The sequence below is a fragment of the Juglans microcarpa x Juglans regia genome, chromosome 6D (assembly GCF_004785595.1).
Source record: "Juglans microcarpa x Juglans regia isolate MS1-56 chromosome 6D, Jm3101_v1.0, whole genome shotgun sequence".
Classification (NCBI taxonomy): Eukaryota; Viridiplantae; Streptophyta; class Magnoliopsida; order Fagales; family Juglandaceae; genus Juglans; species Juglans microcarpa x Juglans regia.
In genome coordinates this window covers 167,909-239,997 of record NC_054604.1, presented here as the reverse complement: position 1 = coordinate 239,997, position 72,089 = coordinate 167,909, and the positions used below count along the sequence as shown (strand labels likewise).

At 36.4% G+C, this 72,089-nt stretch overlaps 2 protein-coding genes and 1 long non-coding RNA gene across 3 annotated transcripts; 1 reads left to right on the top strand and 2 right to left on the bottom strand.

Annotated features, from left to right (window-relative positions):
• Nucleotides 1–4,119: 4,119 nt before the first annotated feature.
• On the bottom strand, nucleotides 4,120–9,537 carry LOC121234618 (auxin response factor 2B-like). The gene is given in 18 exon segments (XM_041130617.1): nucleotides 4,120–4,480; nucleotides 4,706–4,905; nucleotides 5,030–5,220; nucleotides 5,304–6,034; nucleotides 6,037–6,165; nucleotides 6,168–6,245; nucleotides 6,351–6,396; nucleotides 6,398–6,523; nucleotides 6,597–6,672; nucleotides 6,775–6,894; nucleotides 7,095–7,271; nucleotides 7,395–7,473; nucleotides 7,744–7,828; nucleotides 7,935–8,090; nucleotides 8,186–8,242; nucleotides 8,385–8,480; nucleotides 8,802–8,914; nucleotides 9,009–9,537. Coding segments are annotated over 17 exon segments (2,553 nt in total). The 5' UTR covers nucleotides 9,124–9,537; the 3' UTR covers nucleotides 4,120–4,480; nucleotides 4,706–4,727.
• A 14,281-nt stretch (nucleotides 9,538–23,818) lies between these two features.
• LOC121234408 (protein MEI2-like 1) lies at nucleotides 23,819–32,647 on the bottom strand. The gene is given in 15 exon segments (XM_041130340.1): nucleotides 23,819–24,361; nucleotides 24,464–24,643; nucleotides 24,747–24,815; nucleotides 24,901–24,985; nucleotides 25,473–26,118; nucleotides 27,477–27,821; nucleotides 27,972–28,054; nucleotides 28,138–28,289; nucleotides 28,369–28,485; nucleotides 28,645–28,803; nucleotides 28,899–29,329; nucleotides 29,823–30,158; nucleotides 31,092–31,134; nucleotides 31,467–31,516; nucleotides 31,519–32,647. Coding segments are annotated over 15 exon segments (2,874 nt in total). The 5' UTR covers nucleotides 31,544–32,647; the 3' UTR covers nucleotides 23,819–24,208.
• Nucleotides 31,128–52,573, top strand: LOC121234409. The gene is made up of 3 exons (XR_005934388.1): nucleotides 31,128–31,267; nucleotides 46,344–46,352; nucleotides 52,563–52,573. It is a non-coding gene; the product is annotated as an uncharacterized LOC121234409 (long non-coding RNA).
• The last annotated feature ends 19,516 nt before the right edge of the window (nucleotides 52,574–72,089 follow it).

The following is a 72,089-nucleotide window of genomic DNA, read 5'->3' as shown; positions in this document are numbered from 1 at the left end:
TCTGAAGAAGTGGTAAATAAGGGATATGAGGAACTTGAGGTTTCAATCCATGCTATTTCTGGATGTACCAATAGTAATGCAATGAAGCTATTGGGAAAAATTGGCTCATTTTCTGTTGAAATTCTTTTGGAGCCAGGAAGTACTCACAACTTCCTGGATCCATTGATGGTGGAGTCTGCAAACTTAAAGGTGATAGAAGATGGGGGTCTTCAGGTTAAAGTGGCAAATGGCACTAAGATAATCAGTCAAGGTAGATGTGAGGAAATGATAAGTGTTCAAGGAACTAAGTTTCTGGTTCGTTTCCATGTTCTAACTCTTGGTGGCTGTTACATTGTATTAGGAGTTCAGTGGCTTAAAACATTGGGTCCCATCCAATGGGATTTTACTAATATGTCTATGCAATTTGAGGTGAATGTGAAGAAGTTGTCTTTGCAAGGTCTTATTTCTGATGTGACAAAATGGGAAGCTGAGGCTAACTTGTTCAAGTCTTCCTTTATTAGGAAGCAAGGGCGAATGTTGCAGTTGGTGGGAATAAAGCTTAAGGTGGAACATGTTGAGTTGCAAGCTGAAGTAGAAGAAGTTATGTAGCAGTTTGGGTCAGTATTTGATGAACTAATGGGCTTGCCACCACTTAGAGCCTTTGTCCATCAGATTGTGTTAAAGGATGATACTACACCAATTTCTGTGAGACCTTATAGATATCCCCACTACTAGAAGTCTGAGATTGAGAAGATTGTGCAGGATTGTTAAAGAATGGGGTTATAAGGCGTAGTTATAGCCCATTTTCCTCATCTGTTCTACTTGTCAAAAAAGATGATGGAACTTGGAGGATGTGTATGGATTATCAAGCACTCAATCAAGCAACTATCAAAGAAAAGTTTCCAATTCCTGTCATTGATGAGCTACTTGATAAGTTCTATGGTGCCAAGTTTTTTTCCAAACTTGATCTCAAATCAAGTTATCATCAGATAAGAGTGAAAGAGGATGATATTCCTAAAGAACTCATGAGGGCCACTATGAGTTCTTGGTAATGCCATTTAGGCTTACCAATGCACCTGCCACTTTTCAAGGGTTGATAAATCATGTCTTCAAGCCTTTTCTTCGAAAGTTCGTATTAGTATTTTTTTATGATATCTTGGTTTATAGCCAAGATTTGGTTGAACATCTTGCACACTTGAAAACAGTTTTATCTGTTTTACAGCAACATACTTTGTTTGTGAAAAGATCCAAATGTAGGTTTGTGGTCACTGAAGTGGATTATTTGGGCCATATTATTTCTAGAAGTGGAGTGAGGGTAGACCCAACCAAGATTTCCTCCATGTTGGATTGGCCTATTCCTAAGACAGTGAAAGCATTAAGAGGTTTTTTGGGCCTTACTGGGTACTGTCGAAAATTCATTAAGAATTATGGGTTCATAGCTGCCCCATTAACCATGTTATTGAAGAAAAACTCATTTGTATGGTTTGTTGAGGCTGAAGGGGCCTTTAAGCATTGAAAGCTGTTGTTGCCAAGCCTCATGTCTTGAGATTGCTAGATTTTTCTAAGGAATTTAACATTGAATGTGATGCCTCAAGGGTAAGGCTAGAAGTTGTATTGATGCAAGATGGCCAACCTATAGCCTCTTTAGCAAGGCTCTAAAGGGCAAAGCACTATCTTTGTTAACATATGAAAAAGAATTCTTGGCACTGGTGTATGCAGTGGGGAAGTGGAGGTCATACCTTTTGGGTCATACCTTTTGGGTTAGCCCTTTAAGATTAAAACTAACCAATAGGCATTGAAGCACTTGTTAGAACAAAAGGTGGCTACTGAAGCTCAACATAAGTGGATTTCAAAGCTTATGGGGTATGATTTTTGTATAGAATACAAGAGAGGCAGAGACAATAAAGCAGCTGATGCATTTTCAAGGAAGGAGGAGGATGATTCAACTACATTGGCTCTGATCTCATTTCTCACTCCTGTGTAGTTAGAAGAGCTTAAACAAAGTAATGCATTTTCTGTTGATGTCACTAATCTACTTGTTGCCTTGCAGCAAGGGAAGCAAGTTCCTATCTCTTTAGCAAGGACTCATTTTCAAAAAAGAGAAATTGGTGATAGTTCCTTCATCACCATTCCATTTGAAAGTGTTGCTGCACATCCATCATAGTCCTAAAGCAGGCCATGTTGGGTATCACAAGACTTTACAAAAGGCTAAGATGGATTTTTACTTGCAAGGTATGAGGAAGTACATCAAAAAGTTGGTGAAGGAATGTCAGATTTGTCAGATGAACAAGCATGAAACTGTGTTGCCAGCAGGGTTACTTCAACCTTTACCTATTCCTCAAAGTCCTTGGCTTGACATTTCCATGGATTTTATTGAAGGCCTTCCAAGCTCAAATGGTATGACAGTAATTCTGACTGTCGTGGGCAGATTGACTAATTTTGGCCATTTCTTTCCAATGACTCATCCTTATACAGCCAGTAAGGTGGCTGAGGTTTTCTTTGCTGGTGTATTCAAACTCCATGGCTTACCTAAGTTGTTGACATATGTTCCAGGCACTATTGCTAATGCAGTAGTGGATTAGCAATAGTGGATCAGCAATTGAAGTCCAGAGATGAGGTACTGTCTCTCTTGAAGGAGAATTTGAAGAAAGGCTCAAGATAGAATGAAGTTGTCTGCTGATAGAAGAAGATCTGAGAGAGTTTTTGTAGTTGGGGATTGGGTTTTTCTCAAGTTGCAGCCTTATAGACAAAAGTCTGTAGCCATGAGAAACAATATGAAGTTGGCCCCTCGATACTATGGCCCATTTCAAATCCTTGAGAGGATAGGTATGGTGGCTTATAAGTTGGATTTGCCTTCCTCCTCAAAAATTCATCCTGTTTTTCATGTTTCATGTTTGAAAAAGAAGCTTGGTGATCAGATTTCCCCATTACCTACATTGCCTCCAAGTGACAAGGAAGGAAATGTGCCAACATGAACCTGAAGAAATCTTAGAGAGAAGAATGAGAAAAGTAGGCAACCATGCCTCAGTTGAAGTTTTAGTTAAATGGGTGGGGGCTTCCATTGAAGATAGTTCATGGGTATTGCTCTGGAATCTTAGAGCTTCGTACCCTCATCTAGTGGGCACAATTCTTTGATGTGTCACTGGTGCCTTAGGGGTAAGGCCTTGAAAAGGTGGGGATTGTCACGAGTGCCTTGGGCAAGGCTTGAAGAGTTGAGGAAGAGGAGTGGATTGTAGAAGAGAGGATAACAAAATTAATTGAATGAAAATAATAAGTGAAACGACGCGTTTTGATATTTGTTATAATTCATATAGTTGCGTTTAATTGCTTGTAGTTTGTGTTTTGGGAATTAAAACAGTGTTGTTATTTCCTTCTTCACGATCGCAAGTATAAAAGCAGGACTGATCATGTATGATGTATTGAAGAATTCTATGAAAAGTTCTGTTCTTGTAACTTGAGGATCCTTCGAAGATTCTCTGCAAGATTCACAATTGAATCTTGCTTATTCATTCTTGAGTGTTCTTTCTGTGAGTGATTGTTAGTTGATTTCTGTGTATTTCCTGTGTTGGGCTGCAGTGGGTTCTAGCAAGAACCTTACAGTTTATGTTGGAAGATCGTGTTACATATATATATAATATATATACACGCAATTTTATGCACAATATTATATATGTTACAATATTACGCATAATATTTTACGTATTAAGTATTGACCCTATTTTCCATATTGGGATATAGATTAGACAGGAATCAAAGGCTGTTTATGCGGCAGTGTGCAATAAATTGAATGTGTGCCTCAGATTTAGATTACCCCCAACCCAAATCTTGTAAAAATACATAAGCAGGTCGATGGCTACCCAACCTTTGCTAAGTGGGCACAGATTCCAGCAAAGAATGCGACCCCCACATGCAAAAAGATAATAAGCAGCTATCCAATTATGCTTCCCAAAGAACCAGAAGTGGGTCGACTCTCACCATCAACACAACGCACAACCATCTAAAGCATTCCCTACAATTTTTAATATTACCTAAATACCATATCGTATCGAATAGAAATTACTCCCACCCCCTTCTTATAATCAACAATAACTTTAACGGAAATGCACAAATTGTTCACAGCATTAATTTTGGAAATCAAAATTTTTCAAAACCATCAAAATGAAAACATTAGATGACTGAATTCTTACACAAAAGACATTAGAAGCTGTATGCTCTTACTTACAGTAGGGTAGTGAGGCTATATGTACAAGGAGAGATGGTCTGCAATCGCAAGGGTAGGAATCACCTTGCCCCACAAATCGGTATACGTACATATTTTATGTATAAAATTGGACAGCATAAAACATTCAACATGTGCAAAACTGGTAATATCATATCTGTCATCTACATCTCATATCTTAGAGACAAAGGAAGGAGCTAACTAAACGAGCGTGAGACACATCCATCTCAATTAGTTCATAATGCCCAACTGGAACGACTGTAGAGCACTCTCCTCCGAACCCTGCAACAAAAAACTAACAGAAGAACATAGCACATATTACCACCATAAATCCGCAGAAGAATCGGAATCTTCAAGTGACACAAAATAGAAACAAAATCCCGTTGATAATAAAACGTGTCCAAGGTCATTAAAACATACTCCAATTTGTGATAAATACCACCTTGAGCACATTTGTATACTACCAAATATATATTAGCAGCTTGAGCAGGCACACAGGTACATTACCTAGAACCCATGAGAACCAGGCCTAACATTTCTCAGGCGTTGATGCAAAAGAAAGCGGCTGAGACTTCACTTCGTTCCCATTCCCTTCTTCACCAACCAATTGATTCTCCCCAACCTTTGAATCAAGGGTCCCTGGGTTCATCTTCTGGACCTCCTCTCTGGTGTAGATGAAAATCTTGCGAACCATGCCACAAAATTCTCTGTTATACAGATAAGACAATAGTTATATAGGACTTCCAGAGAAGAAGACAAACATAAGTGAGGGCACATGAATGACTTGATAACAATCAAATGAAGAAGCAGAACAATGAAAAAAATCCTTACTGCCAGGGATCATCCCCAACAAGCATCATATCACCCTCATCATCAGTGTATACAACCAACCAATTCTTTTGAGGAGCCATCAATCCACCACCAAACTCAAACAATTGGTCCAATTCAGCAATCAGTTCTTCATAATTATTAAATTTAGTTAGGTCCACTGACCTACCAAGTGCAATCCCCTGCTTGTGAACCTGAAATTAACAGGATCTGGTTGAGCAAGTTCAATCAAAACTTCATAGACATTTTGAAACTACAATTAAGAGAGGAAAAATACCTTGGTACAACTCCTAGTTGAACTTCCTAGTGTCTTGCCTTGCACCTCTCTTGAATGTTGCTCACGTCTTTGTACAGATTTCTTCTCATTAACAGGAAGAGGATTCTCTGCTGATTTTGAACCCTGGGATTGTTCTGACTTTTGATCAGACTCAAGAGTACGAGCCGGGTGCGAAGTATCAAGTATATGACCACCTGGTTCATTCATCATTCCCCTCTGTGGTGCTACTGGCCCTGTTGTAACAGGATTACTAATGAGGGGTATGCCAAAGAGCTTGTAGTTCCCATCTTTGGGTTTCACAGCCTCACATTGCTGTACCGATATAGGTATAGGCATTGGCTCTCTCGAATGAGCAGGTGTCTCAAAATGACATGGGGCTGGTGGAGGCCTCAACCAGTTTCCTTGTGGGTGCTCAACTCTGTGACAATGGAGCATGGAGGACTCAGTAATGGCATCATATCTAGCATTGCCTTGTGCTTGATAAGCTACATCACCACCTTGTACAGGACAGTTCAGATTAGTATCCAACAAGTTATGCGAGAGATTGGAGGGCAAGGACCATTGGCTAGCCAGAAAGTTAAACTTCCCTTCCTGGTCAAGTGAAAGTTTTCTTGAAAATTTAACAGCTGCAGAAGCTTGATCAACACAGGGTGCAAAGGGACCATGGGAAATATCAGCATTAGCCCCAAAGCCCGACAGCAAATCCGTGTAAGTTGGTTCATGCCTCCCCCAGACATCCAGTTCTCTGACACATATCTTCTCGATGCAGAAACTATGTCAAACTTTTGATCATCTAGTGAAGGTGGCCACACAATGGACTTTTCAGCAGTGTCAGACTCATTGCTCTCCACAAAATTGCCTCCAAGGTCGAGAATTCTTGACCTTGCAAGACCCTTGAAAATCCACTTGATGGCAAAGGGTCTAGAGCCACTTTAGATGAACCTAAACATGTTGCAAGAGTTAAAAATAGCTAAAAACCTCATAAAATCAGCAAAAAGCTACAAACGAGAAATAACCATTAGGTTCCCACAGCAGATAAGATTGTACCTTCCCTGGTAAGAACTGAGGAGTCAGGGGATAAGGGAACCATGTTTTGATCGGGCCCTCTTTGGCCTGGGCATCGGAAGGGAATTTAGTGCAGGAGGAGCAAGAGCTGGTTCTATTTTCCAAGGCGAAACTCTGTCTGGGCGAGGTATAATACTTGTTTCGTCCCATCTCACCTAGAAGAACAGGAAAGCGTTCACCTACCATGCTAAATGGCACACCCACTGCTCTAAAGACTTGAAATACTACCTTGAGGCATCTCCATTTGGACTTTGGCCACCTCTTGGTGTCAGCATCTTCAACTCCAACTATGGTACCAGGAAACCTGCAATATAAGAGCATTGTGTCAGTGAACTTCATTCAGCTCCTATTAAAAGAAGAAATGATCGCCATTAAACCTAAAGGAAAAAACAAGGACTAGTGATACCTTTGCTCAGGAGCTTCTTCACCTTCAAATCTCATTTTGAACCTCATCCCGATGGAGTGGTTATTCTTGATAGACTCCATATACTGATCATAGGGAACAATAAATTCAGCGGGACTTGTCCTGTCAGAAGATATTTAGTAAACCAGTTTAGGTAAAGACCAGAGTTCTAACACAAGCATGCAGTGTCAAATTTAGAGCTGTTCCCAATTTTAAGCACAAGAAATATAGCAGTAAAATTCATGCATTGCACCAACAATGAAATAAAAAAATAAGCAGCCAATGAACTTCATTGTGCAGTGGACATATATTTAACCACACACCTAGGCTTGTAGTACACAGTGAAAATGGTCCTAGTAGAGATGGCATGCCATGCAGTGGCAAGGACACCAAGATGCATGCTGTGACTGGATATGACTGAGGATGGGACATTACCCTGCTGTCTCATAGCTCGTCTCACACCAACGCGAAGCTCCCCATTCTCACCCCTAAGAGGTAAAGTATTACACTGTTGTTAGACACAAGCGAAGCAAGCGAAAACTATTTTTTAAATAGGTATAAGCGAAATCAAGTAAAAACTGGAATCTCATATGTATGAACAAAATAACACACCTTAGAAATATAAACGCATCCCAGCAACAAGCTTTTTAGAGCTAACAAACACGCTCCAACCACTTTGAAGCAAGTGCCTTCGCGGTTGACCTGGCATTCAAATATTTTCCATAAATTTTTTTTAATCGATAAAAAAAAATGGAGTATATGGATGCCCTCGTTAATGATTGACCCAAAAAACTAACAGAAACGTTAATAACTTGGAAGTATAATGTGCAACATTGTTCATGGTTCGAGAGGAAAGAACCAAAAAAAAGACCCCTCCATGCACCCTTGGGCAAGATGGAGTGGACAAATAGCCATAAAAAACATGGCAGTTGACCGCAATCACACACATGAAACAAAACATACAACCATTACCCCGAAAGATATGCCTGAATCGCCACTCATTTCCATGCAAGTCCTTGGCAACCAACTCCTGGGTCGGAGGCTGCCTTGACATGTCCTGTCCGGGAAAAAAAAAAAAAAAAAAATCACAAACCCTACTTGGAAATTATTTTGTGCGTAGAAAACGATAATTCATTAAATAGCTAAAGATAACAGAACCCAACGAGTGGCGGGAGACATTCATCTGCATGACGTCTTAACACTGAAAATCCACCATGAGTGCTTGTATCCGAGGCCGTTAGCGTCTTACAGAAAGAGTGCACATGAAATCGTGGTGGTGGAGGTGGGGGAGGTTCCTTCTCCACAGAGTTCTCATCTTGCTGGCATCAAACAGAACATCAAATCATAAGAACCTCAAGCCCGTTTCACTGGCTTTTAAATCAATTCAAGCTTGAAGCCAAACGAAGAAACTTACGTTTGCCTCGGGAATCAAAGTTACTTGCACGAACACCTCATCCGTGTCGGCTTCAGCCTACACACAGAGAGAGAGAGGTTAGCAAAGAAAATCTGCGCACTTGTGTAGTTCAAAACCCTTTATAGAAGGTTAATTAAGATGAATGCAAAAGCAAATGAATTTAATTAGAACTAAAAAAGTCCCAATGAAAGTCGCTTACCTTCAATTGTACATTAATGACCCGGCAAAGGATCTTAGAGGGAAGATCATATAATGGCATCTGCTGGTCCGCCACTTGATTGGTAGACGCCTCCACCTAATTTAGCACACGCCAACAAGCCATCGAGTTTTACCAACTTCGAAAGAAATACAGAAACAGAAACAGTGATATTACTTAAAAAAAATAAAAAAAAAAAACATAAAAAACCCCTTAAAAAAGAAACCATTTTAAGAAGGTACGTAGTTCAAAGCTTTCTCGCCCGAAATAGAGGAGACGCGTACTTGCAATTTTTTTTTCTTAATTTTCTCTATTAACTGCAACTAAATAAATAAAATTAAGAAAAAAAAACTGTAAGAACCCAAAACGGCGAACGGAAACACAACTCCGACTAATGTTTTCGAGGTATGCCCAACTGACCTGCTCGATATGTCCCTGAGGGAAATAGAACACGCGCTCGTTTTCACGAGGCACGGTCACCAGAGGACCCGCACACGCGTGCCAGAGCTCCGTGTAAAGCGCCGTCTCGGCATCTACAAGAACAAACCCCGAAGCAGAATCCGAAAAATGAAAACCAGATAATTGATCGGTTAGGCAGAAAGGAAACTGAGTTCGCCGGAATTTTACCTTTGCTGGTGCCTGAAAATGTGGAATGGCCTTTTTCCCCGTCCGTTGAGTTTGGAACATCTTTATGGTCGCTATAACCGGAATTTCCATTTATAGAAACATCCGAAGCCGCCATTTCCCAGATATCTCCTAGCACAGATCTGTCATTAGAACAATTCTTAGCGCTCACGGATTCGACCACCCAATTCTCCAATTCCTCAATCACCGTAAAAATTCTTGGAGTTCCAGCGTATCCATCTGCTTCTACTCCGTGGAATCGACTGTCAAAGCTTAATCAAGAGCCAAACTTCAGAACTCAAAACCAAAACTTTTCTGCTCCAAAAACCACAACTCAAGCTCAATCAAAATAAAGCCTCAACAAACTTCAAGGCTAAGCTCTCTGAATTCCAAACCAATTCCTAAGATTCAACCAACAGTCCATTTCTTTCTCCACTCCTGCTGCCAATACATTCTTCTGCCACCAGTTCAACAGTCTCTCTCTCTCTCTAACCAGAGTTGTAAAAAATGCGTGCAATTATTTCAACCGGCGGTCAATTTCTAACCAGTCTTAGCGACCGGTATTTAGCGGTGGATGAAGCTTTTCGAAACCGGGTACAGCCGGTGGGGAAAAGCGACAGAAATCCGGGGAGAAGTAAATAAATAAAGCCGACCGGATAGAGGAAGGGCAGCAGGGAGGAGAAGTGTCGGCCTGTGGTTGGTTGCGGGCAGGTAACGGCGTTTGTTCCTGGCGTTATTCTGTTTTTATAACGGGCATGTCTAGGCTGGGCTGTCGGGTTGGGGACATGGAAACCTGGAAAGGAAAGGGGGCGTGTGGCGGCGTGGTTAACCCCTTGCTCACGTTATATAGCTTTGATTCCAAAAGTAAATAATGCTATGTCTAGTAGTTTTCAACTTATGTAATGTCCTGTATAAAATTATATTCAAAGCATTAGTAAATACGATGAAGAAAACTTTTCCTTAACTTATATCAAACGCCCAAAGTGCTTTTATATTTGAGAGGTTAATTATAGAAACATCATGGTAGCTTATGAAGTGTTGCATACCATGAAGTTAGAACAAAAAGAGGGTACGAGTAGTATAGCTTTAAAGCTAGATATGTCCAAAACATATGATAGGATTGAGTGGTGTTATTCGGAAGCTATGATGGTGAAGCTGGATTTTCATGAAAAGTGGATCAAAGTGATTACGAGATGTGTTAGATTTGTCTGTCTTAGTTTTGGTTAATAGCAAATCTAATACAAGATTCTATCCATTTAGAGGTCTTCGACAAGGAGATTCACTTTTTCCTTATTTATTCATTATCTATGCAGAAGGACTAAGTTCTCTATTACAGCTAGCATAAAATAAAAAAGAGATTAAAGAGGTGGCAGTGGCAAGAGGAGGACCTAAAGTGAACCATTTACTATTTGTGGATGATTGTGTTAAATTTTGAAAGATCAATCAAAGCTGATTGGCAAAAAATTCAGTCAATTTTGAAGTTATATGAAAAAGCATCAGGTCAAGCACTCAACAGGCAGAAAACATCTTTTTTTTTTAGTACTAACACAAATGAGAGTTTCAAGAGGCAAGTGAGGAAGGAATTTGGTGGGGTGATTTGTGGCACTTATGAAAAGTATCTAGACCTCCCTGCAATGGTTGGTAAATCAAAGTACAATACTTTTAAGGGGATCAAGAATAGGATTTGGAGCAAAATTCAAAGCTGGAAGAAGAGTTTCTTATCAAAAGCTAGAAATGAGGTGCTCATTAAAGCAGTGTTGTAGGCTATCCCAACATATACCATGTCTGCTTTTCAGTTGCCAAGAACTTTGTGTAAAGAGATAATAGCTATGATTGCAAGATTTTGGTGGGGTTCACAGCCAAAGGAGAGAGGCATCCATTGGAGAAGCTAGAGTAGGTTGGGGTCCTCAAAACACAATGGAGGTCTTGGTTTTAGAGATATTGAAGACTTTAATATGGCTTTGCTTGCAAAACAGTGCTAGAGAACTTTACAGAAGCTTAATACACTAGTAGCTAGAGTGTATAAGGCGAAATATTTAAGAAATGAGCAACTACTTGAATCTCGTCTGGGACAACTACCATCTATGATATGGAGGAGCATATGGAATGCAATTGGATTGTTGAAAGATGGCTTGATATGGAGAGTAGTGAATGGAAAAAAAAAATTATGGGGCGATAAATGGATACCAAGACCAACTTCATTTGCTGTCCAATCTCCTATAAAGCTTATGAATTATGATGTACATGTGGAAAAGCTGATTACAGATGAGTCAAAGAGTTGGAATCAGGATATAATTGTTGAAGTTTTTAATTTTGAGGAAGTACAACTCATTTGTTCATTGCCATTGAGTAAGCTGGGTGGGGAGGACATAATGATTTGGAATTATATTAAAGACGGAGCTTTTAGTGTAAAAAGTGCATATCACGTGGCTCAAAGCAGGAAAAAAAGAGATCAAGGTGAAACATCTAGGAACCAAGAACTGGATGAATTTTGGAAAAATTTATGGAGTTTGAATGTGAGTCCTGCAGTGAAATTATTTTTATGGCAATTTGGAAATAATATACTACTTATTGGTTCAAATCTCTACAGTTGTACGGTTATTGATTTTCCATATTGCAGAATATGTATAGGGAAAGCTGAAATGGTGATGCAAGTTTTATGAACATGTCCAGCTGCAAGAGATGTATGGGTAGAGAGGGGGAGTTCAGTCCACAAGATGGCCTGTCAAGGAGAAGATTTCTTGTAGTGTCAAGGAGATGGCCTGTCAAGGAGAAGATTTCCATGAACCAAGAACTGGATGAATTTTGGAAAAATTTATGGAGTTTGAATGTGAGTCCTACAGTGAAATTATTTTTATGGCAATTTGGAAATAATATACTACCTATTGGTTCAAATCTCTATAGTTGTACGGTTATTGATTTTCCATATTGCAGAATATGTATAGGGGAAGCTGAAATGGTGATGCAAGTTTTATGGACATGTCCAGTTGCAAGAGATGTATGGGTAGAGAGGGGGAGTTCAGTCCACAAGATGGCCTGTCAAGGAGAAGATTTCTTGGAACTGTGGCGACATATGTTCAATGTATTGAAGATGGATCAGTTGGAGGAGACAATTGCAATTATATGGTAAGAATGAATAGATTTTTGTTTGAAGACTCTTTCTTAAGTCCTAATCGAGTGATGGGAGATGCACTAATTGCTTTGGGGAAATACAGAAGCAAAAGAGAATAAGAAACTAAATCAAATGGTTGTCCAAAATTCTGAAAAGGGTATGCAGTAGGTTGTACCAAGGGAATGGGTCTTTAAAGCTAATTTTGATATTGTAGTGCAGAGTAAGGAGTGTAAGAAAGGCATTTGGGTTATAATTCGAGATTGTAAAGGAGAGGTTAAGGAATCTGCGTGTGAGCAACAAACTGGAGTATACCAACCTGTTGTAGTTAAATGCTTGGCTTTTTGGAAGGCTATTGAATTGTGTTTAGAGTTGGGTTTCTCAAAGGTGTTGTTTGAAGGGAATGCACTTTCAATTGTAATTGCAATTCAACAAAAGAGGACTAATAGGGCTCATTATGGACATATTGTGGAAGATATCAAAGTGGTCTTTAGATCCAAAAAGAAGTGGTCTGCAACATTTGTTCATAGAGAATGTAATGAAGTGGCTCACTGTCTTGCCCAATTGGCTGTAGAAAAGCAAGGCTTTCATTGTTGGATAGAAGAAGTTCCTTTGTCTATTTCCAATCTTGTGATGAAAGAACAATATTATAATATTGATAATTAATGAGATGTGTATATTTCTCTAAAAAAAAAAAAGACTTTCCTTTCGTGCCCCGTTAATGGCTAGAGTGCCGCTCTTACGAGCATTATTTGTCTCAACTTTAAGTTTGGTAAAAAAACTCATGTGCGTTAACAACTACGAGGATTGCTAGATGGGTAATGGAGAGGCTCTTTTATTTTTTATCATTCGAGCCCAACTAGTTAATCCTTTAGGGTAGTCGTGTCAGTACAACTCCTATGGGATGCCCAACGAGTCAAATGGTTGCGGGCATATCGTACACTCACTACCATGAAATCGCACCCCTTAATGGGATTAAAATGATAACCATCGTCAATTAAAAATATCTACACCTAAGAAAGCAATGAGATATTTGTGATATTTGCTCTCGATATGTTAATCATTTCATTCTTACAGTAATTCCATGGAATTTGATAATCGAGTCCCCTAAATCTAAGGAAAAGATCAAACTATCATTGTCAGCAATAATCCTTGGCTATATAAAGGGCCAACATTGGTGATCCAATGTAACTTTTTTGATATATCATAAAAATTCAGCATATATATATTTCTAACTTTGGCATTGTACATGCACCAGGCACATTGGGCCACCATATTTTATTGTCATGAGTTAGCAGTCGAAATCAGTCTCAACATGCTTTTCACATGACTATTATGACACATTCTCACACCACTTCAACAAGTATGGAAACAAGGCTTTTGGAGATGGAAGAACAGTTGAGGAAGAAGGATGTAGTAATGGAGGCACTCCAGCGAGAAAATGAGAGCCTTAGACGAAAAGATCAAGACTATGGTAAGGGCACCGCACCAGGCCACAACGAACAACCAGAAGGGCAGGCACACAATGCTGGTGGAGTGGGTATCGTGGAGGCGGAGAAGAAAGTGTTACACGATAAGTTATGCAGTCTTGTTGATAAATATGAAGAGATGGCCAAGAAGATGGGGGGGGGGGTGTCATCCTAGGTCGATCAATTGCTCAATCGCACAGATTTACCCTATAGTGCAGAGGTGATGGCCATGCCGCTCTTGCAAAAGTTCAAGGTCACACAGATAGAGTTGTATGACAATTCCTGAGATCCAGTAGATCACTTGAAAAATTATAAAGCACACATGACCCTTCACGGATTCCTTGGAGAGATAGCATGTCGAGCTTTCCCGTTGACGTTGAAAGGCGTGGCGAGATGCTGGTTCAGAGCGTTGTGGCCGGGGTCAATTGACCAATTTTGAAGAATTGGCCAAGCAATTCCTGATGTAATTCATGGCTAGCAGGAGGTAAAGATAACCCACAACATACCTCCTGACCATCAAGCATAAAGAAAAAGAGAGTTTAAAGGCATACCTCACCCGATTCAACAAAGAGCAATTAACCACTGATGATTAAGACGAGAAAGAGGAGATGAAAGAAGTAGGTAAAGACCCTCAAAGATTGAGCGAGCAAAGAACCTCGAAGAAAATTGGGCATAGCCAATATGACAAAAAGCGATAAAGGCGGGCACTCCCTCGTGGACGAGGTCTGAGATTCATTCACAGCAATCTGAATGTGCAATCAGAAGAAAGCCCGGACTAAGGGGAGGAGACCAGGTGAGGAGATGACAATGTTCTTGCACCTACCATCAGTCAGTCAGTCACTTGATGGAGGACTACTATACGATGAAAAGAAGATTCGAAGAGTTGAGGGGAAGTGGCGAGTTGGAGCGGCCAGTGGCAGAACATCTGAAACCCGTGAAACAAGTGCCTAGGCGAAGGACAGAGTGAGATTGAAATACTATTGAAGGTTCATCCTGTCAAGTTGGTGGGGGACGAGGGATCCATATAATAAGTGACTCTAGGTAGGAACACCATTACATGTCAAAACTCACTTTCAGAACCACCATTAATTTTTATTTTTTAATTAATTCTATTTTCATAACCTCCTATAATCACCTATAATTTCTAACAATCATATTCATTTTCATTCTCACAATCTAATAAACAAAATTTCATCACACAATATCAATATTATCAAAACAATTCCATCGATCTTTAATGCAACCAAGCTCATTCTCACAAACATCATCACTCAATGTAAAGAAGATTGGCTGCCATCATTTGAAGGCTATACAAGGCTTTGATAACAACTAACGCAAAATAAGAGTAATGAATAGGATGGTAACCAACCTATAAAACTATGAACATCCTAGAGGCAGCCATCCTAGTTGCTGCCCACATTCTCAAACACCCATATTTGTGATCCAAAATAACATAAAGCCACAAAATAATCATGGGCTATAACCCCAAAACAAATACAATCACAATATACAAAACAACCCCAAAATGTTTCACTAACAAAAGGCTACACATCTTCAAAAGATGAAGATAGAGATGGAGATGAAAATCGCTTCCTGGATTTCTCAAAAACCTCTTTTGAAGATTCAAGAAATACTCTCGTTGCATTCCATTCATGCCAGTAAGATCCATCTTCATTATCTCCATATCGATCTTCCTATTCTCCGTATCATTTCTCCTCTTTTTCTCCGCTAGTAATTGAGCCCTATCAGCATCCAATTTACTGGTCACTTGTCTTCTTTCAGACATGAAGACAGCTCTACCATTTGTCATGCAATTTAAGGCCTCAAAAAATTCTTAATCGTAAGATTCTGCAGTCTTCCTTTTTCTCTCCCTTTCTTTCTCAGCCTTCTTGCCTGGAGGTCTCTCAAAAAAGACCTCTACGTTGTCATCTATCGCGTTGTCTCCTAGTGGAGTCGACTCTGTGTAGCAGGACGTTTCCCATGTGGTTTCCTTCTTATAGACAACATGGACACGTGTTATTGCCATTTTGGTTGGTGTCTCAATAGACACCAACAATGTTCCATGTTGTATGTGGCCTTCTCAATCTCTCTATACATGATTTTAGCTCTTTCAATCTAAATATGCGAATGTAACAAGAATGTGAGAATAGAATTTCAACAAGAAGATTTAGAATGAAATTTAGTTAGAAGCTCATACCTTGTCCTGCTCTGTCGCACCACTTGGATGCAAAGATTCTACTTGAGCCACAGCAGCACAAAATTTATTTGTGCATTTTTGGATCACCGACCATCGATTGGTCAATGACCCCCCAGAACGATTTGTCATGCTAGTATTTTTATGCTCATTGTAATAATTGCTAATTCTCTCCCACATTTGAGAATATTTTTTATCCGTCTCTCGTATAGCATCCATGCTAATATTGAGCCAAGTCGACATGAGGAGATTGTCTTCCTCTACGATGAAAGACACACCTCATTGTGTTTTCTTACTAGGTGACCTTTTTTCACCTTTCAATAGTGCTGCTTGGAGTCCAGCATTATCATGGCTACTAGTCATTACGGTTGTGGATCTCCTTGTTCACCACTTTGCAATAGAGTGGTAAATAATGGATCTTCATCAAATCTGGTGTCCATCCTTGATTCAAGTATAATTGTAAAAAATTAGGACTAGACCCATAAACACTGCTACTGAACAGCAACCACAATCTCAAGTATTCACACATAATCTCATGCAAGCAGGTCTAATCAAACCATTGCTTAAAGACAATACTTGATTTCAGAAAAATAGGTATATTAAACATTACAAGCAGGGCTAACATTTACAAACAAGAAATACGTTAGAATGAGCTGACCAACTATTCAAAAAAATGGAACTGATCATTGAAGGATTCACTTAGCACTGTGGTACTGGGGTTGGCATGCTTAGCTACATTTATTGTTTAGATGGAAGTAAATTGAATCTAGTGCTATTTTGCTCCTCGATAATTTATTCTCATGAACTTATTTGTCTGATTTGACGATTTTATCGAGGTATATAATCATTTGGGTATATAATCATTTTATGGCATAAATATATCTGAAACTACAGGCTTTAAGCTTTTTAGTTGAAATGATGTTCTAATATGTTATGTCAGCCTGAAGGATTTCCCATATATCAACCTGAAGGATGTCTAATATGTTCCAATATGTTATATCTGAAACGACATGCCTTGTACCTAAAGGATTTCCCATATATTTTGTTTTCATTTTTTTTTTAGATTGTAGCTTTCTAAAGGTCATTTCATGCACTTCAACTATACTTGACTTTCCCTTTTCAATAGCGCAAATCCATTACTGATGCCATTTAGCTTTCCCTATATGGGTTGAGATTAAGCTCCTCAAAAAGAATTTTGATTAGATGACTGCATTCAATGGGCAAATTTCATTTTCCCTCTTTTTTGGGTCTTTTTTCCTCCTCTTCCCTTTCTGTTTGTAACTCTATATTGTAGCTATTTGGTAATATTTTTTGGTGCTTACTTTTGAGCATCTCTCTGTTTCAATCCCACTTTCTTGGTCTCTATACTGCATCTTCCCAATTAGTTTTTTCTTTTGTTCATCTTCTTAGATTTTCATAGTTTCAGTGCTACACAAACACAATCATAGTAGAGAGAGAGACTTGTTTCTCTAAGAAAGGACCATCAAATGATCCGACAATACATGGTGGAGAGAAGGGAAATTCTGGATGGAATGCCTGCGTATTTCAGCATCCAATTTTTTTTCCTTGCATCTTTTAACGCACTCCTCACATTTTGGTATCCTCTTCTTTACAAACATGAAGACAAGCGAGATCAAAGAAAGTACCCAAGATCATAATTACAAACATGTTTCAAACTACCCGAGACAATTTTTCAAACTTCAGGGGAATTCAAGAAACTCAACCCATGCTCCAAATAATTCAATCGACAGTTCGGGAAACTCAAACAACATCAACAAAATCAAACCCAAACAATAAAATCAAAAGTAGAATCAAGGCTAGGGTTTCAAATCAAACCCAAACAATATCAACAAAATCAAATCTAAACAATAAAAATCAAGAGTGAAATTTCGGCTTGGGTTTCGAATCTTACCGTGTGCTTGTCGTGCTGGAGAAAAGCTGCCGTTGTGCCATGCTGGAGAGTGCCGTTGTAGGAGAGAATGGTTGCGGAAGAAGAGAAATGGGGAAGAAGAGAGAAAAAAAAAAAAAAAAAAAAAAAAAAAAAAAAAACTAGAAGATGAGAAAGAAGGAAGAGACGCGGGAGAGGGAAGAAGAGAAGAAGAGAAAAAAAAATAGAAGAAGAGACCGGAGGAAGAGACGCGAGAGAGAAATAGGGAAGAAGAGAAGGAATAAGAGAACAATAAACGCGGGAGAGGAAGTGGGAAGAAGAAAGAGAAAGAAATCGCGAGAGAGAGATACCCGAAATTAATAAACAATGTATTTGGAGGTGAAACAGTGCTTTTCATCTTTGAAGAAAAATATGAAATTACTGTAGATAATATTTAGGATGAAAAATATTTGGCTAATTCAATGTGAGCTTGATAAAATTAGTTAAATTTAGAGATGAAATGTTATTTGACGAAGCCAATGTGGATGCTCTTAGGACTTCAAGTTGCATGTGATGAGTCAACCATCACCCTCACTCAAACATGCTATTTACTTTCTCTTCTCTAGAAATTTGGTCTGGATTGTGTTAAACCAATGTCCACCCTGTTGGCTTCCAGTGCTCCATTGACTGCTATTGACAATGTGATCCTGTCTGATCCAAGATTTAATTAGCGCCTCATTGGTTCTCTACAGTACCTTACTTTGACACGTCCTAATATTTCCTATGTTGTTCACCATGTCTATCAGTTCATGCAAAGGGCATGAGACACTCATCTCGTTGTCATTAAGTGTATCTTTCATTATCTCAAAGTAATCTCGTTCTTAATTTTGTTCAAGCTCCTCTCACTGCACTTTGTGGCTCTTGTGATGCAGATTGGGCCGATTCCAGGGATGATCATCGCTCCACCACTTGTTATCTTGGGGAGCCAAGAAGTAGGCCACTATATCTAGTTCCATAGCCGAGGTCGAGTATCATGCATTAGCTACAAACATAGTTGAACTTATGTGGTTCATGAACCTTCTGAAGAGCATTGGGTATTACTTTCCTTCCCTTATGTTGTATTGTGACAACATCAGTTCTATCAGCATGGCCAAAAACCCTATCTTCCATTATCGCATGAAACATATTGAGATCGATGTCCATCTTTTCAGGAACAAGTAGCTTGTGGTGTTCTTTCTCTTGCACGTATCTCATGTCCCAATCAAGTTGTAGATATCTTTACAAAATCGTTATGTACTCCCAAGTTTGTTCCTAACCGTAGCAAGCTCTTTATCAGTCTAGTTCCGCCTTGAGCTTTAGGGGGGATGAAGGTATAAGCTCTCCAATATGCTGTCATGATCTTCTCTCCCATAATCTCTCCCATGATTTTCTCCCATTCTGTCATTTGTATATCCGTTACCTTTCATGTATAGCAGAATATATAGCCATGTGTGTTAGCTGTACATAGTTGTTAATCACTTTTGTAACCTCAATTTAAATGAATACAATGCCTAAGAACAAGGCAAGTTTGCTTTTCTACAAATATGACATTGTAGCCATCTTGATAATTTCTTTTTGGGGTTTCTCATTTCTAAATAGGGATCAGTTTTTGAAAGTGCTCAATACCTCGGCAAGTATCATGGGAAGGCAAAGTGCTCGCCACTTCGACGAGCAATGTGAAAAATTAAAGTGCTTGACACGACAACGAGCAGCATGAAAAGACAAAGTGTTCACCCCAAGTCGTGAACTACTGAGAGAACAAAGTGTTCGCCCTCTAGGTTAACGCCGTTGAGAGCAAAAGTGCTCTCTCAAGGGAAACACCACTAAAATGCAAAGTGCTCGTCCCCAAGTGAGAACCGTTGAGAGCACAAGTGGTTTCCATCTTAGCAAACATCGTGGAAAGGCAAAGTGCTCACCCATAGGCTAGTATTGCAAAAGCAAATATGCTCGGCCCTAGGAGAGCACCACTGAAAGGCAAATTGCTCGCCACTGGTTCAACATCGTAGAAAATTCCTTGCAAAGTGCTCACCACTGGGCAAGACTGCGACAGAGAAGCAAGCCATTAATATATATATATATACAAAAACAACAGAGACAAGGAAAAGTCGAAGCTGACTGAAGAAGAAGAGAATGAAGGGAATGGAAGAATCAGAGTAAATTGCACAATAATTAAATTATGCAAGCACAAAATAAACAGGCGGTTAAACCGGCCATATGCATGTATGAGTATGCAAAATTAGTTGTAATAAACATATAAGTTTTATTAAAATTAACAAGTTTAAAGTAATTACAGGTGTAAGGTAGTACAGATTTGCACTTACAGAAATCAGAGTAAATAAGGAGACTCAAGATTAGGGAGAGAGGATAGTAGTGTTTCTCTCGAATGTGAGTTCTGCCTTAGCTCAAGGTAAGATTCTCCTTTTATAACATAAGGAGTTTCTGTTTACAATCATTAAAGTAAAACAGTAAATCAATCCGTGCCTAAACAATTATATATATATATATATATATATATATATATATTATCCCACATGCACGTTTAATGGAAAATCAAGCACATTCCTTACATGTCCAATAAAGATCCTTAATTTGCTAAGATTAAATAGCAAGGACGCACGATATGCACAATATGTAATACCCTATAACCTCCCGAACTCCAGATCGATGATCCCTAATTTACTAAGGTTAAATAGCAGGGACACATAATATGTAATGAGAAATGATAGACTTACTACTATATAACAATTATATATAGTTGCCTAAGTTGGCTGCCACAAAGCTTTAATTTGGCATTGAAAATCTAGTTAAGCTAGCACGGCTTGGCTAATCTGACTCTCAATCTTGATTAAACTTTAGATCGGGAATATTGGTATATCAATACAAAAAGGGAAAAATCTACTTAATTTCGACTGTTTTATAGAAAGAAAAAATTACAGCCTTCAACCAACAAGTGTTTTATAAATCTATCAAAATGAACATATTACACTAGTAATTATTTAAAATTTTTGATAAAACAGTACTCTCATTCAATATTAATCACTCAAATGGATAAAAAATATGTGACAAATTAAAGTGGATAACATGAGTCGCGTGACACAATTGTATACGAATAATGCATATTACAACTATTTTAAACGGCATTATTTTATCCATTACTCGAATAAGGTTTCGGTCTGAGGTCTCTCTCGCTTTGATCATTTTCTTGTGGCTGTCGTTCTCTCATATTGTATCGTTCTCTCTGTTAAGTCTACCTTCAAAATTGCAAGGTTCGTAATCATCAATAATCGAAGGTAAGGATGATCTGAACTATAAGGGTTAGGGCTTGTCGGGTGGTTGTTGGATTTGGAGATTTTTGGACCGGTCTTAGTCAGCGCCAGCTCTTCTATTAGGCAACTTAGGCAATTGCCTAAGGCCCAGCAGCCCCAACAAAAAATAAATAAATAAAGTAAAATTTTTAAAAATAAAAAAAAAAATAAAAAAAATGTTAAGTATAAATTCTAAATAGACAAATTATGCGTAGGCCCTTTGTAAAATGGACTCCACTAAAAATATAATTTTCACTTTTTCAAGATAGTGTCTACCTTTTTACAAATATTTAAGCGAGACTTGCTTATTTAAGACTCGTACAAATCATTTCTCTTAGGAGTTTAATAGTATCTCATATAATAAATATTTCATCTCCTTCTAAGAATACACTTCTCTTTTGTTATCATTAGTTTAATATATAATGTAAAATTTATAAATAGCAAAATCTAATTTTTCAATATTTATAAAAGATTTTTGTATAATCCTTTGAAGAGGTAATGACTTTTTTTTTTTTCCAAATGTGTAAGGGCTTATTCTAAAACACGTATTGTAAAACCAGATTTGATAAAATTGTCTCTAAATCGAAAATTTTCTAATAAAAACTAAGTCAGTTATTAGTTGAGAATGTGGTATAAAATCTTAATCAATAATTTTACTTTGTATAGGAATTATTTTTAAATTAAAATAGAATGTAAAAATTAAAATTAAAATAACTTTATTTAATTTTATTTTTTAAAATTAAAAAACCTCACTCAAAATTTCAGCCTGAGGCCGTTGAACCTACTGAGCGGGCCTTGGTCTTAGTTTTAGCATTTTTGTACGGTGGTTGTTGAACTGTTAGCGTTTTGCTTCTTTTTCCCAACTTGTATGAGAATGGTTTAATTGTACAACCCTATGCGTGAGGATGTTGGGGGAGAAACATGGTGGCTGAGTTGGAATGATACGTGATATTTGATGCCTTAATGTGTTAACTAATGGTTAATGTTCTGTAATATCTGGATGTTCTCGTCTTCTTTACTTTCACTTGTTCAGTGTTTTAACCAAAGAATTTTTTTTTTTTTTCTCTGGGTTACATAAAACGTTCGGTCATCATTATGTAGAAGGCGAAGCCTCCTGTAATGCTGCAAAAAGTTGTTTGACTTGTTAGTTTCTTGTCATACTAGTTCATATCCTCTCATGTATTGATATGTGCCTTGTTTTCAGCTGGGAGAGGATAACCCAACAGATTGGGTAAATTAAGATTTTGATTCCCTTTCACTTGGCTTAAGTTCAATATAAAATACATTAGCAACCTCACTTCCTCCATAATAGGACTGCAAAGACTTCCTGATTCCAAAAACATGCTTATATATATATATATATATATATATATATATATATGGGCCCATGCATCTAATTACTCCATGAGCAGGTCCCAGTATAAATTCCTCATATCCTCCATTATTTTCTATTTTAATCCGCAGTACCATGTTAATAAGATACAGGAAGGCAGCAAATCAAGGGATCAGATATAGCAGCAACAAAAAAAAAAAAAAAAAAATATGGAATGCATATGTTCCTTTCAGCTTTAACTTTGTTAATGTCTAGCTGAGCACTGATAGAAAACAATATTGAATTGAACTCGACTTGCTGTTATAGCCTTGTTCTCTTCTGATTATCCTTTCGGTGATTATTATAGGTATATCACACGGGCAAGTTGCAAGCATTTCTTTTGTTAACGCGACAAGCATGAGACGAGTAATGCCCTTATTGGGTACATCGGTAAGTCCTTAAAAGTGACATTGTTTTCTCTACTTCTATGAACGGTGGTCATATCAACTTCTTGGTGTGGAAGCAAAGGATATATTTACCCTAGAGAAGTATTTGCAAGATTATTTCACAAACATATTGAAAAAGCTGAAAGATCTCAAGGCACATGAGTCCAAGCAAACTGACATACACTTGTGAATGAAAACCACTTTGTAATTGTAAATGACGCCATGCATTTATTTTACAAGGTTGATACCTGATAACTTTCCTCTTCCTCTAATATAGCATGGGGTGATAAATTTAGTATAGCAGGTTGAGTTGACAGAATATATTTGACACGAACAATTTGTGCAGCTTCATTTCTGTTAGCCATGCATTGTGAATTCTTCTGACCATTTTAAGTTCTTTTTTTGTCGGAGAAAATCCTCCCTGTTGTGACGTTTTTCTTTAATGGCAGAGGGTGGGTTTGATGTACTATTCCATGTCTTTTCTAAATTAACGGCGGTGGGTCGACGTTCATTGTAAGTTGATCATCGGGACTCACCTATCCATCTTTTATTTCCCTCACTTCATATACTAATAACCATGTACATCTGGTATGTCATAGAGAGTATGAGTGAGATGATGAAAAGGTATGCACCTGATGGAAATAACTGTGACAAATGTCAGTACTCCATTGGAGGGTCTCATATGGGTTGTAGAATCTGGAGATTTTCTTCCACATTTACGTTGGGGATGCCCTCTATGCACTCACTCGGCCTTTTCCCACACATTAATGGGTTTTTTCCTTGAAATTAGCTTTTCGGACCCATTTCATTCAGCTAAATTGATTTTGACGTATAGATATTTATTTGGTACCGCAGGAGCCAATTTGCAAGAGAGTAAAATAGAATCAAAATGCAATATTTGATACTCGAATGAAGCTCAAATTTTCCCGAAAAAATGATTCAAATTAAAAAAAAAAAAAAAATACATATATTTTTTTATGAAGTGATATAAGTCATAATTGACTGGTTGTAAAATGAGCTGTGTTCGTATGTATCATCATTCCAACAATCAACTTCACACAAAGACAAGGAATTCAAGAAAACAAAATGGAGATTAATCAGGCATATCGACATTAACTGGTTACTGCCCCCCCAACATGAACTGCCCGTGAACATTTACCTCAGGGAACTTGTGTCCAATCTGAGATTGTTCACTCAAGACAAGCCAAAATTTAGAGACTTGGGTAAGCGATTCTCTATACTCATTGGTCCAATGTGATTAATTTAGTGAGACAGAAAAATAAGAAGACCGCTTGGTAAAGCTGGCTCCAGTTCCCAAAACCTGTAGTAGAACTAGTACTGGTTCTTTGCAGCCGGAAAAAAAGTTGTTAGAATAGGGGTGATACGAATTGGGGTTAATGTGATTCTGTACTCCAATACAGGGTTCGTTCTAAAGTTAGTGCTTTCAGGCAAATTGGCTGGGTCAATCGAAGTCCTTTGAAGAATCCGATCCATTGGAATATTCCTCTCTATTTGCAGAAGTAGAAGGGCTCCCTTGGTTGTGGTTTTCCTCATTGCCACTAGTTCGGGGTCTGCCTGGTCTTGAACGAATATTAGCACCCATGGGGAAGGGCTCCTGCAGATACATGAAATTAGGTAAGTTTGGTCATGAAGCAAAATTAACCAAAAGGACAATGTTATATTAGTATACAAGTGGATGATATCATGATAATCCTACTAGATCACCAGCATTTGGACCGTCAGTATGAAAGAGAATAGGACGGCAACGTTTATCTTCATTCATCAAGCTTGAATTCTGAAAATGGGCAATAAGAGCAGCCTTTCCCTGAATCCTAGCATATGCAAGGGATGCCACCTTTTCACTATTAAACTTTTCCCATTTTTTACCATTGAATGCCTGAAAAATGGCATTTGTCAATCCCTTGCGCTTTACCAATAACTAACAGAATTACAACTAACAGAATGTTACAGGTATATACATGATAACTCGAAACTCAAACCTGATGGAATGAAATTATCTGTCGAGGATCAGTCATATTGATGAACGCATAGCCCACATTGCATTTGTTCTGTTGAAAATACAGCTAAAGTTGGTGAGGAATATAAATGAGCTTTCTTACCCAAACAATTTGATTCACCAAAACATATACTTGCCTTGAAGTCAATTGGCAAATAGATAAAATCATAGGTTCCCCGACAGTGCTCATCTATTGCAACCAAAAGCATCTTAGAAGTATACCTGTGAGAAAAACATTACCTCAACCTAAAGAAATGAAAAAGGGGGAGGATAAAATGGCAAAAGCACCGAAATGAATTCAAGACCCATAATTACTACTGCTGCTAAAACTATTACACACGGTTAAATTACATGACCAAGACAAAATATGCATGATATCCTGCAATCATTGTGTTTCCAAAGCAGAAATCAAAGAGGTGACCCCACCAAAAGACTAGTGGCCTATTTGGGGTGGAATAATTTTTTTTTTTTTTTTTTTCCTTTTGTCAGGGAACCTCTCCAAGGCAAGGCCCTTCGGACCCACCCCTGCAGAGTAAACCCCGATCCCGTGCACCGCAAAGACAGATTATCTACAAGAACATCAAGATATTTTAACACTACTGTTCAAGCAAAGGAAAGATTCATCAGAAGAAATGTTGTAAAGACGGATAGAGGACAAAAGTAAAATGCACAAAATAGGTCGAGATATTTTTAATGATCATTGACATACTTGTTGGGAATGTTCTTTATCATCAGTGTTGTGCGGCTGTCTTCCCCACGCAATATACGGTCAATATCAAGTTCAAATTGTTTCTTATCAGCAAGATAATTTGCTTCATTTCTACGGTGAGAAAGGCTTCTTGCACGTTCACTGGGTGACTCAAAAGATGTAGGCATTGAAATCATCGGGATCCTCTCAGGGAAAATATGGCAGATTTGCTTAGGAGAGTGATGACCAGCATTTGTCAACATGTCAGGGCAATTTCTGCCAACATGAGAAAAGGTACTGCGAGAAGAAATTTCTATTGGATGCAATTGAGAACTGCAAGGAAAACCCACACTCCCAAGAGAACCCAAATGAAAACTAGAAGCTTCAGGAGATTCCCCCAGATAGGAATGCCGCTTATCCCAGAGAGAAGGATTTACAGCTGGTGCCGATCCAACATGGCAGTGCACAGGAGACGTGTTCAGCAATTGGTGTGATCCTCTCGGAAATCCAGGCATTTGTGGAAGGTGATGAGCAGGAACACCCATGGCAAATGAAGGTGAATCCCCCCAAATCAAGGGACTTGAAGGATGTTGCTGATACGAGTTGTTCCATGTGAAGTGATGATGTCCATGAAGGGGATAACTCCCATTTCCTGAGGAACCAAAAACTATGGAGAAACACTTTGTCAACACCAAAAACAAATGGCAAAATAAATCTACAATGAGGTTATCATAATCAACCAAGATTAAAAGTTTGAAGAGAAGCAAATTCAACTTCATCTGTAATGCTTTAGAACTCACTATGGGCTAAGTTTCATTGGTATGGAACCATAGTTGAATGATATGACATATATGAAAATTCCCATACCTAATTTGTCGAGTGTAATTTTAAGTAAGACACAGGAACAAAGATATGGCAACTAGATGACCAATTCCTCAAAAGATTGTATAATTTGCCTTGACTGAAGAACAGTAGTAAATAAGACTAGAAATTTATAGGGTCTGTAAAATGGTGGGACTGACGATAACATATTTGGATGGATGTTTTTGGATGTTTGGGAAGAAACTCTCTAGGATGTCAAAAACCATGGGTTTTTGGTTTTTGACACCCTAACATGCACAAAAGCTCCAATGGACTAACAAAAATGTTTTCAGATTATTAATTATACTTTCAAAATGTACTGATTCAAAAAAAAAGAATTATATTTCCAAATGTAACTGTTTAGATAGAATTCAATAAACCTGAAATGCAGACTACAAGAGTGGTTGCAACAGATGATGACCTAGAGGTCCCAGCTTCAAACCACCCAAAATCAAGTAAAGAAGAAGTGTATTTTGAAAATTCATGAACAGTTTATTTAACTTAAATCTGAATAGTTAATCTAAAATATTGGAGAGAATATTGACATTGGGACATAACTAGAATATTCTATTTCTTATTTTTTTTATTGGCAACGTGTATCCGTGAACAAAGCCTCGACTAATCTCAGCCCCGAGAGTGTGAATGTGGAGTTTCGAACCTAAGACATCTAGTTTATACAGCTCGCCCCAAGATCACTAAGGCACGTGTTGGGGTTTATTATTATTTTTCATTCCAAGATGCATCAAGAACATCCTGCAATGTGCTGTGCACCCCCAGGATTACTCGGGACTTTGTTCAAGGATACCCAATGCGAATTGAAAAAAAAAAAAAAAAGAACATCCTACAATGTGGAAAGCCTGTATGTTGTAATTTATGACCTGTTCATGCCTACCTTCCTGCAGGACTCATAAATTCTCCTTACAGAAATATGTTTGACTACTGCCTGATACCATCTTAATGGTAGTCAAGCAGATGCCAAAATCTAAAATATGCAGCAAATGTAAAATTTCAAACAGGCCAATGGCTCTTTGGCCTGATGGAACCTCCACCCAACCCAAGTACAGGATGGCGTGGGGGCATCTGAGAGTCGAATCCCCCTAAGCCCAGTTGCTTGGAACAAAAAAGTATATTTCAAACAGACTACAGGGCAATGAAATAACTTACCTCCTGCATTGGGTTCCATTGTGCGAATGTTGGAACTCACTTCGATAATTTGCTTACTGTCAATTCCTTCAGCCACTTTGGGACCGAGACTGACAGCCATATGGCTTGAAGTTTTGCATGGACTACCATTGACTGAATTATCAAGATACTCCGGAAAGGAATGAGGATGGAAACTGGGAATGCATTGGTTGGAAAACTTTATTTCATTTAGAGACTGATTTGAATCACAAATGCCAAATTGTTTGCCAATGGATGCCACTCTCACCGGAGAGGGCAAGTTATTCGGAACACTTGAACTCCTGTGAGAGAATACATTTTCAACATATGAACTCACAGGTGATCGGGCTGCAGAATGTAAACTATGGTTAGATCCATTATCTGCACAGTGAGATGCGATACACTTGCCGTAAAATATTGAGAGATGGCAAGAAAAAGGTTTTGCATTTTAAGAAGACCTTGACTGATGCAGATATCATTTGCAGGCAGAAATCATACCTGTGCATACTGGTGATAAATTTTTACAAGGGCTTTGGCAAACATTACGTCCATCTTGCTCCTGCTCGAACTGTTCCATCACACTGCAAAAAGGATCTTAGTTCCTATATATCCACTTTAATGATGGCCGTTAGGAAATAAGATGAACAGTGTAAATAGGCGGTACCACCATCTTGCAATCCCTGGATGGCTTGGTTCAACCTTGATCTGTTTGCCAGCAATATCACTCCTATTCAGTGCACGAAGAGCAGATTCTGCAGCTCGAACATCATAAAACTCTATGAACTTTGGGTGACACTTGTGTGGAATATCAAAGATCTGCAAACCACAAACGTGAAGACAATATAAATATTATAACATCGTTTATGTAAGTGAAAGAAGGGGGCAACAATGTTACTTCTTTGATTTCTCCATAAAAGCCAAAAATCTGGCGAAGCTCATCATCTGAAACAGAGGAATCAAGGTTGAATACAGCCAGGGTGCCTTGGTTAATATCCCTCTCTGAAGGATTGTCCTGACACATCAGCAAAAATCAAGCAACAGCATATCAGATTATGTCACAGGCAAAAATAAGTAGAAAAACGATGATGATCACAGCAGTGAAAGGTGTTAGTTTAAGCAACCGCCAAAACAGCATGATACAATTGAAACAGCATAAAAGTAACCACCATACCTTTGGTATCGAATAATGTATGTCAAGTTTCCTACGCTTCAATGGCTTATTTTGAAGTGCTTTCTTTGCATTTTGAGCTGCCCTTATGTCATAGTAAGAAACCATAACAAACCCACGATGCCTGCAGGCAGTATACAGCGTTCGAATATCTCCATGTTTCTGACAGAACAAAACACAGTAGTCAATTGAACTTTCCATGACTCAGTTGGAAGAAATCCTAATAGAATGCCAAAATGTAAAAGAGTAACATGCACCTCAAAAAAAGCCTTCAATTCAGATTCCTCAACATTGCTATTTATATTTCTCACAAAGAGTGTTCTAGATGGGTGTTCACCAAAAGGGTGTTCACCAACAATTGAGCTATTAGAACCCACTTGACCATTGGAAAGGCCCCTGAGATAATCAAAATTCCTTTGCCCCATATACATGCGATCATCCCCTTCTAATTCCATACCTCCCCCACTGCTGAACAAATCATAATCTTCGAAGTCATCTCCACTATTGGCATGAGCACTACATGCCAGCTCATCAATCATGCCAGAAAACAGGTCATCTTCATCAGGAAGGAAATTTCCGCTAGTTTGGGCCTCAAGTTCTTCAATAGATTCAAACAGCTCTTCATCATGGTGGGAAAAAACAGCACTAGCAGGCTGATGAGATGGAACCTCATTCCCCAAAATTCCCACTGCATCCAAGCATCCACATTTATGGAAAATGCACGGAGCAAAATATCCATTATATCAAACAAATGCAAATGAAGTCATTGGCTTTAAAAAATGAAAGAAAAAAGAAAACATTCAGTTGACCAAGAAAAACTAAGGAAGAGAGTGCAAAATCCTATGGTTATAAGAAGTTTCAGAGAGATTTTGAAGCCAGTTTATGAAAAGAAAAAACCAACTTTCTCACAAGATAAAACAAGTGAAATGTGGGACTTAAAGCAAGATTTTTCATAACAAAAGTTAAGTGGTCGGTTGTTGTGAGATATCGTCGTTATGTCAACTAATGAGCTTACTCAATTTCTATATGTATATGTTGACCATGAAACAATGGCATATTCAAACCAATAACTATGACAATTAAAATACCTAACTCGAAGGGAAAAACAAAAATAAAAAGACACTATTACCCATATTTAAGATATGAATGGCATATGATAAACATGGAAGATGAAATCTTACACTTTCTACTAAATATTTCAGACAATGAGCTTGAAAACAAACTACTTTCATGATTGGTGCCACTGATAACAGTCTTCTTCCTGTCCAAACTATGAGAAGGCAGCTGCATGCACGCATTTGACAACGATTCCATATGGTGATTCAGGGATTCCCATGAAGCATTGGATAAATCAGCTTCTTCTCCACCAGAACCTGTCTTTTTTCTTTGATCACTAGGTAGAATTGACTGTGGCAGTTCCAGAGTATCCACAGACTGTGCCCCTATAGGTGAAAGTTTTTCTAGGTGTGGTAAAGCATCCAACACGCTTCCAGGTGTTGCTACCACTCCCTTCATTCCTACTGAATGAAGACAAAACAATAAGAGGAACACCAACATGTTGGGAAAGCCCTGAGAAAAGATGCCTAAACTAAAAAACAGCAAGATATAAATTGAACCGTGCTAGAAAGTCACAACAATGAGCTCTAATCAGATTGATAGCTGCCAGCAAACTGTTGAAATACAACTCTCATCACAACTTTACCACAATGAAACACTTATCAATAAAACAGGATAGGATTAAACACACAGAAAAGGTAATAAAAAGAATCATCAAAGAAGCATATTTCCAGAATCTGTCACAGATGCATAATCAAAAGCGACTTATCTGTAAGCAAAAAACTAATATAGATAAAATAATATACATTCAACTTAGCAGTCCCCAAACATAGTTCTTGTACTAAAATCATTACTAAAGACAAATATACATTGAACTGGCTTTGACATATTTTGCAAAGAGTCATGGCCATAATTACAATTGCTCAGAAAGAAGTTGAACTTTCCTTTTTTCAAAACAAATTACCATGATATTGGCATATATAAAAAGATCATCTCCCAATGAGAAGACATACTTTTAAAGATTCCAATAAGGGGCCAAATGGCCAATTTAATACCTGGGGCAGACAAGGTGCTCCAAAAAATAACCAGAAGTTCAATTTACAGGTGATAGAATATAACGACCCTGTAGTTGCTTAAAACAAGGGTAACATGGCTAATCTCAGGTCTGCAAAACTCCAGCTTTCTCTAAATGGTTTTCAGCTTAAAATCGTGACCTTCAATGTATAGTGCCTGAATCAATCCGAGAATCTCCTAAAAGCACAATGGTACATACTAGTTTCTGGACTAGTGGTTTATGGTAATCTTTAAATTAAGTGTAGGACATCTGCATTCCCTCCCAAATTTTGAGAAGTTGATTTGAAGTGTAACATTATAGCTAATTATATAGTTCTCACCTCCGTGATGAGGCATGCCCTTGGGTTTCAGATATCCAACTTTCTGTCCAAAACAAGTTGACGAGTTACACAACCAAATTGAAAAAGGGAAAATTCCATACGCCACACTTTCATCCCATTATGTAAGATGTGGCACATTTATCACCATAGTGGGATGAAAGTGTGATGAGAGTATGGTATGCAGCATTACTCTTAAAAAAAACAGCTAAGCACGCGTGCCCGCACAAATAGGAGATAGAGAATATAATTGACAGCTAAAAGGAAAAGAAATTTACAATCAACCCGGAATTCCTTGCAGACTATTTGACAAAACAAATTATAAACGGGCCAAGGGAAAAATTGGGAGATTTCCGGGTACTTTTAGACTATAAATACCTCAGAAGGAAAAGAAATTTCTTCAAAGCAATGAGACGAGGCAGACACACCCTTTGATCCATTACTTCAAATGGCATACCGAAACTCCCAAACCAGAAACTTTAATAAGAGAGAGAAAAACTCTAAAGATTCTCACTTGCCCACTCTGTCTAGGCTGCATAGCTCTTCATCTGAAAAACAATTCTAAGTATTATCTACTTGACAGATGGTATTTCATGAAACTCTTAATAGCATTATCAAAAACCGATTATCTAAAATTTTGCATTATCACGGGTCATCCATAGAATCGGACCCCAGAAACCGAAAAATCCTCTTGCTTACCAACCAATGACCAAACATAAGTGCTTTTCTTGGTTTTCAAGAAAAGGCAAGGGAAAGGGAAATTGAGCAAAATTAAAAAAAAATATCGGCAAAAATTACCACTCAAGTGTGTTTTTCCCTCCACCCAGAAAAAAACACCGAAAAAAATCACAGCTTGCATAATTAAGCTTGGTATTCAATTTCTAACAAAATATGAAGATAAAAACCGATAAAAGAGGATATTAAAAAAGAATATAAACTCTTAAGTCATTGCCACAAAATGAGGAAAAAAACATATATTTGAAAGAAAACACAAATGAGAAGAGAATTTGACCTAATGTAACAGATTCGAACCTAAAAATACAAATTGACCATCATGTCGAATCTCGCTCCCTCTCACTCTCCTGTCTCTGTCTGGAATTTGGAAAATTGGGAGAAGAAAGAGGAACCAAAGGAGGAAAGGAATGAGAGAAGAGAAAAACAAAAAAGGGATCTGAGAGCATATGTGGATTAGTTAGAACCTGCATTTGCATTCGCTTGCAAGCTATCATTCACCACCATAACCAAAAGGAGAATTGGAAAGAGACGGAGACGGATGCAGACACGGAATATTTTCCTTTTTGCTGTTGTTTTTTATTTAAAAAAAAAAAATCTAACCCCGTTGCTTAAAAAAAATAAAAACAAAAAATCACAGATTCTTTTTATCTCTACGGGAGACTCGTAGAGCTCGGATGGTGAAAACGTCGAGATTTGGAGGAGGGATGAGCGAATTCCGGCGAGAATACGCTCGCCGGACACTCGCTGAGTTTGAGAGAGAGAGAGGGTGGGGGTGGTTGTTAGTTGGGTTTGAAAAAGACGACAAAATAGAAAAGAAATAGGCGCGCGGGGGACGCTTTGTGCCTGTCTTGCTTTTATTTTCGCTGGCTGGCTCCAAACCGATTAGATTTTACTACTACTGTTTCAGCTGTTCAGCTTAGCCACAGAGCCCCGCTTTATCTGAGACTCGTAGGGCCGCAGTGTTTGACAGTTTGTGTATGTTATGCTTTTGGTACGCACGGATTCGGGGACCCAACTCAAAGTCCCTCGTCAGCTCGGCTCTCCCCATGCTATTTATTATCCTTCTTTCGTTTGAGATTTTGTTTAAATGTTGAGTTAAGTTGAATTGGGTTGAGTTAAGTTGAAATGATAAAATATTATTAAAATATTATTTTTTAATATTATTATTATTTTAAAATTTAAAAAAGTTAAATTATTCATTATATTTTATATTAAGATTTAAAAAAATTATAATACTAAATTAAGATGAATTGAGAGGAGTTTAAATTTCAAACTTACCCTAACAGTTTACTTTTACAAACCTTTGTACGAACTTAAATTATGTTTGGATGTGGTCATCATTTCTATTCATTTTAAATCAAATATTGATCAAATTTATTATTTTTTAATTTTTTATAAGAATCTGAATTTATTTCAACTTATTTTATAGATTTAAATATATTTATATCAATTTATTTATATTTAAATACATCTCAATAAAACTCACAAAATATTATTATTTACAAATTAATTTAAATCATCTAAAATTATCTTAACTCGAAGGTACCCTCGATTCAACTAGTTTTATTATCTTAATATTACTTTCCACGGTTTTATATAATTTTAACAAGAGCCCCGACTACTTTTACCTATCCATCCATTATTTTGTCTAGTATAGTGTACGGTTCATGGTAATATTATAGTTAAGTTTTAGCAATTAGGGATGGGGTGCGCTTCTAACCGGTGCCTCCTGTAAGTGTAGAACAACGGAGACTAATGGAGTAGTGCCACGTAGGAGATACATGTTCTGGGTAGTGGGGTGTGCTGTAGAGAAACTTTAAATATTAGAGGTCTAAGTTCGAGACTCAATCCCCTCCCTCCCACCAGCACCCCCCCTCTCTCTCTCTCTCTCTCTCTCACTGAACCGATGAACCCTAACACCTCTCTCTCTCCTTCCTTCTCTCTCATTCCCTCTCCTTCATGAAACCCCCCTCTCGAATCAAACCCTAGCCCAACTCCCTGTTACGAATCCCCCTCTCTATCCTTCCCTCTCCTTCACGATCAAAAATGCAAAAATATTTTTTCTGAGTCATTTTTTTTTCTTTCATTTTCAAGGTAACAGAAACAACCATTTGACTGGGGAAGTAGACTAAGTGTTGCAGCTAGCATTGCTCATGGGAACCTAAAATCCACAAACATTTTGTTTGACAGAAATAAACATATGCGCATCAGTGAATATGGTCTAATGGTTGTTGACAACAATCTGAGTGCAGACCTTCCATATAGAACCTTCAAGAGTGATGTTTTTGCTTTTGGTGTGATTCTCCTGGAGCTGCATACTGAGAAGCTGGTCTAGAACAATAGTTGTTTCTTGCAATACTCTATGACCTTGGAGAGGATTTTGCTGGTCAAGTCAGGGTTCGTGAAGGAGAGGGAAGGAGAGAGAGAGAGAGTTTGGAGAGAGAGAGGCTAGGGGGTTTTCGTAGAGAGAGAGAGGGGGGGTCTCGACATAGTGGGTTCCCCTACAGTGCGGTGCATCAAGTTTGAAGATGTAGCCCTTACGTGGCTTGCATCTATTAGTTTCCATTGTTCTACACTTATAAGATACTCCGGTGAGAAGTTATTCTCATTAGGGATTGTTATTAGAAACAAAACATAGAGGATGCATGCTGACACTCACAAGTTTCATAAAACATTTATATCCGCATCTTACTTGGGAAATGATTGTTGCATAGAACAAAACACGGAACAAAATACAGAATATATAGGCCAAAAAAAATGTATTGTTCATGTAGTGATCATGTGGTGTTTATGAACAGCATGTACTGTTCATGTAGTGATGTATTGTTGTCCTGAGGATAATCTAATTTTACATCTTTGCAAAACCACAACATGCTTGATTGGGACCTAGCTAGATCGGCATAATTAACAGATAGATCTCGTTTGTTTTCGCATATGAGATAAGATGAGTTGAAATTAAAATTAAAAATTAAATAAAATATTATTAAAATATTTTTTTGTAATATTTTTTTTTATTTTGAAATTTGAAAAAAATTAAATTGTTTATTTTATTTTATTTGAAAATTTAAAAAAATTATAATAATTAGATAAGATGAATTGAGAAGTTTCTTGAAAATAAATGAGACCTTATGAAGCGTCAATTTTGTGAAAAGAAAAATGTGAATCTCTCTGGAAAAAGGTTCTCCTAGAGGTTGGTGCAGGAATCCGTCTACAATTTGCTTGCGTTAGGTATTTATTAGTTAAGAACTTCTAAGCAAACTTGATTCTTTCGAGTGTCGTGTACGAAATGGTTTTAATTTTGTAACAAAACCAAGTACGTACGTTTGAGAATTTACAACGATATAAGATCATCCTTCCGCTTGTCCACTCCAAGATGGAATGATATATAGTAATTCATGTATAGTTTTAAATGAATGCAACGGCCAGTTTGACATATACCATGCATTATATATAGTACTACAGTACTTTTTCTTTTCTTTCTGGTTAGCTAGGCGCGTAGAACAAGTTGATACACTTTCAATAATTAATATTTGATACTGGAATACTGGAATAAAGCGCTAGCTTTGTATTTCAGTTTCATCATCCATGTTTCGTGCATCCGAAAAAAGCTGGCAAAAAGATTTGTGTCATGTGTTTTAATGTGACATTAATTCATGACAACGGTGCAAAAACTTATCACAAAAATCCCCATCAAGAGGTAATGGTTTGTTACTAGGCGAGAGCTAGCTCCTTCATCATCCTCCACAACGGCCTTTCGAAAGGGTAGAGGATGGGGTTGTGAGCTGACTTTTCATACTGACATACACGATCGAGTTACAACGTCCTTGCAATTAAGGTTTTGTTGTTTTCACAATTCTTCTCAACTTATTTCATCTCATCTCATTTTATCTAATTATTACAACTTTATCAAATTTTTATATAAAATAAAATAAACAACTCAACTTTTTCAAATCTAAAAAAATATAATAATATTAAAAAAATATATTCTAAGTACAATATTTTATTCAACTTTTTAACTTTAATCTCAACTCATTTCTTCTAATCTTAACTCATCTCATATTATCTTATCTATGAAAATAAACGAGATCTAAATTAGCATGCAAGCTACCTTATAAAAGTTCAAGTCGACTTTAAAGCAACTATGTAAAATCTAAAATTTCAGTAGTTTTTAATAAAGTGATGCTATCCTGTTATTTAGTTGCAAAAATGATTGTAGAAAAAGTTGCATAAATCTTATTATTCTTGTTGGTAGTGGATACCCCATGATCCATGATGTGTCTACATGGGTGGAAAAGTTATTAATTAACTTTCTACCCCTACCACTAATTAACTTCATAGAAAAAATGTGCAGGTAGTGCAATATTGGCACAAACCTTTGGAAGGGAGAGTAAAATTGAATGTTGATGGTAATGCATTGAATAACCCAAGAAAATTTGGTGCATGAGGAGTGATTCGGAATGCACATGGTGATCTTATTACTGCTTTTGCGATTGATCTGGGGCATGGCTCTAATAACCTGGCTGAAGGAATGAGTCTTCTACATGGCTTACGCATTATTGCAAACTTAGGACTTGTGCATGTTGACTTGGAGCTGAATTCAATGATTGTGGTTCAATGGATTAAGGACTTGCGTTGTGGTCTTTGGTACTTTGAAGGGTTTTTTGGAGGAAATTCTTTCTATTTTGGCAGGTTTGAATTTTACAATTTCACAAGTTTATAGACAAGGTAATGCTCCGGCGGACTTTTTGGCACTCATGGGTGCTAATGGTTGTAGCTACATTTGGAATAATTTTCCTGATCTTCATTTTCTTCTAAAAGGCTTACTTAAAACAGATAAGTTAGGTCTTCCTTATTAGAGATTTCGATTTTAAAGTGCTTATTGTTTTTTGTTTATCGGGGTGATGTTATGTCATTTTAGTATCCTTGTATTTACAATTTTCCTTCACTATAAGTGAAGGCACTCAATAAAATCTAGAGGTTCCGCTCTCCTTTTATGAAAAAAAATAAAAAAAACTTCATAGAAGTTAATTAACCTCATATGTGAAAATTCTTTAAATAAGAGTTTTACATACATTAAATTAATGTGTATACAAAAAGTGTACGTACAAAAGAAAAGCTCTCATTTCTCTCTACGATTTCCGATAGAAACCATTTAGATATCTTAATCTTGAAGCATGAAACTTTTTTAAGAGACTCTAGTAGTCTTCTAAGTGATGTAGAAGTGCAATCACAAAAAAGTAATGTGGGTTGTAAGATCAATAAAGATCCAGCCTTGTGAAAATTTCGCTTATTGAGATAATTCGAATTAACCTTATTTAACATTGGTATTAGTTTCTATGCTGCTTGTTTTCGCCTATATGAATATAATTACATGTTGTTTGATGCTTTGGGATGAGTTTAAAATCATGTAATTGATAATATGCCATGATTAGTTTGTGTTTCGAATTTTTTATTAGAGGCTACGGTATGACATGTTCAAGGTTAATTTCTCTACATAAAAACATTCCTTACAATTTCATATATATGTCTCTTAAATTTGGTGAAATTTCGTTGCATATAGAATAATAAATTTGAAACCCTAATTTAAAGTTCATGTTTGGACCGTGACTTTGAGCCAATGTTTAACCAGCCAAATCTGATTTTCTGGAAATAAATTTTATATGGTTAGAAAGCTAGGTTCATGAGCTTTAATTTGACATATCATACGCTTAATTCAGACTTATTATGAGTAAGTTATGATCGATTGAAAATATGTGATTGAAATCGGAAAAAATCAAAAATTTGGGTTGAGGAAAAAGACGATGAACAATATTTTTTTAACAGTCCCACTCTCGAACACAGAGAGTGTGGTTCACCCTTAAACTTAAGGTGCATTTTTTCTCACTTGATCAACACACGTGCACATTAAGATGACTGAATTTTATATTTGGACGTCAGAAAACACCGTGAGAGGTAGAGGTGATGTACACTCTCCGCCACGACAAGTGAAGCAAAGACAAGCTAACCTCTAGAGCCAAAACAAAGCCACATGCATAGGAGGGTGCATGGGGGCACGTGCAGTAGCTTTCAACGTTCAATTTTTATCATGTGTAGCATGTTTACTTTTGTATTGTCTAAAGTTGGTTCATATATTTTTTGAGACCCAAAGCCAAAAACAATATTTTGTAAATTAATTTTGACAAAATGTTTAAAAAAAAACTTGATAATAATAAAAATTATTTTTGGGACACTAGTCATACTTCCTCAAGTCTAGTTTTTCTGTATTATATGAATATTTATATAGATTATTTGGATGCATATATTGAATTATTTGTTAAATGCATATCTATATTGAATATATGTCCCTAAATTTGATGACCTATTAAACCCTTCTCATTAGTTGAGAATGTGGGTTTTCTATCCATTGAACCATTATGGCTACCACTAAGATTGGATGTTTGAGCTTATTTTTCTTTTAAATGGATGGAGTTGACATTGGTAATTTATTGGGCTCATGTGTAATGTATGTATTTATTTTATGTGAATAGATAAGGTGTAGTTTATAAGTATATCGATAATGTGTCATCCCTATTTATTTATTGTTTTCTTAGAAGATTTGTTGTAGGATTTTTTTAAATATAATATTGAGAATGTAGCTTTATTATTAAGGTTATGTAAAGGGATGTGTTTCACGTTTATCGATATACTTTAAAGTCACCTTAATATGATGCACCAAATTACCAATGAGGCTTCACATTGAGCTATGTGCAATGTATTTAGTGAAATAATTATGGATTTTTCATATTTGATGAATAGATTATATGTGCTTGAGTTTTGAGTATTTTTTTAAAAAACAAATCTATAAATTCTATTTAAACTTAATTAGATATGGTATTTTGACTCATATAGTGGGAGATAATTACTAACTTTTCGTGAAATTTTCAATCCCAATATATAGGAAGGAATTTAATGGTCTATTTAAATTTTGGAATAAAATTAAATATGTGCTAATGTCAATCTCGCGCAATGAAGATAGTAATAATGGCCACTAAGAAGTAGTTGTTGACCTTACTAAAGAAGAGAAACTGGATGGGACCAACTGTGACATGTGATATAAGAAAATTCAATATCTGCTTAATGAACAAGAGGTTCTTGAAAATCTGTCTCACCTTATTATACAACCTGAGGAATGGAATACTTCCCAATATTGTCATGATATGAAATCATATCAGGCTTGGGCAAAGAAAGATCACTACGCACGCACTTTACCATGCTTAGCAACATGCACAATGATCTTATTGGAGAATGTGAGAACTACCCAACTGCCCATTGTGGAACCAACTGAAAATTGTCTATGGGGGACATCAATTACTAGGCTTCATGCTCTCACTTTGAGGTTTGAGTAGTATGTTATGGACCCTAAACATACTATGATTGAGCATTTGAAGTCGATGTCTACCTAGATTCGTGATCTAAAGTCGCAATAATCTCACTGATGAACAGCAAGTTACCGTTGTGATACAATCTTTGCCCGAGTCAATATGGGGGCAAATAAAACTCGTTTTGACACAGTGAAAATATTAAGACTTTTGCTGATATATCTCGCTATTTGTAGCTAGAGGCGGAGTGCATAGATATGGACCGTAATACTCTTCTTGTTGCCCAAGCAGGGAAGCGCAAGGCATTCAGGCCTAAGCGCAGGCAATATGGGAGATCTACTGGAGCAGCAAATAGTCTTAAGCCAAGGGATGGAAAAGTAGCAAAGCACCACAGAGACAAGCATGCTAGCAAGGACAAGTCGAAATTGAATTGCTATAACCATGGAAAAATGGGACACTTTTCTCGTGAATGCATTAAGGCAAAAAAGGTATCCACCAAACAAAACTCTCTCATTTACTTATGTTTGTTAACGTATTTTTGTTACTCACTCAATTCCTAAATGGATTGTAGACACAGGAGCAACCAAGCATGTAACTCGAGATCAAGCTGGGTTCATAGATTATAGAAAAATATCAACTGGTGGACAGTACGTTATATTGGGTAACGGAACTTGGGAAGAAGTGCTTGAAGTTGGCACCTACCAGCTCAAGATGTGTCTCAGGCGCTTGTTACTTCTTCATGCTATATGCACCTAATGTTTAATGTAATCTATATTCAGTTATTTCTATGTTGAAACTTAGTTTTACTTTTCACTTTGATGGCCCTTAGTTGAACTTTTATTTGGATAAGAGTTTGTGTGAACATGGTTTTCTTTCGAATGGTTACTTTATATTGGATTTAGATAATTTCTCATTTTCTTTTATGTCCTCAAATGATGATGATGTTATTTATAATTTTTTGAAATGACATGTTAGACTAGGCCACATCGAAAAAGATAGAATGGTTAAAGACTAGCTAGAGAAGGCCTATTGGGGTCTCTCGCTAATGTAAGTCTACCTGTGTGTGTCTTGTTTAGCTGGTAAGGCCTGTAGGAAACCTTTTGAAAAGGCCCCTAAGACATCTTATCCTTTAGAGCTAGTTCATTCTGATATTTGTGGACCTATAAATGTGAAGGCACGCCATAGCGTCTTTTATTTTTCTCACATTTCTAGATGACTACTCACGTTTCAGTTATGTCTATCTGATCTCCCATCGCTTTGAAGTATTGTAATGTTTCTAGTGCTTTGTGATTGAGGTTGAGAATTAGAAAGAAATGAATTTAAAAGGGATACGCAGACAATTAATTATTCCTGGTATACCACAACAAAATGGTGTTTCAGAAAGGAAGAATCATATCTTATTGGAAATTGTTCGATCGATGATGGCGCAAAGTAACCTGCCAATATCATTTTGGGGGATGCTTTTCTAGCTACTACCTATATTTTGAACTGTGTGCCTTCTAATTCGTTCCTTCAACCCCATATGAATTATAGAATGGCGCAAAACCAAATTTGGAACATTTGTGGCCTTGGGGTTCAATGGGTTATGTTCACGCCACTTCTCATAAATATAGGAAACTTAGCCCTAGAGCAACTAAGCATATCTTCATAAGATATTCAGAGAGCTCAAATGGCTATGTAATGTTTGGTGAACATTCTAATTGAGGGATGACAGAAATAGAGTCGCGTGATGTCACATTTATCGAGAATGATTTTCCTAATATTGGTGAATCAAAGAATGATCTTGAACTTTTTGAGTTGCAAGAACTTGAGGGTGTTACACCATCTTTTGGAGAGGGTGTAGAATTATCATATCATAGAATCGCATTAGATGGTGAGAGTGACTTACCTTCTAATGGGAGTGTACCATTAGAAAGTAACTCAAAAGAGTCTCAGTTACGTAGAAGCAAACGTGGAACATTCCTCGTTGTCATTTTGAGATTCAAGGTGAATCTTTCATGTGTGGTTCGTATGACTTTGATGAACTTCTTATGAGGAAGCACTAAGTTCACCTGTTTTAAATAAATGGCTAACTACTATGAGAGATGAGATGAATTCTATGGTAAAGAACCAAGTTTAGAAAATAATTGATCTTCCACCTGGGCGCAAATCTATTGAAAACAAATGAGTTTTAAAAATTAAGCTCTAGACAGATGCATCAATTGACAAGTATAAGGTCCAACTCGTGGTGAAGAGTTATACTCAAAGAGAGGTATAGATTATGAAGAAACATTCTCCTCTATGGTGAGATTTGCTTCCATTCGCCTCATTCTATCTATAGTTGCACATCTAGATTTGGAACTTTTTCAAATAGATGTGAAAATTGTATTTCTCAATGAAGAGTTAGACGAGGAGATCTATATGGATAAACTTGTTAGTTTTAAGGTTAAAGGACAAGAGTGCAAAGTATGTCAGCTAAAACATTTCATTTATTGCATTAAACAATCATCTAAACAATGGTACTTCAAATTTCATGAGACCATTACTTCAATTGGCTTTGAGATTCTAGAAGAAAACCATTAGTGTGCATGTCAAACGTACGAGGAAGAGTTTTTTAATTTTGTCTTTGTATGTGGATAACATCTTATTAGTTAAAAATGATATGGAGATAATTATCACTATAAAAGAGTGGTTGTCCTCTACTTTTGAAAAGAAAGACATAGGTGAAACAAATTATGTGCTAGGAAGTTTCTTGGTTTGTCTCAAGAGACTTAGATTAAGAGAATTCTAGAACGATTTCGTATGCACAACTCTAAACACATAGATCCAATTGAAAGTGGTTATACATTGAGCCTAGAATATTGCCCTAAGAATGATGAGGAAAAGAAAAAAAAAATGGCCAAAGTTCCTTATGCAAGTGCAACTGGAAGTCTGAATACACTATATTGCGTACAAGACCTGAAATTTGCTTTGCAGTTGGATTGGTTAATTGTTATCAAAGTAACCCAAGACCTATTCAATGGCAAGCAGTTAAAAGGATTTTTTGATACTTTCATGGGACAACAGACCTTGTTCTTTGCTATCAGGGTGGAGACGTGAGACTGAAGGGTTATTGTGATGTTAATTGGGCTAGTGACAAAGATGAGCAAAAATCCATGATAGGTTATGCATTTATGCGTAATGAGAGAGCTATTTCTTGGTTTAGCAAGAAACAATCATGCATTGCTTTATCCATGATGGAGTCAGAGTACGTTGCTTGTTCAGCAGTTGTACAAGAGGTTGTTTGATTGAAGAGATTTTTTCAACGCCTAGAGGTTACGACTCTTGCAAATGAAGCCGTTAAGATATATAGTGATATTATGGCAGCTTTGATATATGCCAAGGATCCCAAATGCAATGACAAAACCAAACACATAAATATTACTTTTCACTACATTCAAGATGTTATTGCGCGAGATGAGGTGATCCTACAACATATCTATACTAGCAAGATGGTAGCTGATCCTCTTACTAAGGATACTTGTTCAAATGTTTTTCAAACTCATCTTAAGAGTTTGAGATTTCATTAGATTTGATATATGTTGTATTGAGGATATCTTAGACTTTATTGTATATTTGACACTGTTAGTATCTATTATAATGAGATTATTGTGTTTATCTCATATTATTAATTAATTGATATTAAGTGAAAAGCACACATTATAAAGATGTCACCAGACAAAGATCAGTCTACTCACATGGATGCTCACCTTGGCGTTTGGAAAGCGAGCTAGTAAACATCTTAATGATTTTGGAGCATTCAAGATAAATTTAAAAAATGTCACCTTAGTATGCCTAAGAAGAGACTTTCAAAAGTCATATATGAAGTATTTGCACAATTTCATGAAACCTAATTAAGTGGAATATGAAATCTTAGGCAAGCGCTAGATGAGTGATTGTATTAAGAAACTCAAGTTAGAGCGCATTTGTGGCAACTAGACTAGGATTCTTACGACGTTTGAATGTAACAAACCAATTAAGTGGGAGTTCCGCCGTAACATACATTTCATATTATATGTGCTATAAATAACCATATAAAGGAGTGATTCAATGGGCTCTGCTCCATCACTATGTGAGCCCTAATGGATCAATAAATGATCTATTCTTATGCTCTTGAACTTGGAACCATGTCATGAGATGAAAACTTGATATTACTACTTTAACATGTTTTCTTAGGGCCACGAATGATACAGTCTCGCTGAACATGTATAGGAAGCAATCAAGTCTAATTGAATTGACATGAGTATCTAGGAAAGATTGTTTGGATTCTTACTTGTTATTTTTTATCTTATAGCCCGGGTGATTATGTCATTTTGACTCAATATAATCATGAGCATATTATATAATATGAAGTCAAGAATCACTTTGACTTATAAACTCGTGTGAGATTGAAGACCCTTGATCTAGTGAGATCAAATAGTCTGGGGCATAGATGAGATATTATGAGTGATGTACTATGTTAGTATGTTAATATAATGGTAACTTAATATAGTACTCATACCCTTTGCCTTCTCGTCAAGTCGCACGCTTCATTTTCTATGTGAGAGATAATTGGTTGAGAGATCAAGAGAAAATTATTAATAGTTATAGCAACCATTGTGGACAAGTGGGAGATGTTGGTAATGGGTACCCCTTAACCCATGATATGTCCACATGGATGAGAAAGTTATTAATTAACTTCTCACCATTACCACTTAACTTCAAAGAAGTTAATTAACCGCCTATTTGAAAACTCTTTAAATAAGAGTTTTACGTACATTAAATTAGTGTGCGTAGAAAAAGTTTACGTACAAAAGAAAAGCTCTCATTTCTCTCTACGATTTCTTAGAGAAACCATCTAGATCTCTTAATCTTTGAGTATGTAATTTTTTTAGCAGACTCTAGTTGCCTTCTAAGCAACGTAAATGTGCAATCACAAAAAAGTGACATGGTTGTAAAACGAGTAAAGATCCGGCCTTGTGAACATTCTACTTCTTGAGGTAATTCGAATTAATCTTATTAACAACTCTAAAAACAATGATGGATTTGTTTGAAAATAAATGAAAATTGAGATACTATTTTTAATGTTTATCTAAAAAAAGAAGAAGCAATTAACTGAAAGACTAAAATGTGTTGTCCAATTGAATTGGCCGACTTGATCAAGGAGTGACCTCTCCTCACGTAGCTAGCTAGTCAAATTAGTGAAATATATATTAACAACAGAGCAGCTCAGCAATGGCATTTGCTCAAGGATAACGCTTAGTTTCCCGAATTATGTGCCCCCTACCGTACCAGTGTATTTATATATTTTTTTAACATTTGTGTGTGTGTGTTTTTTTTTAAATATTAAAAAAATACACACATAAATTCTTTTAAAAAAACACATATTAATACATTGATCGATACACTTGGAGGAACCGTTTTCGACCACTCAAGCTTGCTCAATATAAGCTTAAAATTGTTTGTATTGGGACAGATAATTACTAGACTTTTTGGCTTGTATCTTAAGTGGTTGTATTGTAAGATTTGGGAGATAATTTAATAATAAAAGAATCGTTAGAGCACTTACATGTGGTCGTCGTTGATCAAGTATTTGAAGGGGTTAAGGATTTTCAGTCTATCTTTAGTTTACGTTAATGATTATGACTGATGGAAAATCACACGCATTTATATATAGATCGGTTATGACCCTTATTCACAGCTTTCTAAGTGTTGCTTTATTCCTTCAAAGAATGTAACCAGACCGGCTCTTCTATTAGGCAACTTAGGCAATTGCCTAAGGCCCCTTGTATTAGAAGGCCCCCCAAAAAAATATCAAGTAGAATTTTTTAAATAGAAAAAAAATATCTGATTAAAAAAATTAATTAACTCAATGAGAATATCAAAAGTATCAAATAAATATTATGTAATTATTAGTTTTGAAAGTATCTCACATAATAATTATTTCTGGTACTCTTCTTCTAAGAATAGATTTCTTTTTTTGTCATTATTAGTTTACTATATAATGTAAAAATTATAATGAGTACTTGTATGCTCTATTAAGACTTCTTGTTTCTTATATAAATGATGTACTTGTATGCTCTATTGAGACTTCTTGTTCCTTACGTTATTCTTTATAATTTTTAAAACAAGAGTGGGAGCAAAAGCAAAGATACTCTCAAATGAGTAGTGTCTTTATTTTAATTACCTAGAGTTTTAATACAATTATAAAACTATTAAAATAAATATATAATATATTTAAAAGGATGTGGCACGTAAGCCATCTTTAAGTCTCCCACTTGACTTACGTTACAGTCATTTCAAATCATATGGGTAGCCAAAACTGAATATGACCATAAATAAAACTACTCAAACCATAACCTTTATAAGAAAGATATAATACATAAATTATAACAGTTATGTTATTTTACTAACATTTCTTTCCATGTATTACACTATATCAGTCTCTCTAAATAAATTTTCATATGTAATATATCTTTTTATGAATGACTTCATATAAGTCATTCTGCGTCTATACATTATAGATTAGAAGCAAATTCTTTGTGTGCACAAATAAAAATATTATTCATAACAACAACAAGAAGTATCGTATACAATAATCAAATCAAACATAAAATGACTCATTAACCCCATGCTCTCTACATGTATCAAAAACATTTTTATTGAGAGCCCTTTTGTCATGGAATCTGCAATCATAAATGATGTATTTGTATGCCCTATTGAGACTTCTTGTAACTTAACTCTCTCTCTCTCTGACAGCAAGATACTTTATGTCAATATCTTTGCTTTTGCTCTCACTCTTGTTATTCTTAGAAAAGAAAACTGTTGCCAAAGTATGACAATAAATCCTTAAAGGCTTAGATATAGAATCCACAACTTGAAGCCCTATGATAAAACTCCTCAACTATTTTGCCTGTGAAGTTGCTTCAAAGAATGCTATAAACTCTGCCTCCATAGTAGATAATGCAATCATTGTCTGTTTGGTACTTTTCCATCGTATGACACCTCCTGCTAACATGAAGACATACCCTGAAGTGAACTTTCTGGAGTTTTAACAACCTGCAAAATGAGTCTGAATATCCAACCACTTCCAGATAATCAACTTACTTATAAGTAAGCATATGATTTTTGGTTCCTTGTAAATATCTCATAATATTTTTAGCAGTCTTCCAATGTTCTATTCCAGGATTGCTTTGGTATCTTCTCAACATTCCCATAGCATATGCAATATCAAGTCTTATACAGACATGTGCATGCATTAAACTACTAACAGTAGATGCATTTGAAATGTTTTCTACTTCTTTCTTTTCCAAATCATTTTTCGAACATTGAATTAAATTGAATTTATCACCCTTTAATATGGGTGCTGCATTTGGTGTACGTTCATTCATTTTGACTTTTTCCAACAACTTTTCAATGTAGACTTTATGAGAAAGTCCTAAAATTCTTATAGATTTGTCTCGGTGAATCTTTATGCCTAAAACACAAGAGTATTCACCTAAATCCTTCATTTCAAAGCTTTGGAATAGAAATTTTTTGGTTTCATGTAGTAGACTCAAATCATTAGTTGCAAGTAAAATATCATCAACATATGAGACTAAAAAAATAAACACTTATTCCACGATGTTCTCTTTAAAACCAAATGAAGTAATAATAGCATGAAATTTCAAATACCATTGACGGGATGCTTGTTTTAGTTCATAAATTGATTTCTTTAGCTTGCAAACTAAAATGATCACTTTTATTATAATAAAACCCTTCAAATTGCTTCATGTATGCTTCTTCTTCAAGAGTCTCATTTAAAAACGTTGTTTTCACATTTATTTGATGTAGCTCTAAATCAAAATGAGTTACTAATGCCATGATTACTCTAAAAGAATCTTTTTTAGAAACAGGAGAGAAAGTATCTTAGTAGTCAAAACCTTCTCTTTGTGGAAATTCTTTAGCTACAAGTCTGGCTTTATATCTATTGATATTACCATTTGAGTCTCTCTTAGTTTTATAAGCCCATTTACAGCCAATGGTTTTAACTCTTTTAGGTAACTCGACAATTTTCCAAACTTGATTTTTAGCCATGGATTCCATTTCTTCTATCATAGCTTCATGCCAAACTTTTGAATTTTCTCCACTCATGGCATGTGAAAATGAGATGGGATTGTCTTTAGGTCCTACATCAAAGTCAGACTCTAGTAGGTATACAAAATAATAATCAGAAATAGCATGCTTCCTTGTTCTAGAGGATCTTCTTAATTCTACAATTTCATCCATATTATGTGGATATTATACTGTAGAGTGAAAGTTGGTATATTCCACATGAGGGGGTGGTTCTTGAATTCATTGATCTTCAAGGATATCATATTGATTTCCTTGAATGACAATCATTTCATTTTCATTTATGAATGTAATATCCGAATTTTGTGTTTCCTCCCACTCTATCTTTCAAGAAACATTACTCCCACTTATTCTCAATATATTTTACAGTTCTGGCTTTCACAATTCTAGGTGTATGTGAGGGACAATAAAATCTATAGCCCTTAGAATTTTTTGCATAAACAATGAAATAATCACTAACTGTCCTCGGATTCAATTTCTTTAGTTGTGGATTGTAGACCCTAACTTCAACTTGACAATCCAATATGCACGTATGTCTTAAACTAGGTTTCCCTCCTTTCCATAATTCAAATGGTGTTTTGGATACAACCTTAGATGGAACCCTATTTAAGATATACATTGCAGTTTTTAAAGACTCATTCCACAAAGATAAATGAAAATTACAATTACAATTACCGAGCATACTTCTTACCATATCCATAAGGGTACGGTTTCGCCTTTCATCAACACCATTTTGGTGAGGTGAACCTAGCATTGTATACTGAGCAATAATGCCTTCTTCCTTGAGAAAATTTGCAAATGGACTTGGTTATTGTCCTGACTTTGTGTATCTACCATAATATTTTTCACCCATGTCAGATCTTACGATCTTTATTTTCCTTTCTAATTGTCTCTCTACTTCTTTTTCATATATTCTGAAAGCATCTAGTGCTTCTAATTTATCAAAAATGAGGTAAAAATACATAAATCGTGAATAGTCATCAATAAATGAGATAAAATATCTCTGACCATTCAAACAAAGGGTACTAAATGGTATACATATGTCAATGTGTATGATCCCAAGAATTCCCTCACTCCTCTTGGCACATTTACTTGTTTTGTTGGCTTGCCTACACTTTATGAAATCCACACAAATACCAAAATCTGAGAAGTCTAAATTCTTTAAGACTTCATCATTAACTATTCTTTTTATTCTTTCTACGAAGATAAGTCTCAATCTCCTATGCCATAATATAGAGGATGACTCATCAATAATATTACGTTTAGTGCCAATATTATCATGCAGAATTAATAGACTATTTTCAAAAACAAAATCTAAATTTAATTTATACAAACCATTAATCAAGGTCCCAAAGCCTACAAATGTGGAGTTTTTAAATATATAAACATTTGACTTCACAAAATTAAATTCAAATCCTGTACTAATCTAAATATAGAGACCAAGTTTCTAGAAAATGAAGGTACATAAAATGTGTTTTCAAGATACAAAATATAACCATTAATTAAAATAAGTCTAAAAGTTCCTACAGCCTCGATGTGCGAATGCATCCCATTTCCTAAGTAGATGCCTTGTTCACTTTCCATTAGTTTTCTTAGGCTGAAAAACCCCTTCATGATATTGACAACATGAATTGAGGTACTCGAATCAATCCACCGTGTATTATGATGAGAACCTATAAAATTGGACTCATAGCACACAAGAGAATTGAGATTATCTTTCTTCTCAAGACATGATTTATACTTTATGCAACATTTCTTTTTGTGTCCTTTTTTTCTTGCAGAAAAAGCATGTATCATTGTCTCTATAGCGTTTAAATGACATTTTTCCATCCTTCTTCCACTTATTAGTACTGACACTTTTGTCTTTCTTCCATTGTCCCTTACTTTGAGTAACAAAATGAGCGCTCTCAATATTTTCATGTTTCAATCTCTCTTCTTTTTGTACACACATGGTTAAAAGTTCATTAATAAACCATTTTTCCTTTTATGTGTTGTAAGAAATCTTAAATGGTCCATATTCTGTAGGAAGAGAGTTGAGTATAAAGTGGATAAGGAATGACTTTGAAATCTCAATCTCTAAAGACCTTAGTTGGGCTGCAATATCCCTCATTTCCATTATGTGCTCATGCACGCTTCTGGATTTGCCATGCTTCATAATTAATAATTTGTTCATTAGGGTGCTAGCCAATGCCTTATCAGAATTATTATTGAAAAGTCTCAAGGAAGTATGGTGGGGCTTGGCTTTTCTTCATAGGTAAGTCTTTCATTTTATGCTTCAAATTTTATTGTGAAATCAGATAAATAGTCATATTCACTCATTCTGTTAGACTGTTATATTCAAGATATTTTTGTAGTTGCATTTTCAAAGTTATAAGGGGAGGTTTTATTAGGGATGGAAATATGGGATACGACTTGTAAACCCAACATAAATATAACATGAAATTAATGGATTTGAGTTTGATATAAATTAGTTCAGATCAAAATGGATTGATCTGTTGAGACACGATTATAAATGGGTCAACCCGATTAACTCAAAATGAACCCACAATAAATTATTTAAGTTTTATTTCAAAATTATAATTTTTTTAATAGGAAAACCAATATCATTGATAGAAAGAAGCATTACAAGTTTTTATCAAGCCATACGGCTTGAGAAATAAACTTGGGAACATTCTCCCACCACATATCTAAATCATCAATATTCCAAGCATGTCTAGCTAACTTATGTGCTACCTCATTCCCATATCTATCAACATGTTGGATCAAGCACTCAACAAATGCAAGCTAAAGCTTCTTAACCTCTCGTCCCAGATTTCCTAGCATAGAATAAGAAACCCTATTAGCATTGACTTTATTCACCATCAGAAGCTATTGCTCTCCAGAATCAGTTTTTTAATCCCCATATTAGCACATATTTGGAGACCTTTAAACATAGCCAAGCGTTCTATGTCTCCTAGCTCATGTTTTTCTATTTTACTAGCTGCCAAGACAATATCTTCATTTCATTTCTTAGAACATCATCAATTCCTGCCTTATGTCGATCAAAAAACATAGCCCCATCCACATTTAACTTTAAAAACTAGCATGGGATGGTTTCCAACAACAATATTTTCTTATCTTTGAATTTGGCACAACTTTGGCTCACCTGTGGAAATGTTGCAATGAGAAGGCATGTTCTATTGCTTGGTTTGGGTCTATCCAACTCTGTTCAGCTATCATTTTATTCCTTCTATGCCAAAAGCCCTAAGCTAGTAGGAAAAGAGTAGTCAGATTATCCCCACTTCCTCTTTCACAGTAAGCGCAATGTCCATGACAGACATTTTTATGTCTACTTCATGCACTATCAGAACAAACTTTTTCCAATAATCCCTGATATTTGAATAGAAAAAGAGTGCATGAGGAGTATCTTCCACCACTTCTTTGCAAAAAAAACATTTTCCTTCAGTAGGGACACATTTTTTCTCGAGATTGTACTGTGTAAGTAATCCATCATTGCATGCTCTCCAGGCATAAATTTTGATTTTGTTAGGAATAGGCATCTTCCACAAAACTTTCCAAAAAGCCTGTTAGTTTGTGGTGCTTGAACATTCTCCAGTGTTGGCCTTGTTTCTGTCTCTAAACAACCTATAGGCACTTTTGACACTAAAAAAATCATTTTTCTCTCGAGCCCAGATCCATTTATCTAGTTGGTTTCCTAGACAGACAATAATCTTCAAAACTTCATCAGCTAGATTTGGATTGAATAAAGCTCTCACCTTATCTACTTCCCACTATTTTGTTTGTCTGCTAAAAAGCTTATCAACTGTTTCATTCATATCAACTTCTCTGGTGTCACCAGCTTCTAACCATAGTGCTTCATGTCCTGGGAGCTAGTCATCCTTCTAGATTTTGGCAATTTTTCCATCTCCTATCCTCCATCTACAGCCTGTACTTAGCCAATTTTTTCATTTTTGCTTCCCATATCCATCTCCATACATACGAAGGATTATTTCCCAGACCAACTTCAAACAAATTACCTTTTGGAAAATACTTAGCTTTATACACTCTTTGCAACAAAGTGCCATCCTCATGCAGCATCCTCCATGTTTATCCAGTAAAGCCAAGTTGAAGGTTCTTAGATCTCTAAAACTTAATCCCCCTCTGAACTTTGAGTCACACATTTTATCTCAACTAATCCACTGGATTTTTCTTTCATCCTTCTTTTGTCCCCACCAGAATTTTGCCATCAAAGCTTCTAAATCTAAGCATAACCCGGCAACAAAAAACAGCTCATTGAGTACGTGGGAATAGATAGAGCAATAACCTTAATTAAGATCTCTTTACCCCCTCTCCCCCCCCCCCCCCCCCCCCCCCCCCCCCCCCCCCCCCCCCCACCCCCACCACGTGGGATAACATTTGTTCCTTCCAACACTGTAGCTTCAGCCAGACCTTGTGTTTTATATCTAAAAAGACTCTACTTTTAGATCTACCTAGTACTACTGAAAGAAGGCCAAGGTATTTTTCATATTGTTGCACCTGATCTACAACCCACAATGTCGTTATATCTTTCTGTGCAATCTCAGAAACATTTTTTTAGAACACCACAACAGTTTTTTCACGATTTATCTTCTGTCTAGATGCCCTCTCATATTTGTCTAGTAGCCAATGCACCTTTCTATTTTTCTGCATGGCAACTTTACAAAAAATAACATTATCATCTACAAATAGAAGATGATTAATGTATGGGGCCCCTCTACAAAGCTTTATACCTAAGAATTGGAACTCCTTATCAGCTGTTCTAAGTAGGGCTATAAGCCATTCAGTACATAACAAAAATAGGTAAGGGATAGGGGATCCCCTTGTCTTTACCCTTTGCTGGGCATGATAGGGCCTTTTGGTTCCCCATTTATTAGCACTAAAAAAGTTACAATCTGGACACACTTCATAATCATATTAATCGCTTATTATTAAACCTTATCTTCATCATAACAAACTCCAAAAAGTCTCATTCTACCTTATCATAAGTTTTGCTCATGTCTAACTTTAAAAACATGTAGCCTTACTTCCCTTTCCTTTTGTGTTTCAAGTAATGAATAAGATCATATGCTACCAAGACATTATCTGTTATAAGTCTCCCAGGAGCAAAAGCACTTTGTGACTCAGATATAATTGCAAGTAAAATCTTCTTAAGCCTATTTGCAATTACTTTAGATATCAGCTTATAACGTACATTGCACGAGTTAATTGGTCGATAATCAACCACTTTCACAGGGGTTTTTTTCTTGGGAATAAGAGTGATAAATGTGTGATTCAAAGAGGGTGGAAATTCACCTTGATTCAAAGCTTGCATAACAGTTGTTGTGGTTTGGCTTTCCAACAATACCCCAGAATCTTTGGTAAAATACTGGGACCATTCCATCTAGTCCTACAGCCTTAGTGGGATGCATCTGAGATAGTGCGTCAGCAATTTCCTCCTCAGTATAGGCCTTGTTCAATTCATCATTCATTTCCTTCGTTACCTTGCCAGATAATTTGTTTAGGAAATCCATACTGCCTCTTGGAGATGAAGTAGTAAATAACCCCTTAAAATAATCAACAATAAGCTTATCCTTCTCTTCAACCTCCAGCCAATTCCCATGATCATTCTGTATCTTTAGGATTTTATTCTTTCACCTTCTTTGTAAAGCTTTGTTATGAAATAACCTTGACTTTTGATCACCCTCTTTTAGCCATAACCTTTGATCTCTGCCTCCACATAACTTCTTCTCTTTCCAATCAGATCTGCACTTCTTTCCTTGCATTGTTATGATTCTCACTAGAGCACCAAGTAGGGTCACTTTCTTGAATCCTTTGTAACTTTTGTTTTGCTTGGGAAAGTTGGTATTGAACATTGCCAAACTTAGTTTTGTTCCACACCTCCAACTTCTTAGTACACCCAGAATTCATCTCCATCACCTCTCCCATATTGCTCCAAACTGAGCCTTGGTTCCAAATCTCTTTTACAATATTCTCACATTCAATCTCCCCTAGCCACATTGCTTCAAACATGAATAACTTTTTCTCCATTTTTTGTGCTTCTTCCTTGTAATGATTTATCCATATTGGGAGGTGGTTTGAATATGCAGCAGCTCCATGAGTTACAACAGCTTGAGAGAAAATCTTGACCCAATTGGAATTGGCTAGAAACCTATCCAGTCTCTCGTAGCTACTTGCTCCACCTTCCCTTCTATTACAACAAGTATAACGAGGCGCATTATATCCTAAATCCTTCAAAGCACAGCGATCCAACACCTCTCTGAATTCCCTGAGTTGTTTCTCAGGTCTTCTTTTTCCTCCCCACTTTTAATTATGATTTAGGATTTCATTAAAGTCTCCACAGCGTAGCCATGCATTTACATTCCTACTACACAAGGTTTTAATCAATTTCCATGTATCCCCCCTCTGACTAGTTTTTGGATTTCCAAACACACCCATAAGATACCATTCTATTAATTGAGCACCTCCACATTTAATCACAACATGAATATGAGAATTAGAGTAATTCAATACCAGCAAATCAACATTTGATTTTCATAATAAAGCAATCCCACCACTTCTTCCAATACTGTCTACAGCTAAACAATTCAAAAAACCAATAGTGAACTTACATCTTTACATTGCTTTTGTGGTCAATCTTGTTTCTTGTAAAAGCAAAGGGTGGCTAAGTCTTGAAGAATTCGAATACCCCATAGGTTCCTAAGCGCACGGCAAGGCTAACTTCCAGCCTCTGCCGATATCTGCTTGGAGTTATCCCTTTGGTTAACATTTTTTTTCCTACTGAATTTGACTACGCTTAGCCACCCTTTGTATCTCTTCCTCCCTCTTTACATCACCTTTTCTTTTCCTTAGCTTTATTTTCAAAGCCTTAGACTGATAGAAGGACTGAATCTCAGCAATTTGTACCCTTTTCCACTTTCTTCCCTCCTTATTTCCATTTTTTTTAAACAAAGAGGCCAAAGGGCTTTCTGTGATCTGCTCTATCAATTGGGCCTATTGTGTTCCTTCCTTATCAACCAATCCCATTTATGCACACCTCTCTTGCCCTCTCCCTGCCTCAACTCCTCCCTTCACTTTTCAAGACTTCACTATTTTTCCTTCTCTCCCCCTCTGACCAGCCATCTGGGTAGATTCCAATCCAGAGGTTCCATGACAATCCAATACTAGCAATTTTATGATGTCACTGTTGGGTTCCAAATCAGATGGATTCTTAGATTCCATGTTAGATTCCTCCAAGATCTTCATTTCTACCCTTTCCAACATTGATGGTTGACGATTCTCTGTGGTTCGAATCGGTTCTGGAATTGTCACCCCTTCAGCCCAGTTGTTGTCTCGCCTTTACCATCTCTTACCACCACCCCTTCTACCCATAACCATTGGCCATATGGGAATCCTTTTTCCTTGTATGTTTTTTGCTTTTCTTCCCATTGAGAACACTCTCGGTGACTATGACCAAGCCTTCCAAAATAGTAGCAGATATTGGGAAGTCTCTCATAAGCAAATCGAACCCAACAGGGTTTATCTGTACCCATATTCATTTTCTTCCCTTGGAGAAGAGGCTTTCCAACATTATGGCTACTCTCACTCACATAAACTCTCCCCAAGCCATATCCCCGTGATCAATATCAACTTCTTCTACTCGACCGATTGAACTGCCTATAAAATTACCAACGTACTCGTTTCTTGCCATCAATGGTAAATCATGAAGTCTTACCCAAAATAACGTCTCTATAAATTGGATCTGATGCACTTGTTGAGTTCCTTCCACCTTCTTAATCATCACCAAACTTTTATCGAAAGCCCAAGGACCCTCCCTTATAACCCTCTCCTTATCCCTAATATCTTCAAACTCCACCAGAAGTAAAATGGAGTTCAAATCCCTAAATTTTATCTGCTTCACTGGTCTCCATGCCTACCTCATCGTTAGTTTGAAGGCCTCCTTATTATAATGTCTTCTCGTCAAAAGCTTGAGAAGCAGACATTTTCCTCCTCTGATGACCACATCTTCCAATCTCTGCGTATCCACCTGAATATCTTCCTCTTCTTGCTCCGTGAGAGACAATCTCTCATACAAATTCTCAAGATTTCCTTCCATGGAAGGAAAGGCTACAAAAATCGTTATCCCTGTACCAAGATAGGAGTAGGGACCTCTACTCAGGAGAGAGGGGAGAGATTTAACTGCCTATACATGTTGAACTAGGGATCCTTCATTTGTTGACAAATAAAATTATCAAAATACCTCTCAAAATTATAATTTTATTATTGTTCGGTTGTAATATTAGAATTTCTCAATATATATATGTTTTTATTGTTGAGATTGTAACTATGTACATATGCTCATATTTTTTTATTGTTGGGCTTGTAATATTAGTCTTATAATCGATTAAAATTTGAAAAACATTGATATTTTTTTATTAGCAGGTTACCTTATTTTTTTTAAGATATTGTGGCTACAAATGAATCGAAATTTTATTTTTTTATATAAAATTATATTAATTAGGTCAAATGAATTTTGCAGGTTAATTCAACCAATTTACGTTAAATGAGTTGAAATTAGTTGTGTCGTATTGACTAATTTCTAATTAATTATTATACGGGTTAAAACGGGTGACACGACATGTCTCATTTTTTCAAATGGGTCGTGCTAGAGCTTGAAAGTCAAACCCATTTAGGTTAACGAGTCATGTTAAGATTGATCCATATAGTCGAATGTCGATGACTTGACATGACACAAACATGACCCGCGAACACGAATGGCAACCCCTAAGTCTTATTCTTTTTCTTAAAGCCAAAGTCTTATAGTTTTTGGATCCTAATTTAATTTAGCACCAAGCACATTCATAATACAGAGAAATTTAATCTACCTTATGGGTCGTATCATTTATGATTCAAACTTGTGAGTTGATGTATATTCTAATACCAATTGTTTAAAGTCTTAATTGTTGATTTACAATCTTTAACCATTAGTGAGATTTGCTTGCTAAAACCCACAAATTGTCTAGGTTGAACCGATGTAATCTGAGTTGATGTATTCGGTTAAACTTGTGTCATTAGGATAGATTTGGATAGTGAGTTGAGATGAAAGTTGAAAGTTGAATAAAATATTATTAGAATAATTTTTTTTTAATATTATTATTGTTGAATTGTCTAGGTTGAAAAAGTTAAATTTTTTATTATATTTTGTGTCGAAATTTGAAAAATTTATAATAATTATATGAGATGAGTTGGGGGCATTTTTGTATCCAAATCAAGCCTAAGTTTTAAGCACAATAAATGGTATGACACCCGTAAAGAATTTTACAAAAAATTCTAAAATTAACATTTTATTATAAATATTCAAAGTTTAAAAAATCATGTTTAAAAAAAGTTATTAACATTTACAAGAGGATAACATAAACATTGGGACCCAGAAGTAGGGTTGTACAAAAAAGCCTCTCACCTGACCTGTCTGAATCTTCAACCTGAGTCGAATGGGTGTCGAGCGAACTCTGGTTGTGTCCAACTTAAGCTAACTGATGAGCAAACTCTCGGGTTGTCATCTCGCTCGAGCTAAGTGCCGAGTGGGTGTCGAGCGAACTCACAAGTTGTGTCCAACTCGAGCTAACTGTTGAGCTACTGATGAGCAAACTCACGGGTTGCTATCCAGCTCAAGCTGAGTGTCGAGTAGGTGTCGAGTGAACTCATGAGTTGTATCCTGCTCGAGCTAACTGTAGAGCAACTAATGAGCAAACTCTCTGGTTGCCATTCCGCTTGAGCTGAGTCTCAAGCGGGTGTCAAGTGAACTCATGGGTTGTGTCCAGCTCAAACTAACTATCAAGCAACTGATGAGCAAACTCTTGAGTTGAAGCTTCGCTCGAGCAGCAGAGACAACACTTGAGCAAACAATCTGTAGAGGCACTTTTTCAACAGGATTCAAGCCACCTCTCAACAAATATCCACCTTGGCTTGAGTTCCACCAACCCTAACAAAATCCATTAACCAAAGAACCAACCCCCTCCATCAAATCCCCTAAGGGAATCACATACCCCGAATGCCAATCACGTCCAAACAGAGTTTGAACTTGTATACTGGAACTAGCTTTGTCATCATATCTGCTGGATTCTCAATAGTAGCAATCTTTTGAATTTCAAACACACCCGTTGTAACAATCTCCTGAAGAAAGTGATACCTGACATCAATATGCTTTGTTTTCTCATGATACATTTGATTTTTGGTCAAATGTATTGCACTCTGACTGTCACAAAACACTGAAATTGCATCTTGTTGTAGTCTCGAATCACTGATTAGACCTTTCAACCAAATGGCTTCCTTAATAGTCCATATTGCTGCCATATATTCTGCTTCTGTAGCTGATAAAGCAACAGTAGATTGTAGTGTTGCTTTCCAACTAATAATGCTCACTGCCTATGAAATATCTGGACGAGTACAAGCCATTGCATACATAATACTGCCAACTGCACTAGAATAAGGAACACTAGCCATGAACCATTCCTCCTCGTCTGTTTGAGGAGATAGAGATGCTGAAAGTTTAAAATGTGTAGCAAGCGGTATACTTACTGATTTGGAATTAGACATTCCAAATGTCTGAAGAACTTTCTCAATGTATTTTCCCTGGGACAAGTACAATTTTTCAATTTTCCTATCTCTATGAATCTTCATCCCCAAAATCTTCTCTATAGCACCTAAGTCTTTCATTTCAAGCTCATTTCTGAGTTGGGTTTTCAACAAGCTAATATCATATATGCTTTTAGCAGCAGTAAGCATATCATCAACATAAAATAGTAAATAAATGATAAACCCATCAAATAATTGCATGTGATAAATGCAACTATCATAGATACTCCTCAAATAACCATGATCAATCATAAAAGAGTCAAAACGTTTTTACCATTACCTCGGAGACTGCTTCAAATCATACAATGATTTCTTTAATCTACACAAGTGATCTTCCTTTCCTTGAACAATGAACCCCTCTAGTTGATGCATGTAAATAATCTCTTCAAGCTCACCATGCATAAATGTTGTTTTAACATCAAGTTGCTGAAGCTCTAGGTCATACAATGCCACCATAGCAAGTAACAACCTGATTGAACTATGTTTTACAACTGGAGAGAAAACTTCATTGAAGTCGATGACTTCTCTCTGATTGTAGCCCTTTGCAACTAAATGTGCCTTGTACCTTGCATCTACAACACCCTGGATTCCCTCTTTTCTTTTGAAGACCCATTTGCAACCAACAATCTTCGTCTTCTTAGGCAACTTAACTAAATCTCAGGTTTGGTTCTTGTGAAGAGACTCAATCTCCTCAACCATCGTTATGCACCATTATACAAACTCCTTACTTTTGACAACTTCTGAATAACTAGAAGGCTCCTAACCATCAATGTCCTATGCCGTAGTAAGTGCATACATCACCATGTCTGCATAAGCATATCTTTGAGGTGGCCTGATCTACCTCCTCTGTCTACCAGTAGTAATACTGTAGTCTTGCTTACCTTGTGTGCCATCATCAAAATCAAGATCATGCTCATCAGTAATAGCATGATCTTGAGTTTCGCCTAGCACCCCTTGTGAAGCTTCAACCTGTAACTCCACCTTCTTGCCATTATCTTGCTCTTCATCTGTAGACACAGTAAACTCCTTGCTCGGATTAAGTATGGATTGTTCATCAAATACAACATCCTTGCTAATTACAAACTTGGGTGATTTAGGATCAGTACACCATAACCTAAATCCCTTCACCCCATTTGCATATCCAGTGAATATGTCCTTCTTTGTCATTGGCTCAAGTTTTCCATCATTAACATAAAAATATGCAGGACAACCAAAAATTTTCAATGTTGAATAATAAGAAGGAGTGTCAAACCATACCTCATTTGGAGTTTTCAAGCCAATAGCTGTGGCTGGAGAGCGATTAACCAAATAACAAGCTGTGTTGACTGCTTTAGCCCAAAAATCATTAGACAAGCCAGCATTTGAAAGCATAATGTAGGCTCTCTCCAAGAGAGTCCTATTCATCTATTCAGCTACCTCCATTTTGTTGTGGAGTATGTCTCACTGTGTGGGGCCTGACAATGCCTTCATCTTTGCAGAATTCATCAAACTCACCTCCGCAAAATTTCATACCATTGTCAGTTTGAAGTCACTTTACCTTTTTACCTGTCTGATTTTCAATCAAAACCTTTCACTATTTAAAGTTAGCAAATACATTGTTCTTTTGTTTCATAGAGTAAACCCAAACCTTCTTTGAGTAATCATCAATAAAAGTAAGCAAATATTGAGCTCCACATTTTGATAGAACAGAAAATGGACCCCAAAGATCAGAATGAATATAGTAAACAATACTTTTAGTTTTGTGAATCCCTGTAGTAAACTAAACCCTGCACTGTTTTCCAAACATACAATATTCACAAAATTCAAGTTTTCATATCTTCTGATCACACAACAAACTCTGCTTACTCAAAATAGACATCCTTTTTTTCACTCGTATGACCCAAATGCATGTGCCACAAATGGGTAATGTCTGAGTTTGGATTATCTGAAACAGACATTGCAGTTGCACCTGTCACTATATTGCCTTTAAAGAAATAAAGTTCATCTATCTCATCTCCTCTCATTACAATCATGGAGCCTTTACTGACTCTAATAGCTCCACCTTCACCGGTGTACCGGAAACCCAAAGAATCAAGAGTGCCTAAAGAAATAAGATTTTTCTTCAAATCTGTGATGTGTCGAATATTATATAATATCCTGATAATCCCATCAAACATCTTAATCTTAACTTAACCAACACCAACAATTTTACACGCCATATCATTTCCCATCAAAACGAAACCACTGTTGACTGGCTCATAGGTAGTGAACCAGTCCCTCTTGGGACACATATGAAAAGTACAAGTTGAGTCTATGACCCACTTGTCACCAAAGTGACCATTTGAGCCGCTAATTGCTAAAGAAATATCTGAGTTGTTAGATTTTTCATCAACAATGCTAACAACATTAGAGGAACTAGTGCCTTCCTCTTTGTTTTTCAGTTTAGGACACTCATTTTTGTAATGGCCAAATTTATGACAGTAATGATATTTAAAAATTTTCTTGTTAAACTTTGACCGTGAACTGCCCCTAGATTTATCCATGTTCTTTTCTGAACCTTTCTCACTGGTTTACCATTGCTGGAGGAACCCTTAACAAACAAACCTCTGGCTTGATTGTCTGTCTCATTCAAATTCAATTTAGTTCTCAATTCTTTAGAATTCAAAGCCGATTTCACATCTATTAAGGAAATAGTATCTCTACCATACAACATTGAATCCACAAAGTTATCAACTGACATAGGCAACGAACACTGAGCAATTAAGGTTTGATACTCTTCTTCAATATTAATGTCAATATTCCTCAGATCCATAATAATTTTATTAAATTCATCTAAGTATTCAGAGATAGGAGTACCTTCCTTCATTTTGAGCGTGTATAACCGTTGCTTCAGATACAAACGATTAGTGAGAGATTTCTTCATATACAAACTCTCAAGTTTAGCCCAAAGACCAGCAACGGTCTCCTCATCAGCAACCTCCCTCAAAACTTCATCTGATAATGACAACAGACTAGCACTGTGTGCCTTTTTTTCATCTTCTCTTGTCTGTGCAAGAGAATCATCAGATACCTTCCCATCCAACACCTTTGACAAACCTTATTGTCGTAGCAAAGCCTTCATCTTGATGCGCCATAGATTGAAGCTGTTCTGACCGTCAAATTTATCCACTTCAAACTTTGCCATATCCATCCCTCAAGATCTCGCACAGAGCCTGGCGCTCTGATACCAGTTTATTGGGATAAACCGGTTATGAAATGCTAATTTGAAATATAACAGTGGAAGCAAATAAAAGAAATAACAACATTCACATATAGAACACCAAGATTTAACTGGTTTGACTCAATGTGAGCCTACGTCCACTAGTAGGGTTGGTTTCAATGAATTCAATATCAACAAAGATGGAGTACAAAAGAATAATTACAAAATCATCTTCTCAAAGTACCAATACACTCTTGGGAATATCATAAAAGGACCATTCTTTCTCTCTTTGTAATTTCTCGACAGCTTCAAAGGTAAAAAGTGAAAATTATAATGAAAACATTTGTATTTATATTGAAATGGAACAAAAACCTGGAATACGAACATTTGCTCAAGCGAAGTGCCGAGCAGTACTCGAGCGAACGTTAGGGTTGACATCCCTCTCGAACTGAGTGTCAAGCGAGTGTCTAGCGAACTCACGGGTTGCCATCTCGCTCGAGCTAAGGTCGAGCGGGTGTCAAGCAAACTCACGGGTTGTTCTAGCTCAAGCTAATTGTCGAGAAACTGATGAGTGAACTCTCAGGTTGCCATCCTGCTCTAGCTGAGTGTTGAGTAGGTGTCGAGCAAACTCACGGGTTGTGTCCAACTCGAGCTAACTATCGAGCAACTGATGAACAAACTCTCGAATTGCCATCCCACTCGAGCTAAGTGTCGAGTGAACTCACGAGTTGTGTCCAGCTCGAGCAAAGACACCGCTCGAGCGAACAATCTATAGAGGTGCTTTTTCAATAGGATTCAAGCCACCTTTCAACAGTTAACCACATAGTCAGAAGCCCCAATAGGCATTGTTGGAACCATGATCTGAAAAAAGTTCACAAAGTTAGTAGATTTTGTCCATTCAAAATACTTACAGCTTAAAGTACATTTTCTTTCAGTAAATAGCATGCAGTAGAACTTCCACAAAGAATTCCTCTTATTATGTTCATCATTGACATTAGAACTTCCACAGAGAAAATGAGAATATTGCAAAAGAAATGAAAAAAGCCTATGTGGGGACTTGATATTTGTACGTTATTCTTGTGAACATATGTACAATTTCTTGAGTTCCTTTAAAAAGTTACTAAAGAGTTTCTAACTGTATTACCTTTTGTGTTTGTCAAAAAGGTTGAAATCTACAATTTACAAATTTCCTCTACCGTTTGTTTTTTTCTTGTAATATTGTCAACTGCTTTTGATAAAGACTCATCCATGATACCCTTTACACTTTAGCCCATGGGAACTAAAGGGAAGAAACTTCAGATACTGTGTTTCAGTCTTATCCCTAGTTAGTAAGCCATTTGTTTTTCCTTTTTTTGCTCTTTTCTTTCAAAATCAATTGTGGTAACTTGTTATAGTTAAGATAGTATATATCTGCTATGATTTTCTTGTGAGTACTGTAACCAGTAGGCAAAAAATACCTAGTAGTTTTCTACATATCTGGGAAATAAGAATGTCAATCACTATGACATTTAGAAATCTTAAACAAATATAATCAAGTAGAAACATGGATAATTTTTTTCTGGGTTGTGTTTGTTTCTATGGAAAAGTAATTCCCAGCTTTGACGGGATTTGTTGGTGCTGCTTTATTATTCTGCTTAAATTATTATTGTGCAGCAGACACTGCTTTGTGCTCCTATTTTACTTGTTTGTATGGACCACCATTAGCATTTTTTTTTTTAAATAACCTCATTCATTGATAACATGAACATTACATGGATTGAAAACAGTTTGGATTTTCCTCCAACTCTATTATGTAATCAGTTACAAGTAATGCACCTTTTTCTAGTTCATGAGCCACTGAATTTCCTTCACAGTTTATATGACATATCTTCCATTCATCATATCGATCTAATGTTTCTTTTAAATCTAAAATAATCATGCCAAAGGAGCCCTGATTTTGTTGCATCTGCTGCACCTCATTGACAACAGTTTGGGAATCTCCTTCCAAAATAACTCTGTACATACCAAGTTCCAAACCAAATCTTGCTGCTCTACGTGCTGCTAATGCCTCTGCTAGCAAAGGGTCTGGTATTGAATCTTGTTTCTCTTTCAAGGTAGCCAAAAATCTGCCATCTTCATCTCTGACAATAGCACCAATCCCTATTTTACAAACTTTCTTATTAACTACCACATCCCAATTGATTTTGCAAAAACCTTGAGGTGGACATTCCCATAATATTCTTCTTTAATTAACAGATGAACTTTGAATGGCTTCTCTTGTCTGCATAGATGAGATCTCTTCTTGCAAGTGTCTTGCTCTTTTGATTACTGAATTTGGGTCGATGTAGATGTTTTTGAAAACCAGTTGATTTATTCTCCACCATAAGGTCCAGAGTACTAAAGCCAACTCCTGCATTTCAACCTTGTTTAGTTTCTTAACCATTTGTTGCATCAGATCTATGATACTCTTGGTTGAGCTCTTGCTTTTTTGAATTGTTCTGGTGCATAAGTTGAGGACATCATTTGTTGAGACACATTCCCATAATATGTGTTCTATGCTTTTTGGTTCCATTAAACACATAGGGCAAGTAGGATCTTCCAAAACTTTCCTGTTGCATAGGTTCAGTTTAGTGGGTAGAATGTTCTTACAAGGTCTCCATAGAAAATTTTTTGCTGCAGGAGGAATTTCAATCTTCCAAATTTTGGTCCATTCTTCTGAAGTATTATTGTTGTTGGACTGTTGGCCCCTTGTTATTTCCTTACTCTCCCCTTATATATGGTAGGCACTTCTGACTGTAAAATTACCATCTGCTTTGCCTCTCCAATCTGCTTTACCTCTCCAAATTAACTTGTCTGGCTGGTTGCATTGGCTAATAGGGATTTGTGCAATGAGATCAACTTCCTCCTTATTGAAAATGGATTGGATTAAAGGAATATTCCACCTTTTTGAGTCTGTTGTTAAGAGTCTTTCCACTTTAGCTTCAATTCCTAAAATCATGTCTCCGCTTTGAGGCTTATGTAACACTGGTTGAGGTAGCCATGTGTCTAACCATATGTTAACAGTTTTTCCACTACCTATACGCCATATAAGACCTTCTTGGATTATTGGTCTTGCTGATAAGATGCTTCTTCATATGTATGAGGGGCTGCTTCCCAACTTTGCATTAAAGAAATCTGAATTTGAGAAGTACTTTATTTTCAAAATTGTGGCTGCTAGTGAGTTAGGAATGGTAATAAGCGTCCATCCTTACTTTGCAAGCAAAGCATTGTTAAAGTTTTCAAATTCTCTAAAGCCTAACCCTCATTTACTCTTAGGCTGCCTCATTTGAGACCAACTCAACCAGTTGATCTTTCTTTCTTGATTTGCCTGTTCCACCAGTAGCCTTTCATCATTTTTTTTAAGATGCATTGACAAACCTTCAGGCATTTTAAAGACACCCATCGAGTAGGTGGGAATGGCCTGTATGACTTATTTTAATAAAATTTCTCTTCCTGCCCGTGATAGAAATTTTACCTTCTAGTTGTTCATCTTGCTACTGACTTTGTCAAGGATTCCTTTGAATTCTTTTATTCTTGATCTACCTATTAAGGAAGGCAGTCCAAGATAATTTTCATAGGAAGAAGTAACTTTGATGCCTACTTTTATGGTTATTCTTTCTCTTGTGGCAGTTTGAGTGTTTTTGTTGAAAAATAAGCCAGATTTCTCTCTATTCAACCTTTGTCCTGATGCCATTTCGAAATCTTTGATTAGTTCCATCATCCTGGTCCATTGTGAGTCAGTTGCTTGGCAAAAAACCATGCAGTCATTTGCAAAGAACAGATGACTTATATGCAGTTTCCCATTGCCCAGTTGTAAACATGTTATCAGCTTTTTCTTCTCAGCTATTTTGAGCTTATGACTTAGAGCCTCTAAGCATAGGATAAATAGATAAGGTGATAAAGGATGACCCTATACAATACCTCTTGTAGGTGAAAAGAATGATTGTGAATTGCCATTAATCAACAAAGAGTAGGAAAATGTTTTTACACAGATCATAATGATATCAACCCATTTCCTGTTAAAGCTCATCTTTAGCATGACCTTTTCAAGGAAATTCCACTCTAGTCTGTCATATGCTTTGCTCACGTCCATCTTTAGAGTCATATAACCATTGGATCCTTTCATCTTGCTGTGCATTGAGTGTAAAGCTTCAAAAGCTACTATGACATTGTCAGCTATTTGCCTTCCTTGCACAAAGGCACTCTGATTTGGAGATATGATTAAGGGTAGTAAAGATTTTAATATGTTGGCTAAAACCTTAGCCATGACTTTATAAAGCATATTACACAAACTTATTGGCCTAAATTCTGAAACTGATATGAGATTTTTAACCTTTGGAATCAATACCATGTAGGTCGTATTGATAGAGCTATCCCATCTATTTGTGTTTAGTGCTTTAGTGACTACCTCACACAGATCCTCACCTACAATATCCCAATTTTGTTGAAAAAAGCCAGCTGAGAATCCATCAGGTCCTGGTGAACTTATAACACTCATACTGTGAATTGCCTCTTGTACTTCTGAATGAACAAATTCCTTTATCAGAGAAAGGTTCATCTCACTTGTGATCAGAGTTGGAATATCTTTCACACATTGTTCCTGTCCCACTGGATTTGATGAAGTAAAGAGATTTGTAAAGAAATCCTGAATGCACTTATTAATGTCCTGTGATGATGTACATTGATTTCCCATTCCATCACTGATACTGGTAATGGTATTCTGTTTGTTCCTTTGAGTAGCACATGAATGAAAATATTTAGTATTTTTATCACCTTCTGTCAACCATCTTTGCTTAGAACGTTGTTTCCATTTCATTTCCTCCTGCTCTAATATCTTCTGAACTTGGTTGTGAATATGTTTGATAGTAGCCTGCTCATTGCCATTTTTTCTCTCATTTGCTTGTTGTAAGATCCTTAGTTGAATATCAATTTCCCCTTTGGTATCCTTGGCTTGTTTCTTTTTCCAAGTTGTAGATATCAGATCTTTGCATTCATTGTTTAGGCCCTAACTATTTTCATACCTGAAAATTTTGGCTTTCCTTCTTGGCTGTTGTGCTTGATTGCTCAAGTTTGTTAGAATATGATTATGGTCAGAAGAGCAAACTGGTAAAATGATAACAAAAATGTCTGAAAATCTGTTAAGACATTGAGTATTGGCAAAACATGATCAAGCCTCTCTTTAGTAAAGTCTGGCCCTTCTCTTTTGTTAGACTAGGTAAATTTCAAACCATAGTATCCCATGTCACTTAATTCAGTGTCATGTAAGACTTGTCTGAATCTTTGCATCTGAGCATATGGTCTCTGGGTTGCCCAAATTTCTCATGATTATAGAGAATTTCATTGAAATCCCCCATACACAACCAAGGCCTTTGGTCTATGGGTTTGAGGAGCCTTAAAAGATGCCAAGATCCTTATCTTTTAGCTGTTACTGGATTGCCATAAAAACCTGTTATGGCCCATACTGTCCAGTAATTGTCTCTTTCATTCTAACTAATATATGAAAATTTGTAAATGTCTCAACCTCTATGTCAGATTCTGACTTCCATATCATTGCCAAACCTCCACTACTACCTCTACTATCTACTATGAAGCTTTTGTCAAAACCAATTTTGTTTATGATTATTTTCATTTTCTCCCTTGTGCTTTTTGTTTCAATGAGGAAGATCAACTTTGGGTACTTTTGTTTCACTAGAAAGTGAAGTTCTCTAACTGTTCGAGTGTTCCCAATCCCTCGACCGTTCCAAGATAAGCAATTTATTACTATAGGTGGGGCTACTCAACAACCACCACCTTTAGATCCTGAGTTAAACTCCTTATAGGTTTGAGTCCCTCCTTTTGTTTTTTGGTTACAAATTGCTGACTTTCTTTTTCTAATTGCTCTGTGTCTCTTTTTCTTCCCCTTGTTTCTCTTCTGCTATTGTTGTCATTGTCTATTCCCTCTACTGTTTGTGCTTTGTTTTCGCTGGCCCTTCTCTTCCAGCTTGATGGTTTTGTTGTTACAAACTCAGGTTGAGTAGAGTTTATCATAGGATAGTCACAATTGGTATCTAGGAAATAAAGATAAGTTTTTTCTGCTAGATTTCCCTTGGGGTTAACATTGAGATCTGTCTGATTAAAGAATACATGTTGCACCTCCTCTGGTGGTATTATCAGTTGGTCTTCACTATAATCCTTTATACTGTTGGGTATGTTCTCCATCCCCTCTTTTCCTTTTCCTTTTGATACTATAGTTGTCTATTCAATATAAGGTTGATTACCTTGCTTTACAGCAGTTGAATTCTCCTCTTGAGATGCCTGAGTTCCATTATTAATTAAGGAGTCTTTCTTACTTGCATCTTCTACAGAATTTTGAAAATTAACAAGTAATCTAAATCCCTTTCCTTTTACACCATCTCCCATTAAATTCATTCCTGTGGCCCTCAACCATTGGCCATATTGGGATTGGGCTTCTCTTTTGTCCGTTATTTTAGAATTTCCTCTTGCATAAAAGCTGTTATCATGTTAAATTGCTCCACAATGAAAACAAAAAAGGGGTAATCTCTCATACTTGAATTCAAATCATCTTTGCTTGCCATCCACTTTGATCATTTTACCTCGAGGAAGAGGCTTTGTAATATCCATCATCACTCTGATTCTGAGGTACTTTCCCCACCCTATACCATCCTCTTCAACTTCTATATTCAAAACATCTTCAACTGTTGAGCCAATTCTTTCTCCACCCTTCTCAGTCATGGCTGCAGGAGGCATGCCATGTAATTGAAGCCAAAATGGTTCATGAGTAAAAACAATTTCACCAAGTGGAATTTTACTATCGAATTCTTTGAAACAGATTAAGTTTTTATCAAAGGACCAAGGTCTTCCTTTCTTTACTCGTTCAATATCCATTTCTTTTTGAAATTCCACCAAGAATTTGTGATATCCCACTTCAGTAAAACTCACAACTCCTTCAGGGTTCCAAATTTTTGACATAGTAGTTTTGAATGCCTCTTTGTTAAGGCTTTTGTCCATTAGAATACATATCAAAAGACATTTCTTGGCTCTTTCTTCAGCTCGACTTATATTTGCAGCAAAAAAATTCACCACTTCCTTCTCTATGTCAGTTTAGTTGAAACCCTCCCATAGCTTAGATAATTCCTCTGCCATGTTTCTGTCTCTTGGATTAGGTTGCTCTTGGTCACTTGTTTCGCCCATTTCTTCTTTGTAACTAAATCGATTTACTTTTGATCACTGCTATTAGAAGACTTCTTGAGTATCAATATATTCTCCTGAAACTAAGGACATGCATGGCCACCATTAGCATTAAAATCATAAACAACTGGACTAGACTCAGCATTTGCAACAACGGATTTTTACTCCTTATAAACATGCATAATATATTTAGAATATTCTAAGCATATGCTTTATATATTCAGTACTAATATATGCTTTATGGATGTTTGGATGGTTGAATTTGCTTTATATATTTTTAAGGTCCTATTGTTTTCTTTAAACTGTTATTATTTTGTGTTGTTATCATAATTTAATAGCCCAAAAGAGGGAAAAAAAAAGAATCTTATGCTCTTGCTTTATCTCTAATTGCAATTGAACCTTATGGAACCTAGTGCTATTATGCCTTCATCTCGGTCTGAATCAATGCCCAATGTAATTCATTTGGATAGCACCCTGCCTCTAATTTTGGATAGCTTTCTACCTACAACTAGTATTTAAGTCCGACCTCTTATTACAAGAAAATGGAGCAGATCAGATGTATGGCAACACTTTACTAGGATTGAGAATGTCAAGGATCCCAATGAGTCCAAAGCCGCATGCGATTATTGTGGTAGTTTTTGTTATGTCATCCTAAAAAATAAGGTACTTCATCCTTGAAGTACCATAATCAGACATGTAAAGCCTTTAATGCTATTGGGGTTGGAAGGGATAACCCCCAATAAAAAACAATCGACGCTAGGAAGAAGAGTGGGTGGATGGTACAACTAGTAGTCTTAGTGTTGGACTTGCCCAGTACAATGAATAAAAAATACGGTCGACAGTAGCTAAAATGATAATTATGGATGAGCTATGGTTTAGATTTAAAGAAAGACAATGTTTTAAAGATTTTCTGGCTATAGTTGAGCCTAGATTTTCAATCCTCTCTAGCATTACTGTTATGCGAGATTGTATGAAGATTTACATGTTAGAAAAAGAAAAGTTAAAGAACATGTTCATGGCATGCGATTATAAGATTTGCATCACTATTGACATGTGAACATCAATTCAAAATCTTAATTATTTGTGCATAATAGCTCATTTTATTGATGATAACTAGATCTTGCATAAGAGAATTATATACTATATGAAAGTTCTTGATCACAAAGGGATAATAATAGGAAGAGAGATTGAGTCATTCGTACTTGGATCGGGTATAAAGAATATATTTACAATCACAGATGACAATGCATCCTCTAATACTACGACCATCGATTATTTGAGAAAAATTTCCAAACTTGGGGATTGTATGGTATTAGACAATGACCTTATGTATATAAGATGTTGTGCACATATTTTGAATCTTATTGTCTAGGATGGATTGAAAGAAATTGATGAATCACTTGTGCAAATTCAAATGCGTGAAATATGTAAAGTTTTTCGCTATAAGACTTAATAAGTTCAAGTCTGCGCAGAGAGACAAAATATTTTGGGTGGTGAGCTTCTTTGTCTTAATGTTCCAACTAGGTGGAACTTAACATATATAATCATGTTGAGTATGGCTCTCAAGTATAATGCGTCGTAGGTGCTGCAAGATGAGGCAATGAGTTTGGCCCATATTTACATGAGGTTGGACAAGGAATACCAACTTTACATGATTGGAAAACCATCAAGGTTTTTGTACGATTTTTTAAGCTTTTTTATGATATGACCTTACTAGTTTCAAGCTCAGTTTATGTAACTTCAAATTTTTTCATTAAAAAAATAACTAAAATCTATAACCATTTGAACAAATCTTCTATGAGTGAGAGTGATATGCTGAAAACCATGTCAAAAAGGATATTGTTGAAATATGACAAGTATTGGGGGGTTTTGAGAAATTGAACTAAATGTTGTTTATTGCATCTATTCTTGGCCATGAGCAAGCATCTAAACTTGTTACATGTTTAAGGAGGATGATTGAGCTAGTATTCAAAATCCAATGTAGGTTCAAGTAGCAGCCAATCAAGTGTTAGTGAGACCCAAAGTAACACTTCTTACGATGATGATGATGATCTCTACAGTATGTATCACCAATATCAAGCATCAAAAGGTGTGGTAGAGTCTAAATTAGAATTGGATACGTTTTTCATGGAAAGTGTTGAATGATTGACACCCGACTTTAATATTCTAATGTGGTGGAAGGTAAACTCAAACAGATATTCGATCCTTGTCAATATAGCTCGAGATGTGTTAGCTATTCTCATACCTACTGTTGCTTCTAAGTTGGCATTTAGCATTAGAGGTCTTGTTTTAGATTCATTTCGTAGCTCATTGGCCCCGACAACAGTTGAATCTCTTATCTGCACACAAAACTGTTTTATGGCTCCCTTCATTAATTATGACTCCCGAGATGTAATGAAAGATGCTGAAAGTTACAAGTTCGAAACCGGTAAAATTCATATTTGAAGAATATTTTCATATAATCATTTCAATTAATTATATGTTTAACATATTTTTTTTCCATGTAAAGATAACTTTGAAGAATATTTTGAATGAGCTCGGTTGAAGATTCCTTGATTACGAAGTTCCTTATGGTGTTTTACAATTTTATTTAGAATTTAGTTGGCTGGCTAACTTATTCAACTTGATAATTTTTTCAGGTAAATATGGATTTTTGCATTGTATGATCTTTCCATTGTTTTTTTTTTTTTTTATGATGGTTCTGATATTGTGATGTGATGATTTTGACATGTAAATATGATATTTCCGTTGTAGGCATAGACTTGTGAGAATAAAATTGATGTGATCTTTTTGTGATTATAATTACGTGAAATAGAATATGATTGTGGGTTTATTCTTTTGAACAGGTTCGCTAGGTGGTTGTAAACTTGTAATCAAATTATTTGACTTTGCCATTGAAGCATTGTAAATGTAATTTATGATAGGCTAGGATTAGATGAGTCTGCATTTAAATTTGAATTATAGATTAATGTAATTTTAAATAGGACTCTAGGATTGCATCCGATAAGGATGAGTATTTATCCAGTAAGGATAAGTGTTTGAATTGTAACTCTAATCAAATCTTATTTATATTATAAGATAAGAGTTTACAAGAGTCATATGTATGTTTCGAGTCTAAAATTCAGTTGAAGAGATAAAGATGCAAGCTTTATTGAAGAAACTGAAGCTGATTTGAATTCGATGCAATTCAAAAGAAGTGATCTAGTTCGAGATGTTCGCTAATAGTTAGCAACGTATCTGGCTGAGATTCTGGATAAACCTGTCAGTAGAGTCCTTCTCCAAATCAATCACAACATTGCCTATTTATAGATGAGTCGGTTGAGGGTTTTATATATACTTGAATAGCACATACTCACAAGTATTGAGAACTTGAAGATTTAGATAGAACTTTAAGAGATCGTGCAAGAGAAAATTCTTGAGAGAAGGATTTCCCAAAAGCTTAGTCTATGGGATTGAGTGAGAGCATACTCCAAAGGAGAGTTACCGTGTTCGAGTTCAACCACTGGAGGTTCCAGTAGGAAAAACAAGGATTGGAGAGTGTCAAAGGTTCTGACTACCTACTGCGGTAGAAGACAAGCGGGTCACGTGTTTAGTTATAAAAGTTTTGTAAACGTTTTACTTGTAATACTCTCAATCGATAAAATTGGTTTTTCTGGGTTTGGTTGCCCCATAGGATTTTACTTTTGATGAGTTCTTCAAAAGGTTTCCCTTTGTAACCAAATTATTGTGTTAATGCTCTTAATATTTTATAATTGATTACTAATATGTGCCAATAGCTTTTGTTTA